General features: G+C 38.9%; 3 protein-coding genes and 1 pseudogene across 4 annotated transcripts; 2 read left to right on the top strand and 2 right to left on the bottom strand.

Annotated features, from left to right (window-relative positions):
- Positions 1 to 3,792: 3,792 nt before the first annotated feature.
- Positions 3,793 to 9,012, bottom strand: LOC133740898 (uncharacterized). Its single transcript, XM_062168839.1, has 5 exons — positions 8,885 to 9,012; positions 8,686 to 8,791; positions 6,793 to 7,036; positions 4,211 to 4,339; positions 3,793 to 4,079 (listed from the first exon to the last, which is right to left on the bottom strand). The coding sequence occupies exons 1-5, from the start codon at positions 8,968 to 8,970 to the stop codon at positions 3,958 to 3,960; spliced, it is 687 nt and encodes a 228-aa protein (XP_062024823.1). The 5' UTR covers positions 8,971 to 9,012; the 3' UTR covers positions 3,793 to 3,957.
- A 17,787-nt stretch (positions 9,013 to 26,799) lies between these two features.
- LOC133740134 (uncharacterized) lies at positions 26,800 to 32,244 on the bottom strand. 2 transcript variants are annotated; one of them, XM_062168053.1, is made up of 11 exons: positions 32,087 to 32,244; positions 30,881 to 30,953; positions 29,942 to 30,348; positions 29,397 to 29,602; positions 28,871 to 29,297; positions 28,564 to 28,771; positions 28,281 to 28,388; positions 28,048 to 28,194; positions 27,892 to 27,961; positions 27,203 to 27,353; positions 26,800 to 27,109 (listed from the first exon to the last, which is right to left on the bottom strand). In XM_062168053.1, the coding sequence occupies exons 3-10, from the start codon at positions 30,175 to 30,177 to the stop codon at positions 27,286 to 27,288; spliced, it is 1,470 nt and encodes a 489-aa protein (XP_062024037.1). In that variant the 5' UTR covers positions 30,178 to 30,348; positions 30,881 to 30,953; positions 32,087 to 32,244; the 3' UTR covers positions 26,800 to 27,109; positions 27,203 to 27,285. The 2 variants fall into 2 exon arrangements, with proteins under 2 accessions (XP_062024037.1, XP_062024038.1); XM_062168054.1 differs by lacking the exon at positions 32,087 to 32,244 and adding an exon at positions 31,895 to 32,072.
- A 1,564-nt stretch (positions 32,245 to 33,808) lies between these two features.
- On the top strand, positions 33,809 to 38,927 carry LOC133736454 (THO complex subunit 6-like; the record flags this gene model as incomplete). Its single annotated transcript, XM_062163941.1, has 9 exons — positions 33,809 to 33,905; positions 34,056 to 34,101; positions 34,400 to 34,460; positions 34,551 to 34,604; positions 34,760 to 34,840; positions 35,070 to 35,176; positions 35,304 to 35,415; positions 35,573 to 35,689; positions 38,696 to 38,927. Coding segments are annotated over 6 exons (369 nt in total), but the record flags the coding sequence as incomplete, so codon positions are not given.
- Positions 38,928 to 39,403: 476 nt separating this feature from the next.
- On the top strand, positions 39,404 to 49,714 carry LOC133736006 (uncharacterized; annotated as a pseudogene).
- The last annotated feature ends 11,234 nt before the right edge of the window (positions 49,715 to 60,948 follow it).

The following is a 60,948-nucleotide window of genomic DNA, read 5'->3' as shown; positions in this document are numbered from 1 at the left end:
ATGTCTCAAGGCATTCCTAATATAAATTGCAACCGCTAATGAGTTGTTTCGCGCATACGTAATCCTCGTAAATTTGTAAATGTCATTAAATGTATCATAAAGATTGTTTGCTGTCTCAATTGTGTTCAGTTTACCTGAAATATTCACGAAAGTTGTGTGTTGAAGGCGATAGGCTAATTGCCAATTAAAATTCCCCGGATTATTCACTGAAGGGAAACCTCTCAGCCGCTCCACAGATGATGCCACAAAATCTATCCGACCTTCCTTGTCTTTGAGGAGTGTATGAAAATATAGCTTCTTATAGTCTTCTTTAGTTTTGATATTGGAGACTCTTTTCATAAAATCCGAAAATTCACCACTCGAGATGTGATCACCAAAAAAGATATCAGTAATTGTCTTTTCAAATGAATCATTTAGCAACCCATCTCCGTCCTTGGAAGGAGGGATGATAAGTCTTCCATCCGCAACACTCAAATCTGAAAGAGAAAAAGATCCTTGGGTTTCTCCGGCATCCATCCGCCAATAACATGCTACACAAAGGTCTTGAATGATTTGTGCAATGCTTCTGCGGATGATGGAAGCAGATTTGTCTTCCCATGGACTCCCGGAAGTCAAAAGTGATGAAGCAGTAAGTGTTGTGTACTCATACACCGGTCTTGCAAAAGCGTCTGTTGATCCCATGTATTTAACTACTCCGTTTGTTGATCCCATGAAGTTAACTACTCCATGATATTGAGTCGGAGTGTATAAAATCGGTTCATCCTTGGGAATAGATATTTTAGAAAGCCTTCCAAAACAAAGAGGGATAGCTGCTAACTTCCTCGCCCGGATCATCATCTTCTACCTATGATCGATGATGCAATGTGCTTGCACCTATTTCAACTTTAGGTTGAACCGTTGAACAATGCAATATGCTTGCAACTTTGTAAGACTGTTGTGTCCGGCCTTTATTTATAAGCCTAATATCCATGAAGATCAAGGTCCGAATCCCTTATGAATAAAGGAAAATAATGCTCTATTCAAAAAAAAAAAAAAAAAACAAACAAAGGAATGCTTGCCACTTTCAGTTTTTTAATGGATCGAATAGGGCAAGAAAATTTGTTGTTCTAAAAAAAAAAAAGGAAAAAAAAAAGGGCAAGAAAATCTTTGAATCCATTGAAATCTGAAAATTGCGATGGACAAGGAAAAACAAAATCCCTTTTCCGACCTTGACTAGGGTTTTGGCTGGCCAGAGATAATATAATACTAAAAAGAAAAGGGAAGAGAGTAACAAAAACCCTAGCAGAGTTGCACTGAAAAGAAAAACGCTGTCACAGCAAAAGAAAATTCAGGGAGAAAAGAGATGTATCAGCGGGGATTAGCAGCAGCAGCAGCAAGGTTAAGAGGAGGGATTGGATTAGGTTCTTTAAGGCAAATTAGCAGCAGCTTTTCAGATCATGGATTCATCAGAAGAAGGTATTCTTCCATGGAGACGACGAAGTCCCTACACTTGTGTTTCTCTGAGCATATCGCAGCAACAGATGACTCTACTCGCGACGTTGTTCGCTCCATCAAATTGAGCGATTTGTTATCACCACCACCAACAACAACAGCAGCAGCAGCTACGTTTGAGCACGAAACATATCATGATTCTGAAACCCGTGGTTGGTCACCCTTTCCGTGGGGTTGCTGTCGCTTCGGGTCCCAAATTCTCTTCGCCGGCGGCAACCAAGGCGCACGCGACTCCATTTACGGCAAGTCGGTTAGGGGAGAAATTGTTGCCTTTGATCCTAATTCGTGTCCGAAACCGAAATTCAAGTCTCCTAAATTCACACGACCGCGTCAACATCATTATCAATTCCCAATTGCGCTGTTGCAGGTGGAGGACAGACTCTACTGTCTTGACACTAGAAGCCAGCAATATTATAGTACTGCTCCCAATTTCATTCTCAGACCGAACTATCACCACTATACCGAGGCTCCTCCTGCTTTTGCAGTATTCGACCCTGAAGGTGATGGAGAGTTTGAGGCCAAATGGTTGCCTCTGGAGTCGCCTCCTCCGGCTATACTCTACGATGAGAAATCCCACAAGCTGAACGAGCTTATGTATTGTGCTGTTGATTCCAAAATCTTGGTCTGGAATCAAGATAAGGCCAAGGTTTACCGCTTTGACGTGAGCCGACCCGAGAAAGGGTGGATAGAGTTGCACTCTCCTCTAGCAACCACCCTTCCCTTTGTTAAGGGTTGTTGGGGTGACACTGCAAAGCTCCCCGATCATCATGGTGGTGGAGGAACCCTAATATTTACCTTTGACTGTACAAGTGGATGTAAAGTTAGTGATGGTTGCAAATATTATGGGACTCAGATCAGTAACAACATTAGTGTACAAGTTTTGCTCATGTCCCATAATTTAGATTCTTTGCAAGCCATGAAACCCCTCCTGCAGCTGCCGGAAGTCCCTCCTGAATTTCGCAATGATCCATGCGTGAGAGCAGTTGGTCCAACCGAGTGTTGTCTTGTGCATCTAGGAGATCACAAAGTGTGCCTTATTCTTCACAAATATTTCTACGCATTATACTGTGACACTAATGATTTGGAGGAAGGTTACGAACTAGTTGATCATACCGGCAGAAACAAGGGGATTCTTCATCTCATGACGTTTCAATATCAAGTTACTCCCGACTTGGACATCGAGTACCAACTTCTCACTACTCGCAACTTTGAATACTATACCAAGCTGCCTAACAACGAATATGCAACGTATACCAATCAAGCCTGTCTGACTAAAGCCTTTGTCATCTAATCAGAGCTGTAATTTTTTCTTTTTTGTTTGATATTTTTTTTGAATCAATTTCCTCAGGACTAAAATCTAATTTTTTGTTTGCATTTAAACATACATTTACATTTTAATTCATATATCATCAAGTGCCGGCAGCTATATTGGTCTATACCTTTCTTCATTGTTGCAAAAAGCACTTCCGACATTTGCTCTTCATATATTACGTGTGTGTGTGTTTTTTTTTTTTTTTTTTTTTTTTTGTGATTAGATGTATCCCTTGTGCTGAAAATAAGTCCAGGTCTGTGCTTGTGCTTCGTCATGTCAAAATTTGTGACCTTTGGCTACTTTATCATGAAATTCCACTTCCTTGTTTGTCTACAACAGCACTTCCCACATTTGCTCCTCTTTTTTTTTTTTTGGTGATTAGATGTAGCCCTTGTGCTGAAAATAGGTCCAGGTCTGCGCTTGTGCTACCGAGTGGAAGAAGCGTCATGCAGGTATTTCTTTGCTAGCAGTGATTGCAGAGGAGTGGTCAGATGAAATGGTACTGGTGCTGGATTCAAGTTTAGACTTTAGATATACTGATACACAGAAATATAAATCTGATATACTACTCTATTGCACACTTTTTAAGCATTATGATTGAGCAAAACCTTATTTGCTCTGCGTGAGTTACCCACCAGTAAAGTATAACTTGTCTCCTTTTGATATGGTTCAGTTAAATGATATTGTGTGTAACTGTGTATTAGTAAAAGAGAAAGGAAAATCACATACACCAAATAGATTTCTGCTGTACTTTCTACTTCGTTATCCTATTTGCATATCCAGCCTGAGAATGTTGGGTTTAAAGTTGGTAAATGAGAAAGCGTGAGCCATTTCTATTTCTACAATTTTTTGTTGATAACTTATGTAAATGCCTAAATGGTAATATTGATTCCAATGATTACAATTGCAGCATTGTTGCTTATCAATTGTGACAAGACGACTCACGTAACAAGCAAAAACAGAAAAACATTCATTTAAAACAGAAGAGCTCTTGTCACATAAAAGTTAACCAAATTCTGAATCAAGATAAGCATTCCAAATACAGTTCTTCATGTTAAAGTGACTTTTAAACTACACGACATCTAAAGAGACAGATATCTACAGCTTTTACTCTAAGAACATAATACTGGTAATCTATAGTAAAGATCAATGATTCAATGCCACTCTATTCCTCCCAATGTGGTTGAGCCCACTCCTTCCCACACCTCATTGACACCAACTTCTTCATTGTCAATACCCTCCATATTGCAGTCCCACCAGCCACAACCATTTTCATCTGCTAGCAGAAAACATCAAAATGAGAAACCGTTATAATTTAATTGATCTAATAGAAACAAAAAGGAAGAAAATAGTGATGAAAAAAAAAAATGTTGATACCAGTTATGACTAAAGAAAGAGCAAACTTACAGTGATCATAAACATGTCCCGGTTTCTCTTGGATTATGAGACTCTCAGCCCTTCTCTTTTTTAGCTTGGGTATTTGATCACCTCCAAGAACTGCAAAATACTTTCTCGCAGTGTGTTTGTCATCCCCATCTGAATAGTTGACATTTGAAAGAGCAGGAGGGGTAGATAAGTCAGAATTATACCAAAGACAAAAGAAATTGAGTGGAGTAAAACTGTAAGAGAAAGGTAGGTGGCTTGAGTTTATCATATACAAGAAGCTTATAACATCAAAGTGCTAGAAGTTTGGTTGTTCATTGTGGTGCGCATGCTAAGTAGAAGTATGCAGCCCACAACTGAAACATGATGTCTTCCAACTCATTTGTCCATATTTTGTGTTTCTACTTTATCTAGATTCTAACACACTACTCTTAGCAATACCATGTGACAGTGTATTCAACAGTGTGACAATGTTGCATGCACTCTACTAATTCTATTTGTTGTTCACAATATCCAAGTGCTAATTTCTGCTAAGAACATACCACAGATAGTAAGCAGATGCAATTCTAACACACTTTTATGAGTTCTCTTATTAGCCTAAAACTTCCTAGCAATTTCTTGACAAACTTATGAAACTGTATTCATGAGAATAAAGAAAAGCACAATTATGTTGCATGCACTCTCTACTTCAGTCTATTTAAAGTGTTTCTTACAATATCCAAGTGCTAATATCTGCTAATGACATGATCACATATAGTAAGCAGACACAACTCATTCTGGTTGACAGGTTCAATTATCAAGGGTTTAGTCATCCTGCTTTTTCATGCAAGGACATACCGAGTACTCCAGATTACAGAGCTTAAGAACACCACCACTGAAAGGAAAATTATAGATCATCTTGTTTGACAATTAGTGCACTCAAAGGCATAAGACTTGCCACCTAAAGACAAGGAAAACCAATTACACTACAATCCCTCTTGTCTGAGCTTGTTTGTTCCACTGATGAGTTGAAAAACCAAATTCTTGACAGCATAAGGATCCATACTTTATTCCAAGAAAATAATGATCTTCTATAGCAAAGAATTAAAATTAAAAGTGGGTGATTCTTGAATTTTTTGCAATATAAGACTATAGAACACCCCATATCCTGACCCTGCAATAGTCTTTATACTTGTGCATCATTCAAGAGATAACAACGTGGGGGCTTAGAACTCTAGTGGTTAAGATCATTTACCCTGACATTTGAGGTCCCAAGTATAATTCCCTCCCTCCCCAATATCATTTCATAAAAATAGAGGAAAATAACAAGTAGTGAAAGGTCACCCAAATGGACATAAAAATAAAGCTTATGGTTTTGTTTACATACATTATCTTGTCTACGATCTTGCTAGTTTATGTAATAACTTGTTTACTAAACTATAAAAAGATAAATGTTTGCTGATAATGTTCTATATGCTCTCTTTTTCAGCCGAAGAGCTTAGATGATGGTTTAGAAATTAAGGTGGCAGGGGATTGTCCACCCTTCTTAAAATCAAATAGTGCAGAAACACATGTAACCCCAAAAAAGGCAGAATTGTTTTTTTTTTTTCTTCGTAGTATGTAACGCCTCTGAAAATTAAATTAAGTTGATGAACTATAGAAGATTAATATGTAGAACCAGTGGATAAAATATAATCACACAGTTTCCTATTACTTTGTATACTGCTAGTATATGAACCTTAGTTGGTAAACTGACATCAATCAGACTTCATGTTTGGTGTACCCATGTGATTAGAGATATCTATGCAGAAAATGGTTGCAAAATTCTTTTTGCAAGATTTCTACGCAGTCTTATACAAACATGGAGAAACTAGACCTTGTCAACAGTTTAGTTCTGCACAGCTCATACTGGACCTGCATCTAATGGATATACTGTTTGTACCATACGGGTGGAAATGTTCAAATACACAGCTAACAGAAATCAGATATATTCCTCCCTAGCCAAAGAAGGGGTCCATTTAACACAATGGCTCAACCTCATCTAAAGACTCCACTCGACACACTATAACTACATTTCTCAAACCAAATTGACAAGCCTATATATTCCATATTTGTACTGCTTTTAGAATTGATAAGCAGTAGCAGGTACAATCATATAGCACAAGTGTAAATTATCTTGCTTGAGAGTCAGTGCACTCAAAGGCATAATACCTGTTAAAGACGTGAAAAAAACTGATAATATTCCTTGTCAAATGTACGAAGTCATGGGTTCGAGTCACCATGGGGGCAGGAGTGAAACCCTTTGATCCTCTTTGAAAAAGAAAAAAAAAAAAAGAAAAAAAACTAATAAACTAAACTAGTAAATTATTGACAACACAGGGGATAGGGCCAATATAATAATGAATGCATTTTAGACAAAGAATATGAAAATTGAAAACTAAACTGAATTGTGATTCTTGATTTTCTGCAACATAGCATTCAGTACACAACACCCCTATCCTGAGAAGTATCATTTGACTTTTTTGAGTTGGGTTGTTATAATAATCTTTCTCCTAATCATTGCAAAATAAAGAAAGGATTCAGTTTAAGAATACATTGCACCAAATAATTGAGATAGGATGGCAAACCTTTACAAGGGTGTCTCCTTTTTCTTGATTCTGGTAAATCATCTTCGTCAGGACATTCTACTTCACCAGCAATTTGTGAAACTTTAGATTGCCCTTTTCCTATATCAGTGTGCTTAAATTTTTCAAATGCCAATGCTACAGAACTCTTCTCTGCTTCCCCTCCTTTCTTGGCCTCAATTTGCTCATCAGTGGACCCACTTAGATCTTTCAGATCCAATAACGACGAGAATGGCCGTGACTTCACCTGAGAATTAAAATACTTTCATTCAAATCCAAAGTTTAAAATAGGAAAAGGTCTTTGTTCTTACTAATTATGCTCCATCCAATTTCTTACATACCTCAAGAAAAAGTAAAATTTTTATGTTCCAAAAGTTCCATTATCTGGTTTTTGAAAACATCAGTATATGTATAATTTATGACTTTTTTTTTTCCTTTGGCAATGAAAGCTTCATTCGAAACTGCAGAAACTGCGGCATCACAGCAGTAAAACAAGCAAACAACCAGAATCTTCAGCAGAAGCAGTCACTCCCAATTCTTATCAACATCATCCTGAGGAGCAGGAATATCATTTTTGAGAATGGAGGGTGCTGAACCCAAGTTTCACATTCCATCCTCATTTTAGCATGCAAAAGCAAGCCAATCCACCACATAGTTAGCTTTCTTTGCACACATTTCCATCTAAACTGCTGAAAATGTTGCTGATGAGCATGATCCCTGATAAGAGGGTAGATTTCCCGATTAGTGCCACAAGCTTTTTGAAACAGCATCATACAAAATCTTAGTCAGTCTCCACCACTACATTCAGAAAGCCCTTTGACTTGACCCAAGCCAATCCCTCACAAGCAGCAGATGGATCATTCTGCACAGAAGAAATAGCACAAATTGCTTTTGCCATTCCATCAACCACCATGCAACTAGGATCTCGGGTATTACAAGAAATACTGGCACTGTTACTTGCACATTCCCGAGCCCATCAGTATTTAATTTGATCAGCTCAGGAGTTGGGGGATGCTACTCTCCAATGGAGGAGGATTTTGATTTTAAAGGAATGGTAATCATCTCCTTTGAATAACAGCTGCTAGAAATTCATAAATTGCATTAGAAACTCTATCAATGGCGCAATGAGATTTGGATCAGTACGCTAATAACATATTCACATAGACTAAAAGCTAACCTACACTGAATCTCCCTCTGCAACACCTTGGTCAGAAAACAACCGATCAAACACTTTTCCCAACCAAGCATCAAAAGTAATTATATATATATCAGCCAAGATTAGTTTAGTTCATAGTGCAGACGAAACCAAACCCCCAATCTCACAAGGGCAAAGAAGTAGCACATGCTTTACTGTTTCCGGGAGCTCCTGACAAAGAAGGCAAAGAGGAGAAGGTGCCACTTCCCTTTTGAGTAGTTATACATTGTAAGATTGGAGCAGCATCTCAATAGGAAATATTTAACCTCTGGCAATAATGCAGCATGGCATACCAATCTCCTAACCAAATGATCAAATAAGTCGGAAGTATGCTGGTATCGAATAACGGCCACTGGCTTTGAGACAAGGGGATTTATGATACCATGATCTTACAGAGTAAACAACCACTATTCTCATATGGCCACATACGCTTGTCAAGTTCCCAATACGAAGTTAACTGCATGGAAGCAATGGCAATAATTTCTAATTCTACCTCGGATAAAAGATGTCTAACAGGCTCCAAATTCCATTAAGCACTTTGGTCTTGTTAAAGTAACACTTTTTTCCCAAACATATTTATTAAAAACATGATCCAATGAAGCGGAAGGCCCCTTTTGCTTCTTATAATCGGTCGAAATCTAAATAAAACTCATAATCTGATTTTTGTATTTGCAACCAAAAAGGGATTAAGAGATGGGTACCTTAACTGTCTTGGGTGTTCCAGAATTGTGCTTCAGCCTCTGTTCTGAAATGTCCGAGAGCGACCCATGTGAGACCTTATCCGCATCATCGTCTGCGACCTTGACACTAATGAAAAATGAGAAAAAGATTACATCTTGGATAGAATTAATGTACGAAAAAAGAGAGAGAGAAACAATTTGGGATTGGGGTTATCCTTACGGGATTTGACAGCGAGAAGAAAATGATGAAGAAAGTGAACGCTGCCCCAAAACCCTAAACCCAACCGGAGTTTTATTGGAGCTCATTCCTACTCTCTCTCTCTCAGCCTTGCAAGTTGGATTTGGAAACCTTTATTTACCATCTTGTTTGTCTTTTGTTTTTGTCTTGGATAAAGGGGATATCTTTCGCGCCATTAGAGGACAGAGAAATTTAGGCGCCAGGTTTTGAAACTTTTGGACACACATTTATTTCTTTTTATTTTTGCCTTTTTTCTAAGAGAGCTTCTATTTATATACCTTCAAAATTGATATTTATAACTTAAAAAATTCTTTTTACTCTTAATTAAAAAAGAATAATTCTGGAAACCTCCAATTTTAGCATTTGAACCTCCGCTTTATAACGACTTCCGATCCTCTTTTACTCTTTTGTTTTTTCTTTGGTTTTTCTTTACATCTCTTCCTGTTACCAACATCCCCACCACCACACCACCCAGCTTTACCACCACAACGATGCCCAACAAGTTGATCTGTCTCCACATCGCCCACTGGTTTCCATTGGCCTTAACCAACGGTCAAGATTTGTGCAATTGAACCCGAATCCTTATGGGTCATTGTGGCTTCACTCCGTTCACTTTTCTAAAACAATTTTATTGGGTAAGTTTTACCATTGGAAGTTGATCATCATGCAAAATAACCTTTCTCTACTAGCAGTGGAATTCTCTGGTAAAACAATTATTGCTTAACGTTATCAAATAAGGAATAAGCAAATTTTTAAACTTTCTCTTCATATATAGTTTATAAACGTTGGGAACTGATCAATGTATTGCTTTTGATGTAATGAATATTTTGGTGGGAGTATATTTAAACACATTGAAGTATTATGTCAAGTATTCAAAGTTCTTGAACATTGGATTGGAGAAACGGAGTAACGGAAGTGTTTTTTCTTTCTTTTTTTGGTTGAGGGGTATAACTGTATTTTAAAAAGTTCAAAAATTAAAAGAGGTCTAAGTGCTAATTTAAAAGGTATGAATAGAAGAACTCTTTTTCTAATTATATTTCTTCTCTTTTGGGCTGACTTTCTAATTATACCACACAATTTTCAAGGCTACACTAATACAAGGATGTATAAAAGTTGTTGGCTAGCTCGTAAACAAACGTACGTTACATACAGGTTACACAACATGAACATACATTTAAATTAATGAAGCTTGGCCAGTAACTCACCAAGTAAACATTATTGTCCATCGAGAATCCGAGATTCTCCGCCTTCTCTCTAAAATCTGGAGAGAGAAAGTAGATTTCTCCGTTCATTCGAGTAAACTCAGGCTCTAAATGACTACGGCCCAGTTTGGGATTGATTTCGGAGCTGCTTTTGGGACCAAAAGTGCCTTTACAATTTAGTTGAGCTGTTTGGTAAAACCTCTACAATCAGATTCCAACCGGAAGCGCTTCCTTCAACTGCGGAAATCAAGAAGCTCAATTTCGTAGCTTTGGAAATTTGCTTCTGCGGGAATCAAGTTGAAGACACGGAAGAGTTAATTAAATTTCCAATATTGGCGAAATTGTCCTTCTGGTTTGTTGTTTCTTCTTTCACGTCCACATCCTTCGCTCTCTCACTGTTTCTTCTCTCTGACTAGCAAGGAGCCAACCCATATCGTCAAAGGTATGCCCCTCATCCTCCAGATCTAGTGCAAAATTAAAATCAAGATGAATCATTCTTCTTCAAGAGAGCAACATCCCACAATTTTGAAGAGCTAAAACATCTGACCCATAATCCCAAACTCTCAAAATCAATCAGCAAAGTAGACTCAGACCCATCTCCATATCTCAAGAGCTCATCAACATCGAATTGAAACCCGGAAAAATCATCACAAAATTCCTAGAAAAGAAACTCAGAATGGCACCTGCAAGATTGAAAGCTGACTCAAAATCCCCTTCCCATCTGGGAACAAACTCAACACAATCATCACAGCATCTCACCATGATTAAATTTCAGAACCCAAAACAAAGCATAGATCAAGAATTCATAAGAATGAAGAGAGAGAAAGTGAAAAAAAGAGGGGAAACGAATATGGGTAAATGAAATTGAGAGAAGAAACGGAGTGGAAAGGTGAAGAAAAAGGTAGATCAGGATGAAAAATCAACAAGATGAAGATGAAATTGGCTATTTGGCTTTTCTTCCTTCTGCTTTGATCGTTGTGGACTAGGAGGGATAATGGGTCTTCTTCTTCTTCTTCTTCTTTTTTGTTTACTGCCCGAGTCTTGTTACTAAGAGCAAGTTCACCCGTTGGGTCACCAGGTCACCCACTATTCACTGCTTTGGAGTGTTAATTTCACCCTCTAGGTCACGAGCACAGTGTATTTCGTGCCCTGGGTAACGGGCACAGTGTATTTCGTGACCCAGAGAATGAAAATATACACTAAAAATCAGTGAATAGTAGGTGACCCGGTGACCCAACGAGTGAACTTGCTCTAAGCTTATTTGTTGTTTTTTTTTTTTTTGGTAACTCATTCATTGTTTCTTTGGGCTGGTCCCTTAATGAGAAATGCACTCTAAAAAAACAAAAGGAAAAATCAATAGAAAATATAAGAAGAATTAGATGAAATGTTGAAGGATGTCGACATAATGTGTGCCTCTACAAACTAGGGTTTAGAGTTGTAATAGGAAAATGTTTTAGGTATTCAATTGTAATCGGATTCTTACCTTTTGTGTACCTTGTAACTCCCTATATAAGGGCTCCTATTATCAATAATAAACACACAATTACAATTCTCCTACAACACGTTATCAGCACGAGTTCTAACCCTAGCCGAAAAAGAAAAAAAAACCTAAAAACCCTAAACACCAAAATCTGTCGCAGCCCTCCTGCCGACACCTGCCAGCCCACCGCAGCAGCACACCGCAACCTTCCTGCGGCACAGCTGCAACCTGCGCACCAGCTCGCACACGTCCCTGCACCAGCCTGCGCAGCTCCCTGCCGTAAACCTTTCCTGCAGCCCAAGCACCACAGCCTTCCAACCTACAGCAGCCTGCGCTGCAGCCTGCACATCCGCGTGCACCCCTGCAACATGCACCAGTCCGCTGCTGCCTGCACACCAGCCAGCCTAGTCCACCAGCCAGCCACCTTGCAACGCACCTGCTGCCAAAGCTGATTGCCTGCGTCCCTGCAAGCCCGCCTTGCGAAAAAAAAAAAAAACAGAAAACGAAAGGAAGAAGACGCATAGAACAAGAAGGGGAAGGAGTGGGCCCAGAGAAAAAAAAAAAGGGGGGGGGGGGAAGCAAGCTTGAGCCCGAAAGAGAAAAAGAAGAAAAAAGAAGAAGGGAGAAGGGCAGCCCACCAACTGCCAATTTCCGACCAGATTCCGACAATCCTAATTTAGCTACACGCCTGCATCAACACGCGCGTGTCTTCAAGCCAAGAACAATCATGTAAGTTTTTATAATTAAGGTTGCTGCTTCCTTGTATTTAAATTCCTTTTATTTTCTGCAAATATTGGAATATATGTTGCCCAACGGTTTTTTGAGTATTTAACAAAGCGGAATTATGGGGATTCACGCTTAACGAACTAAGAGTGTTCATAATTAAAAGAACTAAGAGTGTTCATAATGCTTGGACTAAGAGCGTCCGTAAGCATCAAATTGTGACCATATTAAAACATTATTGTTTGGTCTAATCCAAAAGAGATTCTTGGAAATTGATTTCTTGGTAGCATAGCTCGGAAATCTTATTATTTTAGTTTTCGTGGAAGTTTAGCTCCGAAACTAATATATCTTCTCTTCTTATTTTCAGGATGTCGAATGAACCTAGACTCGACTTTCCCATGCTTGACTCAACAGGCTAGGAGTACCATAGCTGGGTAACCGATGTTGAGAACCATCTCACTTCAAAGAGAATATTGCCCATAATCCAGGCACCTAACCCGGACCTTGTGTTCATCCGATCACCTGCAAAACATGCTCAAGCAGTCATCTTGATGCGACGTCATATGGACAAAGCACTCATATTGGAGTATATGTCGATCAAGGATGCAAGAGAGCTATGGGTAGCGCTAGAAGAGCGCTTTGGCAATGTCCAAGATTCCCTCCTCCCTGACTTGAAGGTTCAATGGAACAATCTGCGCTTTGCTGACTTCAAGTCTGTTGCTGAATATAATTCAGAAGCTCTTCGCATACAATCCATGTTGAGATTTTGTGGAAAACCTATCACAGAGCAAGAGCTAATTGAGAAGACTCTCTCCACCTTCCCCGTTTCAGCCATTGTGATATCAAAGCAATACCGTACTGAAGTCAATGCTGGACGGATCACGAGGTTTCATCAGCTTATCAATATCATATCTGTAGCTGAGAAACATGATAACATACTCGTGAGGAATTATAATTCAAGGCCCATTGGAACTAAGAGCGTTCATGAGGCGAATTATAATGCACCTAAAGGAGGGCGCAAGGAGCGGAACCCTAGGAATAAGGGATATGAGGGACGAATGGGTCCATATAACCGCCCTAATCAGGAAGGAAACCGCAAGTTTGGAGCGGATACACGTGGTGGCAATGCCACATGTGGGAGAGGGGGTCGTGGCAACCCTAGCCGTGGTGGTGGAGCCATAGCCCGTGGTGGCCCATGGGTCGTGGTGGTGGCGCCAACCCTCCTAGGGAATGACTACAACGTGCACCTCAATTGAGGGGAGGTAACCACAATGACATGTGTCATCGATGTGGGTCAAGTGAGCATTGGTTCAGGCAATGCAAGGCAAGCGAGCAACTAGCTGCAAGATACAGGGCATACAGGGACCTGAGGGAGCAAGAGGTGTACCTTGCAGAAGAACAAGAAGAAGAAGATGGTGGAGATGTCAACCTCACCATAGAGGACTTCAAAGCTGAAGATGAAGTGCACAAAGATGTTGCAGACTTTGATTAGAATATATTTTCCAAGAATTTTTGTAATGGCAAATAAGCCTTAGTCAATAAATGACAATTGTATCAACTCTTTCTTATGTGGCGCACCCAATAAAATATGATGTCTAGGAAAGTCATTGAGATAATTGGTACTTAAGCGAGCCTCGCTCCACCAACATCTCTCTCTACTTTCCTGGTCATATTTGATTGGAGTTACCAAACGGATAGAGTGACTACAATGTGTCTCAGTTTGATTTTCTTTATTTTGGATTAGACTTTTTGGAACCTTTGATGTAATCATTGGCTATTTTTATTAATAAAGTATCGTCTTATTATTCAATGTCATAGACATGTTTTAATTCCGAACTTTATTATTTTTCAGTATGTTTCCTGGAGAGTTGGAATGCCTTGTTGATAGTTGTACCACACATACTATATTGCGACATAGGCAACTATTTCTACGGATGATGCCTAGTCGATCTTCTGTGACTACGATGGCTGGACCATCACAATTGATTCATGGTCGAGGACCAGCTCAATTCATGTTGCCAAATGGCACAAGTATTAATGTCACCGAAGCTCTATATGCTCCTAGGGCTGGAAGAACCCTATTGAGTTTTAAAGATATAAGAGCCAATGGTTTTCATGTAGAAACACATTGTGAGAATGGACAAGAGTTCCTTTGCATCACCTCAAATGACTACGAACATAAACGAGTATTAGAGAAACTTATGTGTCGCTCTAGTGGGTTGTATGCAACCACTATTCGAGTCGTTGAATCTAACCATGTCATGAGAGATGACTCATGGAATTCTGACACATATAGGCTTTGGCACGATCGTCTGGGACACCCAGGTAGTGATATGATGATCCGTATACTAAAGACTTCACACGGACATCCATTTTTCAAAACGAAAAGAAGTAAAAACCAAAATTTGGTCCAAGGTAGAGCTAAAGCAGCCTACCCCCTGCAGCCCAGAAGTGGCATTGACACCACTAATGACTCCTTGGTTCCTTTTTCTACTTCTAAAGTCAATTGTGACTTCGTGGTACAACCAAATTCTTCCTTGGTTGCTTCCAAAGCCCATCATTCGTTTTGCAAAGCCTGCTCATTAGCAAAGTTAGGATCTAAACCATCCTATGCAAAGGACACCAAAGAAAATATATCATTCTTGCAAAGAATCCAAGGTGATATTTGTGGACCTATCCAACCAACTTGCGGACCATTTAGATATTTTATGGTGTTGGTTGATGCATCGACACGCTGGTCACATGTCATGCTTTTGTCCACACGAAATGTTGCATTTGCTAAACTCCTAGCACAAATCATTAAGTTAAGGGCTCACCACCCTGATCATCTCATTAAGTCAATTCGTCTTAACAATGCTGGAGAGTTTACATCAAAAACTTTTGATGACTATTGCATGTCCATTGGGATTGAGGTTGAACACCCTGTTCCTCACGTTCACACCCAAAATGGTCTAGCAGAAGCTGCCATTAAAAGACTTCAAATGGTTGCTAGAGCATTGGTTATGCGCACCAATCTCCCTGTTTCTACTTGGGGATATGCAATATTGCATGCAGCTGTGCTTATTCGTCTGAGGCCTACTGCCACTCAACCCTTTTCTGCGTCCCAACTGGTTACTGGATATGAGCCTGACGTCTCACACTTACGCATATTTGGGTGTGCAGTTTATGTGCCAATTGCGCCGCCACAGCGCACTAAAATGGGTCCTTAGAGACGATTAGGTATTTATGTTGGATATGACTCTCCAACTATTATCCGCTACTTAGAACCCTTGACAGGCGATCTATTTACCGCTAGATTTGAGGATTGTCACTTTGATGAGACAGTCTTCCCGTCGTTAGGGGGAGATAAGAACAATAATGTTCAACAAGAACGACAGGAATTATCGTGGTCTGTCCCCACTTTGTCTCATCTTGATCCCCGAACCGCACAGTCCGAAATTGAAGTGCGGAGAATTCTCGATCTTCAGAACGTAGCAGACTCTATGCCTGACGCGTTTTCTGATATCGCTAAAGTGACAAGATCACATATACCTGTTGCAAACGTGACTGCAATGATTGATGTCCCTAAAAATCATGGACATGGCATCACCCCTAGAGGTATTGGGCATGGCGCTGCCACCACTAATGGTGATGGCAATGTGGCTCAGGCCGGGCTCCCAGCAAGGAAACGTGGGAGGCCCAAAGGTTCGATGGATTCTCGCCCAAGAAAGAAAGCGAGTTTGGCACAAAGAGATCCATTAATCATCGACATAAATAACCCGTCTCATGAAGATATTCCGGATTATGGTTATGTCCAAGAGACATCATTGGGGGACGCTCCAATGTTAGAACCAATTCCAGGGAATAGGGAGATCTCTATGAATTACACTAGTGTACATGAGACATTGAATCGAGATTCTATTATCCTTGATGATGTATTTGCATATTCTATTGCTCAAGGAATTATAGAACACGATGATATCGAACCTCGCTCCGTTGAAGAATGTCAACGAAGAGCAGATTGACCTAAATGGAAATATGCGATCCAGGTTGAATTGGATTCACTAACAAAGAGACAGGTATTTGGGCCTATAACGCTGACACCCCCAAATATAAAGCCTATTGGCCATAAATGGGTCTTTGTTAGAAAGCGTAATGAGAAAAATGAGGTTGTTAGATACAAAGCCCGCCTTGTGGCGCAAGGTTTCTCACAACGCCCTGGAATCGACTACAAGGAGACATATTCTCTCGTAATGGACGTTATAACGTTCCGCTACCTTATCAGTTTGGTAGTTTCCGAAAAACTTAACATGCAGCTTATGGACGTGGTTACAGCATATCTCTATGGGGATCTAGATTCAGAGATATATATGAAGGTCCCAGATGGACTTCAATTACCTAAGTCAAGTGGCTCTAAACCACAGAGCGCGTTTTCAATAAAATTGAGACGCTCACTATATGGATTAAAACAATCTTGACGGATGTGGTATAACTGTCTAAGTGACTACTTGATTGGGAAGGGATATGTCAACAATGAAATATGCCCATGTGTGTTTATAAAAAGGACAAGTTCCGGATTTGCAATTGTAGCAGTTTATGTCGATGACATGAACCTAATTGGAACTCTAGATGAGTTAAAGGAAACTGCTAAATACTTGAAATCTGAATTTGAGATGAAAGATCTTGGGAAAACACGGTTTTGTCTCGGACTAGAGCTCGAGCACCGTAGTGATGGGATTATGATCCATCAGTCAGCATATACTCAAAAATTACTAAGGCGCTTTAATGAAGATAAAGCAAAGCCTGTGAGTACTCCCATGATCGGCCGTAGTCTTGAGCCCGGAAAAGATCCATTTCGTCCAAGGGATGAGGACGAAGACTTATTAGAGGCTGAAGTGCCCTATCTAAGTGCAATAGGCGCATTATTGTACTTAGCTCAATGCACAAGACCGGATATCTCATTCGCAGTGAACTTGTTAGCTCGACACAGTTCTGGGCCAACACGCCGCCATTGGATTGGTGTAAAGACAATCTTTCGACACTTGAGAGGTACGATTGATATGGGTTTGTTTTATCCCTACAAAGAGAAAAGAAATAATGGAAGTGTGGGATCGGACTCCACAAGGCAAAACACCACCTTCTGTGCTCCTCCTCCCCTCCATCAAAATGACAACGATGTCTTGATGGGTTTTGCTGATGCAGGGTATCTCTCTGACCCTCACAAAGGTCACTCCCAAACGGGTTATGTCTTTATCATGGGAAGCACTGCGATATCTTGGAGGTCTACTAAACAGACCCTTGTTGCTACTTCCTCAAATCATGCAGAGATTATTGCTCTACATGAAGCTGTGCGAGAATGCATATGGCTAAGGTCTATAGTTAGACATATTCAAGGAACTTGTGGTTTGAAGTCTACCACAGATGAACCTACATGCATTTATGAGGATAATGCAGCTTGTATTGAACAAATGAAATTAGGTTTCATCAAGGGCGACAACACCAAGCATATATTGCCTAAGTTCTTTTACAACCAGCAACAACAGGCGCTTCTAAATATTGAAGTGAACCAAATCCGATCTGAGGATAATGTAGCGGACTTATTTACTAAGTCGTTACCAAAATCCACCTTCGAGAAACATGTGAAGAGCATCGGATTAAGGAAGTTATCCGAACTCCCATGATTGTAGCAATCAGGGGGAGATATGGACATCAGGGGGAGCTATGATGTCTATATGTTAGATCTCGAAGAGTGAAGGACGTATTGTGCTCTTTTTGTCCTTTGACCAGGGTTATTTTTGTCCCACAGGGTTTTTGTTACCTGGCAAGGTTTTTAATGAGGCAACGATCAAAGCGTCATCACCAAGTTTGAGCGGCACAAGGGGGAGTGTTGAAGGATGTCGACATAATGTGTGCCTCTACAAACTAGGGTTTAGAGTTGTAATAGGAAAAGGTTCTAGGTATTCAATTGTAATCGGATTCTTACCTTTTGTGTACTTTGTAACTCCCTATATAAGGGCTCCTATTATCAATAATAAACACACAATTACAATTCTCCTACAACAATGAACATAATTTTTTTTTATTTAGTGGTATTTATTTGGTATTTTCAACATTTATGTCCTTTTTAGTAATTATAAACCGTCACAACATTTTTTACTCACAATTTACCAAACAATCCAAAATTGCTTTTCGTTCTCATAGCACTTTCAAAAACAGTTTACCAAACACTCAGCTGCTTCTTATCACAGCAAAATCAAAAGTGCTTCCTCTCACATCAAATTTAAAAGTGCTTCCTCTCACAGCACAGCAATCTCAAACTAAGCCTACTTCGGAGCCTATGCTTCAAGGCCTCTCACCACAACCATTCTCAACCATCTACAATCAAATTCTCAACATCAAAGCTCTATGACGAATGTGAAGGGATATTAGAGTCATCTTCAGGAAGGGTCACAATGTACACCTCAGGTAACACTCTTGGATAACATGGTAGTGATTGAATCGAAGGGATGAGCCCTGCTTGCGCAAGCTGGGGAGCAATCTATCTCTGAGCTTTGACCATATTCCACTGGAGTATGGAGCCTACAAAAGAGATAGATCCTTGTCCCTGGGAGAGGATATCCACCCCCATGTTAGGACCAAACCTGCCTGAATTTACCCTTTCTATCTCTGTCTCTACTATCTAGAATATTTATAGCTTTAATTGTTTTCTACCTACTCTCCTGAGTTAGGTTCATACCCATCTTCTGGTAATTTCAGAGCTTTGTCTCTTTAGTTCTTTCCCCATTAAATACTTCCCTACAGCAATGGCTTCTACGTCATCCTCTGATGGGGAAATGGTATCAAACATAGGCCTCCAACAATTACTCAACAGACACCAGAAATAAGGAGTAGCAAACTCGTAAAATAGTGCAAATCCATGCCGCAAATAAGCTACTATTATTCATAAACCATAAGCTCCCTAACAACAATTACATTACCCATATTTATAGGGCTTACAATACTTGGAGAATAAGTAGACTTAAGCTAAAATGGAAAGCTAATTAAATGTAAATCCTAATTTAAATGTAAAACGATACCCTAAAAATATCTAAATAATGAAATATCAAAGATTATGAATCCATAATAAAATAACAAAATAATACATTTGATGTTGCCCCATATGCACCCGCATCAGGCTTCCTTGGTTGGAAAGAATTCGTCCTCGAATAATTGAAGAAAATCCGACAAAATCTTCCATTGCTTCAAATCTTCTCTTGACATATTAGCTTGCAATTGATTCCTTTCCAAATAAATAAATACTTGGAATACCTTCCTAGTCTTAACTTGAGAAATATGCTCATAATAACAAATTTTGCCAACCCAAAACTTGTCTCACCTTTCTTGATATGATTGACAATATCAATTAACATCTTCGGAATCTGTAAGTAGAACATACTAACCCCAATGAAATCAATAAATTTGTGAGTTGCATCTTCTTGTAATGGATCATGAAATTTGAGGGATGCATCTTTGCTTTTAGATTCAACATTCTCCGCCGGCCAGCTTGTTGGAGACAAACGACTTCTTAAGATCAACACCAACAATTCTATTAGGATGCTCACGTATCAAACCACACATACTATATTTTGTTTCTCGAGGTCCTGAAACAATGCTGACATCCACATCTAGTTTGGACTTTGGATCTAAATTATCTACATGATCTTCTAATTCAACGATATCACCCATATGCATGAATTAATTTCATGACTTTCACTTGCTGATGGTGTTTTCACAAGATGGACGTTAAAAATTTGTTGCACTGGGAGATAAATCCTTTGCATGGGCAGGTCAACCTCTTTAATCTCCAAACAATTTTCATCGCTATCTCCAGAATCATAATTATCAAAAAGTGGCGGCATATCTAAGTTCAATAAATCTGAAGAAGAATTTGGTATACCAAAATTGTTGAATGTATTCATACCTTCATCTTTATCAATGTATTCTTCCTCGTCAATTCTCTCACTGTTTTGGTGTGAAATTTCGATGCGATTGACACATTGATGATGGGTGGTAACGTTTCTCTCCACGTCGGAACTCTTACGACCCTGTCGTCGAGTTTTGAAGCGATCAAAACATTGATAATAAGTGGTAACGTTTCTCTCCCCGTCGGAACTCCTACAACCTCGTCGTCGAGCTTCGATGCGATCGACACGTACCGCAAGTTGCTGAAGCATCCTTTTAATTTCAGCCATGTCGTTGTTGATGCCACGACCCTCCATTCTGAAACCTTCCCTTCTTCGCCCGACCTGAGACATGGAATCCACCAAGCTCTTGCCAAAGCTCTGATACCAAATTGATGGGGAAATGGTATCAAACACAGGCCTTTAACAATCACTCAACAGACACCAGAAATAAGGAGCAGCAAACTCGTAAAATAGTGCAAATCCATGCTGCAAATAAACTGCTATTATTCATAAACCATAAGCTCCCTAGCAACAATTACAATACCCATATTTATAGGGCTTACAATACTTAGAGAATAAGTAGACTTAAGCTAAAATGGAAAGCTAATTATATGTAAATCCTAATTTAAATGTAAAACGATACCCTAAAAATATCTAAATAATGAAATATCAAAGATTACGAATCTATAATAAAACAACAAAATAATGCATTTGATGTTGCTCCATATGCACCCGCATCATCCTCATAACAGGAAACCCCATTTGAGGATGAGGGTATTATTGAAGCAATGTCTGTCTGTTTTGAGGACAATGCTGACTTTGTTGACATCGAGGAAGGCATTAACCTTGTGGGTATCCTGATTGCTGATGAAGAACCTGGGGTACGTAGGGCGTGTTAAGGAAACCCTAATGGGTATTTGGAAATCACTTGGCCAGATTAGAATTGTAAGAGTGAAGAAGAATACTTTCTGCTTAACTGTCGGTTCTGAAAAGTTAGCTAGCAAACTTCTGGAGGATAGTCCTTGGAACGTTAAAGGTTGCTGTTTCACCATTCGACACTGGGCTCGCCACCCATCCATCAATGATATTGAACTTACTGGATACAAGCCTATGGAGTCCCACTGTCACATATTAATATAGTGGAAGGAAATTGGGTTGTATGTTGGGGGCTGTTATCGAAGTTGAAGATCCTACCAGCATGAGCAACAGGGGCTATCTTCGAATAAGAGTTGATTTTGACACTACAAAACCATTTACGACCTTCATCCAACTCCCTAGAGCTAATTCAACGACTTCCATAATTAGCCTACAGTATGAGAATCTTCGAAACTTCTGTTTCAACTGCGACAGTTTGGGACACATGATTTCCTCCTGCAGGTATCAAGTTAATCCAGTTCTAATTTCTATGGGAGTCAAGTATGATAACTCTCTGATTGCAGAACCACCACAAAAGCCAATCTTCACGCAAACCAGCTACCCTGTTGAATTCCCCTATGCTCTGACGACCGAAATTTTTGGCCGGAACAGGAGGGGGAAAATCTTGACCAAAGATTTGAATTCTGGGAATCCAAGATCCTCTGAGCCTATTGGACCTACTGCGGCACATAATTCAACTTCTGATGGTGACTTTACTGCCAAGATTTACCCATCTGGCCCATCCTGGTCCTTAATAGACAAGTCCCTTTCACCTGTGAGACTGCAACATCCCATAATACTTTTGAATGGACCCCATCTTTGGGACGGCTTTCCTGGTCTTTTTTACCAAAAATACTGGACAATTGTTAATGAAATCGTGGAAGATACTTCTCTAAAGACTTCCTTGCAGGGCAGCTCAGGATTCAGAGTATTAACCAAACTCATATTGTGCTTATCCCAAAGATCCCCAACCCTAAGAGAACTACTCATTTTAGGCCAATTAGCCTCTGCAACAATTCTTATAAAATCCTCTCCAAGCTCCTTGCAAACCGGCTAAAACCCTTGCTCCCCCAGTTGATTTCCCCTAACCAAAATGCTTTTGTCCTAGAAAGATTAATCCGGGACAATATTATGCTAGCTCATGAAGGTTTTCACTATTTACGGATGAATTTTTTTTATTGATAACTTGAATGAAAATTACAATCTAAGAGGTGCCTTATATAGGGCACATAGCATAAACCTAATACAACTAGAAAACATAAAAAACAATTATTATAGACTAAAACCAGGAAACCTAATTAAACCTCATTAATTAAATAAAATTAGGAGATAGAATCCTAGATACTAAAGAATATCACGCAAATATGTATTTGGAATCCCAACCAAGATTTTGCTCTAGAATCCCGATATATCCAAAAAAATAATTTATGATTAATTCCATCATTAAGAAGCCTATTTGAACACCAATTTCCAATATTCAAATCATTCTTCTTAATCTGAAGATGCTTCTTTTTTTTTCGAGATTTTTTGTTGAATTTGGCTAAAATCTCGTTCTACATAAGATTCGTACGAAAAGCAAGGAGTACTTCACATGAGCTTTAGAGGCTGATTCAACGAGAGTTGTGAGTCTTTGATTCTGAATGAGATCTTTCTTGACCTTCTCCAGAAGAAAAAAGAAACAAAGCAAACAATGAGTGCATTTCCAAGAAGCATAGTTTCCTTTAGCTAAAGTAAGAGATTAAAGATGGATGAGTTTTGTCTCTTATGTTGTCACATACTAGTATGAATAAGTGATATAAATTGCTTTTATGTAGTCTATATACCAGTTTTATTATTATTTTTTTTTTTTTTTTACGACAGTGTAACTCTCCATCCCACCCTGATGTCAATGAGATTTGAACCCATGACCTCTACGGTGTTAGTCACGCTAGCTAGCCAACATGTCACAGCTCACCGATACGTTCTCTACCATGGTTTTTATAGCATTTTTATATATAATGAAATTTGCACTTTGGAAATATGAGTCCTTCATTTTGTTTGAAGACCCTAATAGGATCTTAAAGAATGTTGGTCAACATTTTTGAGCAACTTCTTATTCTCGGGATATAGAGATTTCGTCATTCATCGTATTCCCTTCCCTTTTTTATTGATCGATGTTGAGCATGAGGAGCTACCGTTTGAGCTCCGATTTTAAAACCAAAAAAGAATTAATATGAAGATGAGTATATACCGTATTTGCTAAATTGGGAAAAGCTAGAAAACCTTGGCCCTTTGACTAAAGGCAAATATTCCATGGTTAAGACAGAAAGGGGAAACATTCTCAAGGAAGGAAGCCAGAGTAGAAGAAAGTGAAGAGAAACATAACATGGAACAATAGTGGGGAGGAAGGAAGCCAGAGTAGAAGAAAGTGAAGAGAAACATAACATGGAACAATAGTGGGATTTGTACGAAAATCAAGACTTTGAATGAGCTCTAACTTTAGAAGCTGATTAGGGTAAAGGCAAATATTCCATGCTTAAAGACAGAAAGGGGAAACCTTCTCAAGGAAGGTAACGAAATGCCTTCACAAAGAAGGAAGAGTAGAAGAAAGTGATCGAAGAGAAAATAACATGGAATAATAGTGGGATTTGTACGAAAAGCAAGACTTCAAATTTGAATGAGCTCTAACTTTAGAAGCTGATTAGACTCCTGATATATCACGTATAAATGAGTACATATCTCTTTCATTTGTAGATACAGATAGGCAAATTTGGAAAATTGCCATCCATGGAGAGATTTGGTAAATCCAAAATCTCATTTGAGAGATTTAATAAAATTACATTCTCATCAATAGAGAGTGAAAGGAGATTAGCAACCACCCTGGAATCCCTTGTCAAACTCACTCTTAAGGAAGATGAAGAACCGATAACTCTCCAGGTGCAGAATCAGAATCATGGTGACATCTACTACAGGACCGGTCGCACCGTATCACTTGGAAATATATTGAAAGATTACTGTGAACGTAAAGGTTTGGTCTATGAAGAAATGCGTTTCATCTACGATGGAAAAAGGGTACGCTCAACTCACACCCCACAACAACTGGAAATGGAGGATGATTTTGTTATTGATGCAATGTCCGAGCAGATTGGTGGTTAATTTCTATTTGATAAGTCTATATATTGTGTGCAACCATCTTGTTAGCTAGTGGTTAATTTCGTATTAATTTAAGTACTTTTTATTTTGGTTGATGGATGTCAATAACTGAGTTTTTCTATGTCATTGTCATGTTTGGTCATTCTGTTAGAAACTATGTAACTAGTTCAATTCAGCACCAAACTGCATTCAGCATGTAATGGGACAAAGCTTGCACATATATGCTGCTGCATTTTACACTTCAACAGGTCCTTCACTAAGTTATCTGAGTTTTCTTAAAGCTGGACATAGCGGCCCAAGTAGTTTGATAGCTGGACATAACCCAGGTGACTACAATTTGACATCCAAATTAACGTAGGGATAGACAATTTGACATGGTGAATTTTGCTTCACCTCTATCTAGCTATGGGATCAGCATGTCGATCAGTGACTGATCCTAATAGAGTTGTGGAACCAGGCTTGTTTCATGGTGCTTATAACCAACTGTCACACATCTAGATATATGGTTTAGCCAAATAGAGCCCTATGCAATTTGGATGACAGTTTTATTTATCAAAGTGGTAACTAAGTTAGATGTCCTTTAGATATGGAGTAATTATTTTGTAGTTTCCAACTACCACAATACCACATGGTTCGCCGGTAAGATCGCAACACCTAATTAAATCGGTACTGATTATAGGTGATAATCCCGGACGACATATTACTCCAGAATTTGCACGTATCATAAAATTTAGCTATGCCTTCTGGTTCATATCGGCTTATAACTTTTTGCTGAGAATAGAAGTCCTTATGAATTTTACAGTATTTCTTAAAACCCTACTTAAGGTGATGGTTAGGTACTTAGGTGACCGGTGACTGTACGCATGCATACGCCTAAAGATTTATGTAGTGTTCATACATGTCAAAGCCATAAACCCTAGTACTTATCAAAACCCTACCCCAATACATTTGGCAATCACTTACTCTGTATTTAATTAGCCGCAGGTAAATTTTAGGCATCACTAGTCATGTCACTAATGTTGGGTATGATGTTGATCATGATAAGTAATAGCAATATATATATATATATACAGATCTTATCCAGAGCGGAGCTCCGCTTTGAAATTAACTGTGTGAAGTTCGAGTTTTCGGTCACTTTTCGGTCGCATATCCACATCTCGACCGTTCAGTTTTTAGGTACTAGTGTATAGATCATCTCTGCAAATTTTCAACCAAATTGATGATCGTTAAGGCATTGATTAACGATCATCAATTTGGTTGAAAATTTGCAGAGATGATCTATACACTAGTACCTAAAAACTGAACGGTCGAGATGTGGATATGCGACCGAAAAGTGACCGAAAACTCGAACTTCACACAGTTAATTTCAAAGCGGAGCTCCGCTCTGGATAGGATCTGTTTTAGCATATATATATGCTAAAACAGATCCTATCCAGAGCGGAGCTCCTCTCTGCAAATTTTCAACCAAATTGATGATCGTTAAGGCATTGATTAACGATCATCAATTTGGTTGAAAATTTGCAGAGATGATCTATACACTAGTACCTAAAAACTGAACGGTCGAGATGTGGATATGCGACCGAAAAGTGACCGAAAACTCGAACTTCACACAGTTAATTTCAAAGCGGAGCTCCGCTCTGGATAGGATCTGTTTTAGCATATATATATATATATATATATGCTAAAACAGAAATAGTATGACATCTTACAAGACGACATCAAGTCATTTGCATGACTTTGTAATTTAAATGAATTTCATTTTCTGTGGATTGATGTTCCTCCCCAATTCTCATGTTATTTTTCTGTTATTTGATAAAAATGTAGGAATTATAAAACTCCCAAATTTTGTCGGCAAATTAACAAGATATTTGAGGAAACTATAACAAATAGGGGGCCAATTGTATTCTCATTCCACATGTTATTTTGAAATTATATTTTACATTTTATTAGTTAAATATGTATACATAGGTCCAAGAGTAAAGAAACGATTATCGGATTATTCATAAAGCTGAGCTCTTTAAAGTCAGATTTAGACAATGATATGTCCTATTAAATAATTCAAAAATTCGTAAAATGATACCATAGGTTTAAGAACTATATGATTTCTTATTGTGGATGAAAGCCATGTATATGTATACATTCCTCTCTAATACAAAGATCTTCAACAAAAGAAGCAATTATATATGATTTCTTCCTGTGGATGAACAACAAAATAAGCAATCACATGTGAGTTCTTTAGAATAAACTGTTTATCTGTACACATTCCTTTCTAATGCAAAAATCTTTTTGAGGCCTTCTGAATTAAAAATAAAAGCGCACTATAGATTATATTTTCATTTGCAGTCTCCTTCAACTCAAATTATTTAATTTTGGTTGCGTGTTAACAAAAAGGCCTAAAAGTGAATGGGCAAATGGATAAGTCCACAATCAATAGCCTTGAGACATAACTCATAGAGGAGTTAAATTTATAGGAACGAGTCCACGAACACAGAACCAATTCAACCACTGAAACGTTGAGAGTAATATAGCAAACAAACTTTAATATAACTTCACTGATAAGAAATCTCAAACTTGTTTTAAGTTATTGACGAATCACAATCTTGCAACTAACCTGTTATATCTACAATTCCTCAGAGTCTCAAATTCCAATTCTTGGTCATTGAGTTTGTAGTGAATAAACCCGAAATGAGTGAGAACAATGCCACTGAGATTTATACTCAACTAAAGGGATAGCATACAACAAATGAAAAAGGAAAAAAAAAAAATGGACAAGAAACATGTTAATAACCCCCGAGTTCACTCCACACATGAGGATACAAAACACGGAAGTTACCTGCACAGAGGAGAGAACTGGATCAGAGACCATGAGGACAAGCAGGACATACAAACAGAATATTTGCTGCTTGGTATAAAGTTGATAACTAACCACTTTAGAGTGCACCTCAAATGGGCGTAATAGTATACTTTCAAGCTAACATATGTATATTGCTGGAAAAGTTGTACTATGTTCTACTTCTCTCTATGGAACTTCTGTTTCAGAACTTCCTCCAACCTTCGAAATATCGGTGAGAATGATCCTGCAATTAACATAAACTACATCTTTATCAATTTGTCATAAAGAAATCTTTTGGAGAGAGCTGCACCAACTTAAATATGAATGATATGATGGACTCTTCCATCTTTCTTTCGGAAAGTAAGATAAAAGACAAAACATGATTAGCAGACGACATAGTAAAAGAAAACATGACCTTAAGCTGCCATATTGTGATCATCTTTTTGACACAAAATAATAGTGTTCACCATATTTTTCTAAGCTGCCTCAATATTGTAATGATAGTATTTCAAAAGAATGAATGTTTCCATTTACATTTTGCAACATTCAACACAAAATCAATGGAAGCTAATTTAGTTGACAATAAGTATTATCAGGTTGACTTATAGATCATTTATATTTGTATGAAAAGTTAAAAAGAAGTCAAAGTAAAGTCAAAATTGGCACACTAGAAATATTGACAAGTCATGCTTCTTGGTGATTCGATTCATTACACTCACTGTTAAAACATACTGAACACAACTGTTTGGTTTTTAGAATTTGAAAAATAGGTGAGGGGAGACCTGAAACTTGACCATCTCTCTGCTGTAGTGAGCCTTTCACCAGAAGTGTGCCAGGGGTTTGCTGAAAGACCTATGAGAAAGAAAAATTTTATACATCAAGAACAAATTTTAAGAGCTAGATCACCAAATACAAGCAAAGAGTAGACATCATCATACTGAAACACGGAAACTTAGGTTATTTGACCGCAAATTCAAACAGCTTGATCCAGATGCCTCTTGCACATCATCACAACTTGCAACTCCATCACAATTCTGTGACTCACTTTTCAAGTTTGCATCTGACTTATCATCTTTTGCAGTGATCTATTAAAATTACACAGTGCTGCATGTGAGCCCACACGAATATCACTTAATAAATGACATAATATCACATTAACAGATAAGCATACATCAACTGAAAATGAGGATGTGTTCAATTTACACAATGCACCAGCATTGCGGAAATAGGCTTCAACTGACTGCAAGACATGTATGGCACCTAGTTTTCGTTCAAGGCCCTACAAAGTACACAAAGCTTAGCATCAGATGCCAGAGTGGAAGGAACAAAGCCGTAAGAAAAGACATGAGAAAATTAGAATTATAATATAACTGGTAATTCAATCCTCATAGATGCATTTATGGCATTGGAAGACATGCTAATCATTAAACAACATAAAAGAAAGGCGTCGAAACCTCAAGCATGAAGGAGAGGTTACTCTTTTCGGTCACATGAGATGATAATATCTTCTTAACAGGAGGTAAAAAGGACCAGGCCAACCCCCATCGACATGTTTGGCCTTGGACAAATTCAGTTGTCTTTACTACTGTGGCTCCAACTTCCCAAAGCTTTGAAGTTAGTAGTTTGAGATTTGATTTCCTCCCTAGCATTGATGTGTACCACCTGCAAGTTAAGGATGAGATAAGAGCAGGGTTTCTGAAAAAAATTACCCTGAGACAGAGAAGATTCGGAAAGAACGTAATCTGTAAGAAAGTATGTTACCGAAAAGTATGCCTCAACTTGACACTATCTTCTATAATGCGAGTAACAAATGCCTTCTCCCCACCAGGACAAATCATCTCAGCTGGGGTACCACCACATGAAGTTTTTGGATTGAGTCCTGCTTCTTCCATTGTCTCAAAAAATGGAGGGTTACACATGCAGAAGTCGAACTCCTCACCATCCCTGACCACTCCAAGAAGGATAGGTGACACATAATACCCTGTATTCAGACGAGCATTCCCTTCCCTTGCCATATCCTCAGTCAGATCTATTTCGCTTTTGGTACTAACCAATGCCTCATTATTTGATCCTTTTGCTGGAAGGGTGTTTTCACCACCTTCTACCTTTCTAATTTCAATAAGTTCCGAGATATGTGGATTATCTCTTACATTCTTTTCAGCCCACTCTAGCGCTACATCAGTCATATCTGTAACCAAGCGCAGTGAAATGTAATTTTTGTTATTCTAAGCAAGACACAAATACCCAAAACCTGAAAATAAACTGACTAAAACAACTAACAAACAACCTGACCCAACAAAGCTCCACCCCAGAAGTGATGCACCAAGAAGTGGATATATGCAGTTTGCTCCAGTTCCTATATCAAACCCCCTCACTTTATCACCATTTTTTGTAGTCTTGGCAATAATGTCAGATGACAGAAGATCTTCAATCCAATGAATGTAGTTCGATCTATTGGGTACCGTGGGGCATAGCTGACCATCCGGAATCCACCTGGGAAATCCCATTCACATCAAACATACAACACACACACCTCTATCACAATGCAGCTTCATTAACTGAATAAAACTCCAAGCATTCAACTACTACTCTCAGCAAAAACAACAAGTCATGCAACTTTATCAAACTACTCGGCATTGGGACCCAACACTCTAGTTTCTCCATTGAGGAAGTGTTCCTCAAGTTAGCATCTTAAAAAATCAACAACCTTTGCATCCTCAAGCAAACATCATATAGCAAAAAACATGCCTAACTTTAAAATCAAAAACAGAGCAGTAACATTCTGAGAAACACCCAAGTAAAAAAGTAGGTAAATTGGAAGAGGAGAAGTACCAGTTGAGGCGGTGGTCGTGGAGGAGCAGGACCCGGGTGAGTTCCCGGGTGGCGTTGAAGTCGGTCCAGTCGATTCTGGGTCGGCCATCGCGGCCAAAGAAAACGAAGGGTTTGAAAGACGGGTAGAGAGAAGCTAGTTCGGCGAAGTCGGGCGGGTTATCGGAGTATTTGTTTCTCGGGTGGGTCGTGGGTCGCTCCGCCGTCCTCCTCCTCTTCTTGTTCTTATTCGACCCCATTTCAAATTCTCTTGTTGTGGATGGCACTCGGCACTTCTGTCGTTTTTAGATTGATAGTCTTAATTTCTTGCAACTTTGTATTTGCCACTTCTGTCGTTTCTAGCCGCTTTGAGTGCTTTTAATCATGATGTTTTTAGAAGCGGGGTAAATACCTTTTATGGTATATGGTATCTGCAAATATTAGTAATACAGATTATACAACAACATAGCTAGTTTTTCACGATCAATTCATCTTTCAAATTATACAGATTCACATTTTTAAATTGCATTTATAACATAATCAAGGACAAAGTCTTATTATAATGTGCTTAGTACTTGGATGAACTTGTTTATTACAATCTGAATCAGCATTACAAACAGTCGTATTATTGTCATGCATTAAGTTAATACAACATGTTTCACGCAATAAGTTAATACATCTTTCACAAATCACAACATTGACCGATAGAAATCAAAATCCCTCATAATCAAGCATATGACTAGGTCAAAATGTTTATCCAGCAAACTACTCAAACCTATGCCTTCCTTTCATTATCATCAATTAAAATCATATATGCTAACACCAATATATACCAACCAAGTTCCTCACTTTCCACAACTCAAACCATGAAAGAAAGCTAAGAAAATATAAAAGTCAAACATAGAAACCTGCCAGTAACCTTACACAGAGAAACATAAATGAAAAAGAATAAGCAGGACTCACCCATGGAGCCACCCCAAAGGTGAAGATGAAGAAGTTGTAACAAGTCAAGCAACTGAGTCCATTTTCACCAGTCCTATCGATACCAAAAGTGACAAGAAACAATCAGATCACACAGTGACAGAAAATGTTGAGAAAGTGAAACAAAAATCACATAACAGCAACTTCAACAAGCATCCCACAACAAATTGAAACAAATCAAACCCAGTTCATAGAGCTCGGAGCTCAATACAAACATAGAAAGTCAAATTGTTACTTGTAGAGTCTCTATCAGAATCAAGCCAATAAAAATATAAGCCAAAATGCTTCTGCAGTCCTTTCCAGATTTTTTTTTTTTTGGGCAATTTTTTTTGGGCAAAGAATCGTTTTCAGTCTTTTGGCTCCTAATTCAAAACTCTCAGCTCTAACCACTATTCTTTCATCCAAAGCATATAATATGCTACCTTGCTTATATGAATTGAAATTTGATCAGCTTATACATAGAACAATATATATACGGTATCAGCTCTAACCACTAGAGCAATATATAGAACATACAGTATTTAAACACCAGTAGGAATCTACAAAGTAAGAATCCAATATAGAAAGTAACATTCCTAGTCTCCAGTAATGATCATATAAAAAACTATCAGAGGAAAGAGTAGTTGAATCACTTGTACTATTTAGGAGGACACTCACTCAATAGGACCAGACACACATTAAGCCTTCCTAAAGCTCTCACATATATAAAACTAAATAAATGGAGAAAAAGGAGAGGCAGCTATAGCTTTACATTTCATGATCTCCCCTTCACTAGGGAAATAATGAACTCTAAACCATTCCATATGGCCTAATAGTTCTAGAGTTTCTAACAGTCACCGGTCAAAATACATATCGATATTCAGATATTCAACAAACAAATAAGCTTGCAAGTCAACAAGTTCTCAGCCATTTTCGAATTGCTAAGCAACCTATAACACAGAAGCTGAAATTTTTAAAAACGCAGAGGCAAACAGAACCCAATTCAGAAAAACTCACCCAAAAATCTGAAAACAAAGAGAAACGATAGCTCATTCACCCCAAGGTAACATCGGGTTTGCCAGAAATATCACAACAAAAACCCAGAAATCTATCTAAACTCTAAACCAGCTAACATCAAACTACTTGCTCAAAATTCCAATACAAAACCCACATCGATTCAGTGCCATTACAATACCAACTGAGCAGTACCTCAAGTGGTCGAGTTGAGGGTTTCAGCAATGGCGCCCGAGTATTGAAAGAGAAATCCTTCAGGAAGCGACGACGTTTCGATAGAGGAATCCGTTGGGCTTTTCTTCAAACCAGTCGGTCAATTTGGTACCAAATTTGTGAAGAAATACTCGGTTGGACATATCCTCCGTAACTTTTTTTTAATAAATTCTCCACTTTTGTACGGAGTTATGCTTGTTAGTTTTTTAATGAGCGCTAACTAACGAGTGTAGTTACTTAACCACTGCAAGTGGCCTAGTGGTTCTTGCCTAGTTGGGTGTGCTCCCCAACCTAGGTTCGAACCCCGAAGATGTCAAAGTGGCCAGGCACTATGCTGCAATGCACAGTTGGAGCATTTCACATGCGCCGAAGGGGTTTATCTTGGGTCTAGGAAGCTTTTGAGTTCCCCTTGACAAAGTCAAAAAAAAAAAAAAAAAACGAGTGTAGTTACTTTACCTATTTGCAATGTTCCAGAATTTTCATAGCTTATAAATTTGCTTTTGTAGGTAAGCATGACACGTTTAATAAATAAATATATATGATATCATCACAACTGCTTGTCTGTATGTAGATTGTAGCGGAATAAATATATAATGATCATCCCGGTTTTACCTTTTATCAACAGCCTCATCACACTACTACAATTATGGGATACAAGGACACATAATTTATGTGGAGTCCTTGAAGGGTTATAAGGACACTTAACATGTAAATGATATTTTTTAGTGGGTGGAGACTATTTGGAGGACACAGCCGACCTCTTTAATTTTGTGTCCTAAATAATATAATTTCACTTTAATGCTCCAAAACGCGCTCGAGCTCGCTCCCTCCCAAAATTTCACTTCCCTCCTCCCAAATTTCAGTTCCCTCCTCCCCCAAATTTTTGACTTCCCTCTTCAATTGAAACCCACTAGAAGAGGAAAGATGTTGTTAATTTCATTCACTCTGTTTACATTTTTTAGTTGTAATAGAACAAAGAAAAAGAAACTCGATCTGAAAACAACTTCGATTTGATTCGATTCGGCGGAGGAGGCAGCGACAGCTCTCAGATCTCTTCTTCTCCCAAAAACCTCTTAGACCCCAGCACCGCCGCGATGACCTCGACCAAGACGGAGGACGCCGTACGAGGTCGCACCGCCATCACCGATTACCACAAGAGGTTACTCCAACACAAGGAGCTCGACTCCCGAGTCTGCGCAGGTCAGATTCACACTCCAAACCCTCTTCTATCCAACTCCAAATGTTCCCAATTTGTTCAATTTTTAGTATAGAGTTTCGATTTCGATTTTCAATTCAGCCAATTTTGTGCCCTAGGTGTTAATTTTGGTTGATGTAGTTTCTGGGCAGTGGGTTTCAGTGTGAATTGGGAAATTTTAGATGGTATGAGAGGAATTTTGTTTGGGTCTGAATTGCTTGTTTCGGGTTTTGCAGTGCGAGAAAACTTGCGAGGAGCTAAGAAGGAGTTTGGGAAAACTGAAGATGATTTGAAGTCGCTTCAAAGTGTTGGTTACATTATAGGGGAAGTTCTAAGACCTCTTGATTATGACAACTAGTTTAAAATGTTACACTATTTGAAATACAGTGAAGTTTACACTATTTGAAATACAGTGAAGTTTAACTTGAAACTTTCATTTTCAAGGCTGGTACTATTGTAATTTACGTTTAAGCATTTCTTAATTTTGATGTAGTTGAGGTAGTTGATTTTGTGGGATTGTTACATGTAGCTATGGGGATGATGGTCGAATTCAAGGATGGAGGTGGAAGGATTGCATACAGTTCGACATGCCTATTCATTTGCAAGGTAATATAGGGGTTACCACATTTTGCGAATTTATATTATTTTGCATTCTTACTTGAATTTGATATGTTGCTTCTGTATATGATATTGAAATTGATCCTTTTTTATGTACTTTATCTCACTTAAGTTGTTTGTTTCTTCTTCTTTGTATAGGAGACCAAGTGAAGCCAGTACTTGACCTGGTGAATCCTCAACGTAAGTAAGTTATTGAAAAGCCACCTGGTTTCCAGCCACTCTTTCGTTCAAGTTGCGTCAGTGTTTACTATGTAGAGTTATCAGATGAGATAGGTTGATATGAACCTACAACATATAGAGAAGTTTTCTTTCTTTAGAGGACAACATCATGTTTGTCTCCGGAAATCTTACACTTGTATAACTCTACTGGAAGAAAGACATTAAATATTGTCTTTGCTCATTATGCTTTATGATGTGCTCTTTGATTGTTCACTGAGTTACTCTCTTTAACATATCTTGTATATTACTGCCATCTTTTTCAGGGGTCCTTGGGGGGCTTTACCTCTAATTCCGGAAAACAATGCTCTTGCTGTTAGCAATCAAGTATGCGAATTTTTCTCGTAAAAGTCTACTCATGAGCAGTGGAAATAAGTATGTTTTCCATGTGTATTAATACCGCATTTACTACAACAGGGAGGATCCATTTTCTCTGCTGCTGGTGATTCTTGTGTCTATTGCTGGGACGTGGTATGTATTTGTTGAGGGTGAATCTTTACTCATATTATGAAGTTTAAGTGTAGGAAGATTTACTTATATTACCTTCCATGATGTCACATTCTTGTTTATTTAATCTAGTTGCTGCACCAACTGATTCAGCATGATTTATATTGGAACTCTTCTAGGAAACAGGTCAAGTCAATATGATTTTTAAGGGGCACTCAGATTACTTGCATTCAATAGTTGCCCGAAACTCTGCAAATCAGGTAAAGCTATATTATGCTTCTTTCTCAGATTTGTTGTTACTCTCACTTATGATTTGTTCTGAGAAGTGAAAATTGAATTCATATCATAAATGGTTCAAGGACTATGGCAGAAAACTGTTTAAGGGACTGAATTCTATCTAACAACCTTTTGTTCTTTTATAGTTATTACAGTAGTATACCTTTTGTTCTTTTATAGTTATTACAGTAGTATAGTCCCTTTTTTACGCAGATTGGAAAAGTGGAAAGTCAGTTCAAGTGATTGATCCATTAAAGAATAATAAATTGAAAGGGTCGTGTGTCAGTTGCATTGCTCTTGATGCAAGTGAAAGCTGGTTGGTAAGCATATATTTTACTACTGCAAGTGATTAGTCTCATTTTTCTTCAAGCTGGTTGGTCTTCAAATTATTCTTCTCTTCAAGTTGGTCCGTGCTGTGACCTGATTAATCTCATTTTCTTTTAATAGGCTTGTGGTAGTGGTCGGAGTTTATCAGTTTGGAACCTTCCTGCTTCTGAATGCATTTCAAGGACTTCAACTCGTGCATATGTACATGATGGTAGTATTTGATGAAAATCAAGTAAGGTTCCCCCCTCTATTATAATTTGCTGCTATTGCTACTATCTAGTGTTATACAAAAACAGAGTAACTTTCTTCCATATTTCTCTGAAAGAAAATTCCATATTTGTATAGACTTCATTTTACTCACTAGGCATTGTTGCTTTTCTCCTTCCCAGATATTAGCAGTTGGAGCAGAGCCTCTACTTAGCGGTTTTGACATAAATGAGGCGATTCTTTCACAAATGCAATGTGCTTCCCAGTCAGCCTTTTCTGTCTCATTACATGCATCTGGGGTAAGAACTTGGCTTGATCTTGCACTTTTACTTAAACAATCTTTGTGCCTGCTCATGTTTCAAAATGTTGGTCACTGTGGTAAGATTACAAGAATACTTTTTATGCTAAGGTTTTACTTTTTATGCAACAGAGTGCTTATTATTTTTGTTTGCTCATGTATACTATTTCATATGAGAGCTAAATATACATGTAGAATGTATATTTAGCTGTGTGTTTGATTTTGCCTTATTATTTATATCATGAACTTTACCTTATACAAGTTTAAGGTGTTACCAGTTCACTAAAGAGTTTAAACTGCAACTGTAACAAAATAATATCTTGCAGGAAATTCAAAGTTGTTATACAGGTACAGACTTTGCTTTGGTTTGATGTAGACGACTTAAAAAAACAGGAGCAATAGTTTGCTCGGCCCACCAAATTTTTTGGTCGAAAGTTAAACTTCCCACATTTTTTTTCCCACAATTATTCGCACTTTGGCCTCCATTTTCCAGTTGACCCCTCTCTTTCTCTCTCCCTTTTATTTACAGTGCAAAAAATATGTAAAGTATACACAAGGTATATTCTCCTCCGGTCTCCATTTGTTTCTGTTATTGTTTCTTTGTCTGTCAGCACATATAGAACTTTCAGTATATGGGGTCTTGTTGTGACTGTGGTTCTTATGGAGATAATAAGATTTAACTATTACTGTTTACTCCCTATACTTATAGGGTTTCATCGTTTCAGTCCCTGACCTTCGAATTTCACCTAAAAGGTCCTTGAACTCTCAATTTCCTCCTATTTCGTCCCTGCCGTCAAGCTCCGTCCAAATTGTCCGTTAAATTGCTGACGTGGCATTCCTCACGCGCTGAAATACCTAATTTACCCTCACTTAGTTTTTTTTTTTTTTTAAGTTATTTATACTCTTCTCTCTCTCTTGTTTTTTTTTTTTTTAGCCTCTTCTTCTTCTAGCTCTCTATCCTCCTCTGGGTTTTTTTTAATTTATTTATTTTCTTTTTTATCCACTTGCATCAGTGCTATGGATCTTCAAACCAAACAGAAAAGCAAGCAAAGTTCTAAACAATCTCCACTCAACGCAAAAGCAATCAACTGTCAAGTATCAATTCATCTATAAACGTTTTTTTCCTATCACAGTGACGGTGTCTACCGAAAAATTCAGAGTCAACCAAGCACAACCTAAATCTGGCAATTACAACTTCGACAGAAAATTGCACTGCACCAAATTCGTAATACATCTTCCAAGAGTGAAAATGCATAACTTCATCATCCCAAAACCCTACTCCAATTTCCAAACCTCACATTCTGACCAATACATAAAAATCAGCATGTCAATCTTTCAATAATCAAACTTTCTACCATTTCCTTCGAAACAAAAACCGACTCAAAAATCAAATTCCAGAGCTCAAAAGAGAGGAAATTCATGAAAACCCAGTCACAAAAAACCACTCAGAATTCACAAAATTACAGATTACATCAACGATTACAACAATTCAAGTTCATCTTCTACGAATTTCAACGCACCAAAAACCAACGGCGACGAGATTAACAACATGCATTTGAATTATCAAGTTCTCAATGCTACGATTCTTTCAAATTCTTCAAGAACAGAAACAGTGAGAATTACATAAACCTAATCAATCTGTTCTCGCATTTTCCCAGACTGAAGAGAAATTTGAGAGCGACGACTCACCTGGTTGTTGTTGTTGTTGGGTTGGAACATCTTCCTTCTTCTCCTTCCGAGTTGACTCAGTGAGTCAGCTCTCCCTCTCTTCCTTCTTCAACTGAAATTTTAGCTATTAAGGGGAGGAGAGAATCTGAAATATCATTTCTTCCAGCTCTCTAAAACCGGGCATCACCATCCTCTTCACGCGCTTCACCCACACAAGTTAGCGCCACAACCACCACCACTACCATGGCCTCATCTCGCCCTCTGCCGCCGAAGCCTCCCGATCTCGACCTCACGATCGTCTCCGCCAAGCACCTGAAGAACGTCAACCGGAAGAACGACGACCTCAAGCCCTACGCCGTCTTCTGGGTCGACCCCGACCTCCGCCTCGCCACCAATAACGACGACTCCGGCTCCACCAGATCCGTCTGGAATGAGCGCTTCGCTCTCCCCCTCTCCTTCTCCCTCCACGACTTCTTCCTCACCCTCGAAATCTTCCACTCCAAACCCTCTTCCACTCCCAAACCCTTAGTCGGCCCTCTCCACCTCCCCCTCAAAGACCTACGCGACCCGGATAAACAGAGGAGAGAGATGGAAGAAGTAGAGGTAAAAAGAAAAACAAAAAAGAGAGAGAGAAGAAAAAAAAAAAAAAAATAATAATAATAATAAGTGAGGATAAATTAGACATTTCAGTGCGTGAGGAATGCCACGTCATCAATTTAACGGACAATTTAGACAGAACTTGGCGTCAGGGACGAAATGGGAGGAAATTGAGAGTTCAGGGACTTTTTAGGTGAAATTCGAAGGTCAGGGACTGAAACGACGAAACCCTATAAGTATAGGGAGTAAGCAGTATTTAATGGACATGTGGTGGTCATTAATCCTATATCTATATCTACATTACTAATTACTCTCTTTTTTTACCAAGAAAGAAACAATCAAGAATATGAAGATGAAATGTTATTCATGCTCTTAGCATTATTCTGCAATATTCCTTTTCATTTTTGCAAGTACCTGGAAATAATATTGACTTTGGAGTGCATAAAAACACAAGTACATGGAAATGATTGCAGCCTTGATATTAGCTTTTAATTTTTGGTTGCTGATGAGTTTGTTTGTGTAGTTTGCAAGTACTGAGTAATTGATTTTTATTTTTCATACTTCTGTTGCAATTGTATATGAAAATGAGACGTTGTAATACAAACTAATTTGAATTATATATTGTTGGTTGGAAGACCTATTGATAAGCCCTGAGGTTGGATTCTAGACTTGGCTCAATCTAATTGTTGAATTTCAGGAGTGTTAATATGTACTTGATATTGGTTTGTGCTATATTTATCAGGTCATGAATGAAGATATTGGGAAGCAGATTAAGCAACTATAAACCTACAAGGTGCAGGACATTGATTTACTTGACTAGAATTGTTGAACTGTAATTTGTCATACTTTATAAATTTGTTTGCATATGGTGTATTTTGATTCAGTTAATATTGCATTTGGTGGTGTATTTTGAGGGGTGTACAATTGGAGAAAGCTTCCTTTTATTATTAATTAAATTTTTTTTTTTTGGGTTTTTTACAAGTTTTAACGACACGTTTTGAACGTCCTCTATGACTCTTTTAAGTGTCCTGTTTTAGTTTTAAGGACACATATGAGTGTATTTTTTGTGTCCTCTTATGGTTTTAAGGACTCCATTTTCAGAGCTTTTTAGGACACAGTTTGTGTGTCCTAGTATAGAATAGAGGACACATATTAGAAGATATAAGGATGCAATTTAGGTGTCCTCTTATGGATTTAAGGACACTGCATCTAGAGCTTTAAGGACACACAAACTGTGTCCTAGTATAGAAAAGAGGACACGTTTTCAGTGTCCTTGTTTGAGACTTATAATGACTGCTGGATAGAGGACTCTTTAAAAAAAGAGTCCTTGTATGTATTTAAGGACACAGTTTCAGTGTCCTTAAATGGTGTTTTTCTAGTAGTGTCAACCTCGAATTCCTCTCCGTCGGAGCTCTTCAGGGTTAGCTTCTTGTTCTCAATTTCAGTCGACATGGTTATTGGTTTCCAAGGTTTGAGAGTTTGGGAGATTTGAGTGCTTTTCAAAGTCTTTAGAAGATTTGAGATGTGAATAAACCTTGCCCCGTGCCCCCTATTTATAATTTATATTGTGTCTGTGGATATTCCTTTTCCGGTTTAGAATTGGAAAACCCTATTGCATGGGATTACTAATGCAATAGGGATTCACAATATGCTTGGGAAAGTTTCTCCTAAATGAAAGAGGAAAATTGTGAGGGCACCCTTCGGCCCTTCCATGTTTCAACAGGAGAAACATTGTTGACTATATGTGCTTAATGTGAGTGCGGCTTTCAGTAGAGGAAAGTTGTCATTACATAGGAACCCTCAATTTGGTCTTTTGAGATGATTGTACAAGCGATGAAGTAATCAACGATGGATAATACCTCAAGATGAGTTTTGAGCTCCGATCCGGATTTGAAATTTGAGTTTAGATTGGAATTGCTTGATTTGGTGAAGCATTTGCAATTTGAATTCATGTTAGTTCAATTTAGGCCGTTTGATTATGGACCATGGTAGCTTAGGAATGGAATGGAATTACTTGATGATGAATCGGGCTAGGTTGTGTGCAATTTTATGTGTTTGAATTTGTGTAAATTCTATTGAGTTGTGTTAGATTGCTGTTGATTTTGTCATATTGATATGTTGTTTGAAAACTGTAGTGTTTCGACATCCAAGTATCCGAGTATACTAAAAATTGTTTGAGTTGAAAGACCTTAGCTTAGTGATGCAAGTAATATTTTCGGGCAGTAAGAGGTTTGTTTGGTGTTTTAACTAGTAAGTGAAAGGATTTTCACACGACAAAATTGGTAATGAAGGGGGGGAGTAGACAAATTCATTTGAGTCCTAGCTATATTCAATCTGATAGGAGCATAATTATGTGATATTAATAGCGTTAATCTCTATACTTTCTTTGTTAGTTTAGTATATTTTCTAGTTATTTACGTTGTTTATTTGTTTTATAGGTATCTTGGAGTAAAGAAGGAGAAAAGAAGTAAAAGAGGGATTGAAAGGCAAAATCGGGAAATCTGCCTGTGCAGATCAGTTAACTTCGACAGAGCACTGAGACCAGCTCAGAACGATCCAGATGATGATCTTTATATTTATAGAAAGCCTCGGATGTCTAGTTTCCAGATCTTTTTACGGTTCGTCAATATCATTTTTCTAGAGGAAGTTATGACCGATTTAGTACAAGAAGGTCAGGCTGCGCGTGAATCTGAGGTTGGACGGGAATTTATGTTTCGAAGCCCAAATCACACCGAAAAGCCCGAGGACGAGTTTGTGCTTCATATATCAGCTCAATATAGACAAATGGCATGATGTGAATGGTTGGAATGAGTCATCAAGTTCAAGAGCCAATAGGAAAACTCCACCTAAGCACGCTAACCCTAATTCTTTTAAGTTTTGGATTTCCTACACAACAAGAAAGATGGAGGCAACCTCTAACCATATAAAAGGAGATGATTCTGCAGCAGCTCTCTCTCTCTCGCTCTCTCTGCCTCCCCTTCTTTAGTTTGTTTTGTTTCTTCTATGTTTAACTAGTTTTTATTAGTTAGGGGGCTGCTTGAAGCCCCTAGACATGAACTACAAGATGATTTGACTTTTGATTTTATTTTCTTTTAATTCAAGATGAGACTTTTGTTTACTGCTTTTCCATTGATGAATTCTTGCTTGTATGCTTTGAGTGCACGCTTAGTATGCATGTTAGGGTTCTACCGCTTTGATTGTTTGATGCCTGGATCAATAGTTGGATTCCTCAAACCTTCTAGAGAAGCAATTGTTAGTTTTCACTATCAAGTAAACTAAGTCCTAGGTTTAGCAAGGCGCTAAGTTTATTGCGATGCCTAGTGATGTCTCAAACTCTTTTAGACCTTAATGATCTCTGCATGTTTAATCTAATAAGCGTACCTTTAGGTTGCATTGCTTGGGAATAGTCTAGGTGTAGAGCACTTCCTGCCTAGCGTACGAAGTAAGAAAGGGTAATAGGTTGTGTTCAAGCGTACCGAGCCAACCTGAGCATCTTCATCTAGATTAATTGAATTAGGATTGAACAAATTGTCTTGTGTGTGATTGTCCGGGGTGGATGCATCTTCCCTAACTATCTTTATCATATTGTTTTCAAACCATCTTAAAATCTGTTTTCGTTACTTTCTGTCCTCTATATTTTTGTAATTATTTTATATAGTAAACGATATCCGAATAATACCAAATTTTGTGTGCAAGACGCCCTGTGTGTCTAGTATATCTCTGTAAATTTTCGTAATTTTCTGAGTAGTTTAGATTAGGTTTTTAATTAGGTTTTCGACTGCTGTTCGCTAGGGACAGTGGTCACTTTTGTGACATTGTTTTGAGTAGTTATAACCTTAGTCCTCTGCGGGAAAGACCCTTGTTTACCCTTGCTACAATTGACAATCTTAAGTGTGAATAAGGAAAATCAATAGCTTATAAATTTAGCTATCACAATCATGATAAGCTTATATCCTGTCATTATTATGTCTCCAATTTAAAGTTCCTTTTTGTATTTCTCGATGCAAAATGGACTCTATATGAGCAGGTTGCACTTGCAGCCATGGACTGCCAGTCTTGATGTTGCAAAGGTATAATACTTATTTTCTTTAGCTTATACTTCTAAAGTACTTTGAACTAGCAACTTTAGGCTTTGATGATGATGTATTGTTCTCTTTCTTTCGGCCAAATCAATCATATTGTATCTGATGGTAACTTTAGGCTTCATATACTCTGGATTGAGATTGGCATATTTGTGTAAGTCATATATGATTTGTTTTACTGTTGTGCAAGTGTTTATACTCACAAAAGTAAAATGTGCCTTTACTTGATTTTTGCAGGACCTCATCAAGCTTTTACGAAAGGCATTTCCAGATAGTAAAAGAGTTGGTAAGTCGAAATAATTCATTGAAACCATGTGTAGAGAGAGGCTAGTATTACATTCTTCAGTAATGTCAAAATAACTGGCCAACCTTAATGTTTTTGTTAGCTGTTGCTATGTGGTGAATAAGTTATTTGTTTTTCCATATACAACAGGCAAGCTAGAGGCTATGTTGCTTGAGGCAAAGGGATCCTGGGCAGAGGCAGAGAAGGCTGATCTAATATGTGAATTTCAATCTATCCTTCTTTTGCAGGTAATACATAACAGAAGGGTAGATAAGGCAAAGGCTCAAGGCGATACTTCAGGGGCCATTGAATGGCTGAATAAATATCTTGAAATGTAAGGCATATAATTTAAGCCTTGACAAAAGTATGTTTTATGTCTAAAAAAGAAAAAAGTTGTTGACTTGTCTTTTCCCTCTGTTTACATATTTATGGCCGATAATGATGCTTGGAGAGAGCTGGCAGAAATCTATGTCTCGTTGCAAATGTATGTTTCTACAGACTTAAGGAAGTTTAGTGGCTTCAATTGTCTATGCTTTAATTTGTTCTGAATTGAATTTAGCTGAAATTGGTCCCAAATTTGAGCACCATGAGGTGTTTCCAGCAAGAACCAACACAGACCAGAGTCTATAAATTTGGAATCAGTTGGTGTTTACTTTATTATTATATAAACTCCTGGTCTCATTAGGACTTGTTGGATTGTGCTTTGAGATTATGAGAATTGAGAAATATGTCGGGAATGTAGTATTGTTCCAATTGTGTGAAACCTTTCTTTAAGTTTACAAGGTTGCCGTTTTGGTAAACAGGTAAAAAAAGATACTGAGCACTTGCATGTTTTGATCTAAAATGTCTCAAGTAGTAAAACAAACGTATGCCATAGCAACATGTTACATATCTCCAGATTCTCCACTCTTTCTTTAGTAGGGTCGGAAACACAGTTACCTACTTACCTGATCATATATATGTCACATTATATATTGAGTTCTATGCAATCTAAATGTTTGTTTCTAATAGGTTTTCATAGATTCTTTGTTCCTGTCTTCTGAATCTTAATATGTTTGCCATTGTTCATTATAATGGTTTTGTATTCATATGTTTAATTTGATTGTGATTGGCACAATTTGTGAAAGTTTTCACTCCTTCACACCTCAAAATGCGAGTTTGGGAGCGTGGTGCAGGTTAGTTCTTTTGCAAGCAAAAGAAAATCTAAGTAGAGTGATCTGATACAAAGTCCCTTTTTTTTCTCTTTTTTTTTTTTTTTAATGAGAGGCTTAATCACTTTTGATTGTAGGAGCAGCATTCAAAACTGATTTAGTAACTGATGTAACAGTTTTGATATTCTGCATCTATAGTCTTTAATGCTCTTTATAAACTTTTGTAATTATAGCTTCTGTATAGCCTATATATCTGTACATTGTAAACACAATTGGATCAATGAAAACCAATTTCTACATGGTATCAGTCGTCTAGGATTCTCACCTCGATCCTTTCTGTCTTCTACCTCTGTCTTCTTCTTCCCTCATTCCTTCCCATCTCATGGCTACCACCTCCTCAAGTCCTTCTCCCAATACTGCCAGCTTCATAAAACTAACTGAAACCAACTATCTCGTTTGGCTTCGCCAACTCAAACCCTATCTTAAAGGGAATAAACTCTGGGGCTACATTGATGGCTCCCAACCAGCTCCTCCACGTTTCCTCACCAATGGCCAAACCACCACCCAAGACCCCAACCCTGCATATGAAAAATGGGATACGGAGGATCAGTTAATCGTCAGCACCCTCACAACCACTCTCACAGAAAGCATCGCACAACTTACCATTGGCTATGACACCTCCAAGGAAATTTGGGACTGTCTTGAACGCCACTTTTCCCAAAAGTCTGTGGCCAGTGCGACTAATCTCAAAGTGCAGCTCTTGGATCTCAACAAAGGCACCCAATCTGTTGACTCATACCTCCGCCATGCCAAATCGATTGCTGACGCCTTGGTCTCCATCAACAAGCCCGTGTCAGACGAAGATTTGGTCATTGCTACTCTCCATGGTCTTGGCCCCGATTATATCATGCTTCGCACAGCTCTCACCCAAACACCTCCACTTCCTGATTTCACGGAGCTTCGTGCCCGTATCCTCTCATTTGATGCTCAACAGACTCGCCCTTCTGACAATGGCTCGGCCACCGCTCTCTTCAATCATGGTCATCCTTCCTCTCGCCGTGATCCCCGCTCCTCCGCCAATGATTAACGCTCCTCCGCCGGTCGCTCTTCCCATTCCGGCCGTCCCTTCCATTCCTCTGGCCGAAACCGCCGACCTGGTGCGCGTTCTTCCTTCCCTCAGCAACATCAGTCGCATCTCGCACCGTATCCAGGTGCGATGTCACAGCCTCCTTACTTGCTGTAACCCCAACATGCGCCTGGGCCTTTTACCTCTCCTGCATGGGCCGCGCGTCCGGGCTCTAATGGGCTTCTTGGGCCACCTCCACAATGGTGCCCTAATTGTCACTCAAGTCAACACGGGCTAAACCACTGCCCGCATCGTTTTTCCGGCCCAACTACTGTCACTCCTTTTGCTGGAGTTCATCATGCTGCGGATCCCACTTGGTACCCGGATACGGGTGCCACCCACCACATGACCGCCATGCCTGTCAACAATCCTCAATCCTATAGTGGGCCTCATAATGTCTATATGGGTAACGGGGACTCCATGCCCGTTTCCCATACCGGTAACCTTCCCCTTTCATTAGGCTCTTCTCATTTCACTTTACAAAATATTTTTCGCATTCCGTCCATTCGTAAAAATCTTCTCTCTGTTGCTCGCTTCACTAAAGATAATCTTGTTTTCTTTCTTTTTGCTCCTGATTTCTACCAGATTTATTGCTTACGTACTGGTCGTCTCTTGTTTCAGGGCCCCTGTAAAGATGGCCTCTATCCCCTCAATCTGTCCAGCGTTTCTAGTCCTCCACAGGCTCTTGCTTCTATTCACTCCTCCCTCTGGCACAATCGTTTGAGTCATCCGTCATCCAATGTTTTATCTCGTCTAAGCTCTACAATAAATTCCAAATTGTATTTTCGTTCGTTTTGTCGAGATTGTACGCTTAGCAAATCTCACCAATTACCTTTCCCTTCACATACAGAGACTGTCAGTTCTCGTTTTCATATTATTCATAGTGATGTTTGGGCCTCATCTCTTGTTTCTGTTAGTGGATTTAAATATTATGTTCTTTTTACTGATGAATTCTCCCGTTACACTTGGATTTACCCCATGCGTCGCAAAAATGAAGTTCTCACTCATTTTCAAACTTTTGTTGCCATGATTCAAAATCACTTTCACCATACCATCCAATTTCTTCAAAGCGACAATGGGACTGAATATGTTAATAATGCCTTCTCTCATTATTGTAAATCCTTGGGGATTCAACAGCGATTCTCGTGCCCACATACACCACAACAAAATGGTCTTGCCGAGCGCAAACATCGTCATATTGTCACAATGACTCGCAGTCTCCTTCTCACTTCTGGTGTCCCCCATAATCTTTGGGTTGAAGCTGTCCTGACCTCTGTTTATCTGATTAATCTTCTTCCTACACCCATTCTTAATTGGGAAACTCCGCATACTCGTCTTTATGGTAGTTCCCCTTCTTATTCTTCTCTTCGCGTATTCGGTTGTTCTTGTTTTCCTCATCTTGGGTCTTATGTCTTTGACAAATTTTCCAGTCGTAGTATTGACTGTGTTTTCCTAGGTTATAGTCCTCATCACAAAGGTTACCGGTGTTTAGATCCCGCCACAGGTCGTGTCTACATATCTAGGCATGTGATCTTTAATGAAACGGTTTTTCCTTACAAAAATATGCAGGCTGTTCCACCACCCGACCCATTGGAGTTCACACTTTTGTCCAGTCCGGGCCTCCCTCTCACACAGCCCACCTCCTCTGGCCCCCATCCTCAAGCTGGGAACGCCACCTCAGCCTCAACATCAGAGGCCGCACTACCCCACTCAGCATCTCCATCTAACCCGAATGCCTTCAGTCTTCATCTCCCAGTTCCACCGCTCTCTGCATCGTCGCCAGCGCCCCCTGCCTCGTCACCACCTACGGCGCCCCCTGCCCCCCCGATTCGCACTTATCAGCGCCGCTGGTTGCCTCAACCTCCCTCACCGACTTCGGCCTCTTCTGTTCAGCCGCCCATTGTCGCTGCGTCGGTTCCTCCGCCGGCTTCTGCCACTGCTTCTCCAACGCCGGTCGGCTCTCCACCTCCTTCCTCTCCTCCTAATCCGGCTTCTCCACCAATTGAGCCCAGGCGGACACGGCTTCAACATGGTATTGTGCAGCCTCGGGTTCGTACCGATGGCACAGTGAAATACCCAATTCCTCGAGCTCTTCTCACTGCCATTGAATCAGCTGAACCTACATGCTACTCCCAAGCATCTAAACATGGAGTCTGGCGTGCTGCGATGGTTGAAGAAATCAATGCGTTGTTGAAAAATAATACTTGGACTCTGGTTCCCCCATCTTCTTCTCAGAATCTTGTTGGCTGCAAATGGGTATTCCGCGTCAAGCACAAATCAGATGGCACAATTGACAGTCACAAAGCCCGACTTGTGGCCAAAGGGTTTCATCAGCAACAAGGTATCGACTTCACTGAAACCTTTAGCCCTGTGATTAAACCTGCCACTATTCGTGTTGTGCTTTCAATTGCTGTGTCTAGAGGCTGGTCTCTTCGTCAATTGGACGTTAAGAATGCATTCCTCCATGGATTTCTTCAAGAAGATGTGTATATGACACAACCACCAGGTTTCATTGACCCCTCTCGGCCCTCTCACGTTTGCAAGCTCAACAAGGCCCTCTATGGTCTCAAGCAAGCTCCGCGTGCGTGGTTTCATCGTATGACATGCTTCTTGTTATCTGTTGGTTTTGTTCAGAGTTTGGCTGATTCGTCTTTGTTCATTTACCGTCTTGGGTGTCATACCATTTACTTTCTACTGTATGTTGATGATATTGTGGTCACCGGCAGTGATGACCGACTTCTACAGAGTTTTATTGATGCATTGGGTCGTGGCTTTGACATAAAGGACCTTGGTTCACTACACTACTTCCTTGGATTACAGGTCATCCCTCACAATAAAGGAATTCATATCAGTCAACTCAAGTATGCCTATGATCTCCTTGTCAAACATGACCTGCTGCTTAGTAAGCCTATGAGCTCCCCCATGTCAGCAAAAGCAATTCTAACCACCACTGAAGGAGACTTCCTTCCTAATCCCTCGGTCTTTCGAGAAATAGTTGGTTCCCTGCAGTATCTGACCATCACACGCCCTGATATTGCCTTTGCCGTAAACTCCATCTCTCAATTCATGAGTCAGCCGCGTATACCTCACTTAATTGCTGCCAAACTCATCCTTCGCTACGTCAAAGGCACACTTGATCATGGCTTGTTCTTTGGTCCTCAACACCACCCTCCTTTTCTTGCTGCTTATGCTGATGCGAATTGGGCGGGCTGTCCGGATTCCCGTCGCTCTACGTCCGGATATCTTGTCTATATTGGCACCAACTTGGTCTCCTGGTGTTCTAAGAAGCAGCCCACCATTGCTAGATCCAGCGCTGAGTCTGAGTATCGTTCTTTGTCTCATGCTAGTGCCGAGACAACATGGTTAGCTTTCTTACTCTATGAACTTGGTGCCCGACTTCAGTATCCTATTCTCTTGCATTGTGATAATCTTAGTGCTACATATATGGCATCTAATCCAGTGTTTCACGCACGCACTAAGCATATTGAACTTGATTATCACTTTGTTCGTGAGAAAGTGGCTCTTGGCAGCCACCGTGTTTGCTTCATTCCCTCTGTTGATCAGCCTGCAGACCTTCTCACCAAGCCTCTCCATAAGCACCGACATGTCTTCCTTACTAGCAAACTTGTTCGTCCAGGACCGCCAAGTTTGAGGGAGGGTGTTAGAGAGATTTCCTCTCAGCATTCAAAACTGATTTAGTAACTGATGTAACAGTTTTGATATTCTGCATCTATAGTCTTTAATGCTCTTTATAGACTTTTGTAATTATAGCTTCTGTATAGCCTATATATCTGTACATTGTAAACACAATTGGATCAATGAAAACCAATTTCTACAGATTCTTTGTTCCTGTCTTCTGAATCTTAATATGTTTGCCATTGTTCATTATAATGGTTTTGTATTCTTATGTTTAATTTGATTGTGATTGGCACAATTTGTGAAAGTTTTCACTCCTTCACACCTCAAAATGCGAGTTTGGGAGCGTGGTGCAGGTTAGTTCTTTTGCAAGCAAAAGAAAATCTAAGTAGAGTGATCTGATACAAAGTCCCTTTTTTTTCTCTTTTTTTTTTTTTTAATGAGAGGCTTAATCACTTTTGATTGTAGGAGCAGCACTGGCTTGTGGAACTGGTGCTTGTGTTGTAGTTGTAGCAGCAGTTCTTGAGGGTCGTGCTAGGTGGATAAGTTTTGGACTTTTGGGCTATGTGTTAGAAGAATAATATAATAATACTGAAATATTTCACATGGAAATGAATTTTTTCCATATGCTTTAACATTCTTTAACATCATTTATACTAGAGTAATGTGACAAGCAAGCTGCGTTCTGCTATGAGGAGCTGATATTGGCACAACCTACTGTTCCCCTCTACCACTTAGCTTATGTTGATGTATGTTGCTTTTCCCCCCTTTCTGGTCAAGAATTACAGTTGCTCTGTGACACTTTGTATATGAACACCCAGTAACCGAATTGCAATCAATGTCCTTGATTTTTGTTGCCCTACTATTATCTGTTTGAAATGGCATGATGTGAAATATTCCTGGGTTGAAGACTTGAAGTGGCGTAGTGCATATCCAAAATGACCATGATTGCATTGCCTAACGTACTAAATACCTTTTGTAAATAAGATGAATCAAATCTCTGATGTTTTGCTTTCTGTGTTTAACAGATTCTTTACACTCTTAGTGGATTAGAAAACGTACAGACAGCAAAGAAATACTACGCATCTATTATAGACTTGACTGGGGGCAAGAATATCAGAGCACTATTTGGTATTAACTTGCATGGTGAGTTCTTTCTCTCCCCTCTTGAGGTGCATTAATTCAGAAATGCTCATCTATATTGGATTGCTTCATAGTGTAGATCATTGCTGATCCGGCTTGTACTGAAACTCATCTCTAGTTACATTTCTCCTTTTTCTCTTGAAAAATTTTATTCTTCCGATTCTAGAGTATCAGACGTGCTGCTGAATTGTTTTGATCCCTCTTTTCTTTGTCTTGTGACAAACTGGAATGGCTGAAAGAAAGTTGTAACTCCTGCTTGCAGTGTACTTTTGCCATTGTACAGCTTGCGAAAGGAAGGAACAAGGAAGACAAGGAGACCCCGGAGCAATGTTGTACGTAGTTAGGTAACTTCAAATATGTTTAGGGTTTAGGGGGGTTTAATTGATTGATGTAATGAGTTCTACTAATACATTTCCAAGTTACTTTGTACATGAGATTAATTATGATGAGGGTAATATGAGAGTGACATTTGAGCAAAAAGGAATGTGCGCCTTAATTAGGAGTTTAGCCACTCTTTTACGGCGTGCTGTGTACGCCTTTAATAGGAGGTCTTTTACGGCGTGCAATGTGGGCTGTAACGACTGACCTAAATGACATTTGTGGAACCACTTTTATGGTGTGTTAATTATTCTTTTATGACGCATTTTTGCACGCCATAAAACAGATGCGTAAAAGACTACATGTCTTTTACGGCGCAAGGTTTTACAATCTGTTTTTGTGCGCTGTAAATAGGCTTTTATGTCGCACATGGTTGGCCGTAAAAGACCAATTTTGGCATGTGCGCCGTAAAAGGCCAATTTTGGTGTGGTGTTATTATAATATACAATTTATCATTTATGCTCGATTATCCGCTGACTGCTGTGTATTCAGCATATTTATTAATAAGGTTTGAGGCCTGAAGGGGGATAAATAGAACGCGCCCCACGCGCTGGTCTCTTCCTGAGGAGTGAATGCTCCGTCCGGCGGCGCGTCCCTGTGGCGCTGTCGTCGGACGGGCCTGTGAGGTTACGGTGGGCACTAGCGGGGGTCTGAGGCTTAGGCGCGACTCGGGAAAGATGGATGCAAGGTGTTTCTTGGGTGGGGCAGATCTACTCCGATCTGATGGGCTCAGGCGAGGATGGGTTGTTGGCCGGCGGCGAGATCTGGGGTCACAATCTCTTTGTTTGATCGGGCTTCTGCCTGGGTTGATTGGGGTGGGTGGATCCGGGCTTCTATCTCCTGGCAGTGGCGATCTGTTCTAGCTTGTGGTCAGGTCTCCGATGGCTGTGGAGATCGTTGGTGGGCGACGTGGGAGTTCCGGATTGCTGACTCCGGTTCGTTGGCGGCGGACATGGTGGTGGGATTGGTGGACTGCTGCTCTAGAATTCCTTGGGGAGGTTGGAGGTTGGGCCGAGCTTTGGGCTTTGGATCCTTACTGGTGGACAGTTGGGTTGAGCTGTTTGTTTATAAGTTGTTATTTTGTTGTTTGTTTACTTGTTTTGCGCAGATTGCGAGCAATAAGTCCTTGCATTCGTTGTGTAGGGATAGTCGGGCCTTGTGCCTGTGGGTGCACTCAAAGTGCCTTGTCTGCTCTAGGTAGGCGGCGAGTTCCTTGCTTTGTCAAATGGTCGCTGCCTCCTAGTGGCAGGGTGAGACTACGTGCCACTGGATGTAGATTCCAGTGGCAACATGATAGGAAAGCTGGTAGAATGGAAATTACGCTTTGCTGCATTAAAGTTGCTGATCGAGTAATCTTTCCGTTGTGTCACCGCTGGGAAGCAAATAGAACCGTCTGGAGCGCGTTCTTTGCTAGTTGGTGTGGATTGGAATACAAGTATTTAGTAGAGTCGTCTCATGATTTATTTTCTGGATGTACTCTAGTTCCAGATTGTAACCCTTGTATTCGTCGGTTTCATTTATGAAGGCTTGAGGGCAGCCGCACCGGCCCTTGTTCAAAAAAAAAAAAAAAAAAAGGTTTGAGGCAGCCACACTACCCTTCCCCAAAAAAAAAAGAAAAAGAAAGTAGTGAGCCATAAATTTTTCACTATGAGGATGTGAGTGAATTGAGCATCATGCACGTCATCGTTCAATTGTGAATTCGCATAACAATTAATTGTAGATTTTTCACTAAAAGCAAGCGCATCCGAAGCCCAAAAAAAAAAAGTGGTGTGTCACTTATTCTAAAACAAATAAAAAAGAAATTTAATACATCATATATGCTATGGCCTACAGGTAAATAAAGAACAAAACAAATATTAATTGTAGTCATATAACAATCGATCAGCTTCACTCAAGTGCCCATTAATGGTATTCCTTTCGGAGGTGTTCAGGAGTGAAGTGATTCTTGATGTTGAAAACGTGACGAATCATGGCAACGTGCTCTTCCACTTTTTATCCTCCATTCCATGCACTTGTGAAGAAACTGTTTCTTTTATCACCTATGGTTGGTATCCATTCATTAGGGCCACTTTTGGCTGACATATTGAGAGAAGATCCATAGTTTATCTTTGGAATTATGATGGTTGTCTGATTGTCTCTATGAATGAGCTGATGTTTTTGAAGTCTAAGAAACAAGGCCTTGAAATCGGGCATGGTGATATTGATAATGGAAATTATCATTCTTCTGTGAGCTGTTCTCATTACTTACCTGATTTCTTGATTACATGGTTTTTCGAATTCACCTCTGTGGCAATTGACTTTGGAGATCTTGCATTAATTCCTCCGGAACACTTTTCAGTATCTATTCAGTCAAATGAAGCTCCTTTGCTTATCTGGTTGTTTAGAATTATACACTCCCAGGCAATTGAATTTGTGAATTCAAGCCATCTACTGCAGGGTATCAATAGAGAAGCCTTGAGAATCTTTTCTAATTCACATGTGGGTGTTCATTTATGTGCACTAAGGCATAATTGTGTTTTCAAATATTATATACGTCCCTTGAAGCAAAGAATGGAGTCCCCTTGGAATTACATGCCGAATAATGAGATGGCCATTTTCTTATTTGGATCATTGAGGCATGGTCAAGTTTCAAAGAAGTGGCAAAGATTGATACAACATTTCACACTACTGTGGGAGCTTTGACGCTAGCTACTAGAACTAGTCTTGAGTTTGGTGCACATATGAGAAATACCAATTCAGCTGCTCGCATGTTTTCTTTTAGTGAGTGTCCATCAGAAGCAATGTGGTTGTCTGTAGACATCATTGAAGATCAATATATGGGAAAGCTCGGAATTTGGTTGGTTATTGCTTCAGAATCATACATTAACCAAGTTTAGGCTTAGAATATGCATTTTCAGACCCTCGGATACAATGGCAGTTCCCTATATATATTGCAGAATGGTGTTGACCTCTCAGTAGTAAAGCTGATTAGTCCCATGCTCATCTCCCATAAGAGAACAATTGCTGAGACACACGCTCTTTTTACCCACAAGAAGCTGACGCTCACAGGCTATTACCATAACAACACTCTTGGTCACCATACAGATATAGGATGAAAATACTTGGATGAAACGTTTTTCTGGGTTTCGGAGATTGCAAGGCACGTATCAATCCTTACTGGGCAGAAATCAAAATTTTCACACAGAAAGCACAATTTTGGTTACGCAGTGAAAACCTCAATTTTGATATTAAAAACACTGTGGGGCTCTTACTCTTGAGAACCCAAATAAAATCAATCAACTTATTGATGAAGGATATGGTTCTTTACAAACACATATAGCTCTCTATGCGACTACAATCTCTAGACTCACTAGAGAGGTGTTTGTCTTGAATCTTGACCTTCTTCTTCACTTGAACGATATGCAAATATCGCTCCACTTGCACCACCAATCTTCTCTACTGATCTCGAGAGAATCAATGCATGTATGAATGAACAATGAAACACTTAGACACGGAACAAGTGTTTCATGGACTCCTATGGAACTCTTTCTAAGCAAGCAAGACACACAATAATTCTTGCATCAAAAATCCCTACACAATCAACGCTGCTTTTCTGAATATATTGAGGAGAAAATAAATTCTCAACAATTCAGACTTAACCCTAATTGGACTCCTACTAGGAAAGATCTTTTAATAAAAGATATCCAATTAAAATAAACAAATCCTAAATCACCTAAGACTTCAAAAACACGATTTTATCAGTTGAAAAATATCTTTGTAAAATAAAATCTAAAAACCAAAAGATACTTTCGAAAATTGGACTCCCAAAAACGTAGGGACTAGGACTAACTCGGGGATTGCAACACATGTTGCAATCTCATGCTTATGCATGAGATGCAATTACCTGAAATTCTCCTAGATCAGTTTTGATGAACTTTGTAGGCTTCTTCAGTGCTTTGTATAGGGATGCCTGTAAAACCATAATTACATGCTCACAACATATGCACAACAATCATAAAAGGATCAAGGCTTACCTTCTGCAATTACTGTCATGGATTCCATCTTATGTAACTGCTTAACTCGATCACTGAATGTGGTCTTCTGTTACTTACCAACTTGCTTCTCAATGGACAGAACTTATGCAATAGTCGTGGTAGTAATCAGGGACCAATTCATCTGTATATATATGAGACTTAAACCTCAAGAAGCTTCCCATTAAAGCATTCCTTGTCGGTTTAGGTTTCACTCTTAGATTCCTAATGTATCACAACTTGTAGCCTTTCTTGTAGACTAAGCAATGGATTACTATCCTTAATGAATTGATACACTACTTCATTAAGTCACTAGTATTGATTCACTGTTTGTATCCATGTTAAACTAGGATTGATATTAAGCTAATCATCAATTACTTTATGATGATATGTGTTATGTCCATATTTGATCTTACAATCTCCCCCTTGGACTCACACATATCATGCTCGATGATTTGCACCAGAGAACATCAAAACCTACTTAACTTACTGAAGTGCGCGCCAGATAACAAACTCAAATCGAAAATCCATTCCAACATGGTTAGATCATAGTTACTTATGCAGAGCAAGAAACAATATACATTTTAACAAAAATGCAGAGTTTCAAAACCACTAACACAAGCTTCTGCAATCCACATATGTTCAACCAAAAGTGATACAATATATGTTAATGTGTATCAACAAGTAAACATATATTAGGTCCTACTTTATGTATCTAAAACCAGAAACTCAAGCAAATTCACTGAACACCGATGGCTTAAAAATATTGCTTGAACCTTATCATCATGCTTCACATGATTTAAGCCATCTGATAGCAAGTATAACTTTAAACACAAAATCGATAATTTTCAGAACATTCAACAAAAAACTGCAGCAATAACCAAAATCTAAAAATACCTCAAAATTTATTAATAATAAAATCTGCCATTACAAATAAGTTGTGATAAACAAAAATAAAAGATCACAACTAAAACATAAGAACTCAAAAACCTTAGAAATTTAAATTGCTCCAACTGGATTAACTCTCTACTAAACCTAAGCATCTAGATTAGCTAAAACTCCAATGCTGGCTGTATGCTTCTGGAATGCTGCTACTGACAAGGCCTTGGTGAAGGGGTCTGCTAGCTGTGAATTCGTGTCAATGCTCAAAACAGCTATCTCACCATGCTTAACCCTTTCTCTAACACTGTAATACTTTAAATCAATATGCTGAGAATTATTTGATCTTTTACTGTTCTTGCTAAAGAAAACTGCTGCTTCATTATCGCAATAAATCACAAGTGTGTCTGCCACAATGTGACTTAACACTTTGGTCTGCATAAAGAAATTCCTGATCCAAAGTCCTTCACACACAGTTTCATATGCTGCAATAAATTCAGCTTGCATGGTGAAGGTTGAAACTAGAGTTTGCTTCATGGTTTCCAAGCAACTGCACCTCCTGCTAGCATGTACACGTATCCACAAGTTGACTTCTTGGAGTCTGGATAATTCCTGCGAAATCAGAATCTGAAAATCCAACAAGTTTCAGATCTTCCACTTGCCTATAAACTAGCATATGACTTTTAGTTTTCTGCAGGTATCTCAACACTTTCTTCCCAGCTACCCAATGTTCATGGCCTGGATTAGATTGGAATCTCGATAAAATCCCTACTGCAAAAGACAAGTCTGGCCTAGTGCAGACTTGTGCATACATGAGACTTCCTACAAGTCTGGCATAAGGCTTCGACTCCATATTTTCTTTCTCAACATCACTTTTGGGACTTTGCTTTTTGGTTAGCTTATCTCCTTTAGACATAGGAACTTCTCCAGCTGCACACTTTTCCATACCAAATCTCTTCAAAACTTTGGTAATATAATTCTGTTGAGACAAACCAAGTAGTCTCTGTGCCCTATCTATTTTAATTTCAATACCTAGTACATAGGATGCTTCTCCTAAGTCTTTCATGTCAAAGTTCTTTGACAGAAAGCTCTTGGTGTCTTTAAGCAGCTTAAGGTTACTGCTGGCCAAAAGTATATCATCGACATAGAGTACTAGGAAAATAAAATTGTTCCCAATTGTCTTCAAGTAAACACATTCATCAACAAGATTTTCTGTAAATCCAAAAGTAGAAGTCACATAATCAAATTTCTTGTACCACTGTCTAGAAGCTTGTTTAAGGCCATAAATTGATTTTCTTAACCTGCATACTAAGTTTTCACTTCCAGCTTGCACAAAACCTTCTGGCTGCTTCATATAAATCACTTCATCTAGTTCACCATTCAAAAAGGCTGTCTTAACATCCATTTGGTGTAGCTCCATATCAAAGTGAGCAACTAAAGCCATGATTATTCTAAACGAGTCTTTTGTAGAAACTGGAGAAAAAGTCTCAGTAAAGTCAATGCCCTCCTTCTGTGTAAAACCCTTGGCAACTAATCTTGCTTTATGTCTCTCTACATTGCCATTTACATCTCTTTTGGTTTTGAAAACCCATTTACAACCTATAGGTTTCTGGTTGGGATCAGGTTCAACTAATTCCCAAACCGCATTTTGACTCATGGAATTAATTTCTGCTTCCATTGCTAGCTGCCACCGATGAGATTCACTACTTTCAATGGCTTGGTTAAAAGTAGTCGGATCATTGTCCTCTGCACAGTCCATTTCAATTTTTGCTTCTTGCAGATAAACAATGTAGTCACTATCTTCCCCCCCCCCCCCCCCCCCCATAAGTTGGGTTTCTTGCTCTCTGTGATCTTCTAGGCTGAGGGTTGACAGGGACTTGATCAGTTACTGGGTCAGTTACTTGGTTAGTTACTTGGTCAGTGACATGACCAGTGACAGGTACTTGACCAGTTACTTGGTCAGTGACATGACTAGTTACAGGTACTTGACCAGTTACATGGTCTACATGTACTCGATCAGTGACTTGGTCAGATACTTGACCAGTTACATGGTCAGTGACTTGTCCAGTGACAGTTACTTGGTCAGTGACATGGTCAGTTGCTTGACTAGTTATAGGTACGTGATCAGTTACTTGGTCAGTTACTCGACCAGTGACTTGATCAGTTACTTCTTGTTCTAAAGGCAATGCTACACTTATATTCTCATCTGACACAATTTCCTCAAAATCTGAGGATAAATTCTCAAGGTTTGTATTGTGAACTTTTTCACTTAGAAACTTTACTTGATGTGTTTCAAAAATTCTAGGTGAATGATAAGCAGAATATAATTTATAGTCTTTAGATTTATCTGGATAACCTATAAAATAGCAACTAACTGTCTTAGGATCAAGTTTATTCAAGCTTGGATTATAAATCCTAGCTTCTGCATGGCATCCCCAAACATGGCAGTGATGAAGACTAGGTTTCCTGCCACACCAAAGCTCAAAAGCAGTATTTTCTATAGCCTTACTAGGGGTCCTGTTGCAAATATAATTTGCAGTTTTTAAAGCCTCACCCCACAAAAATTTTGGCAAACCAGTTGTACACATCATGCATCTAACCATGTTCAAAAGAGTCCTATTCTTTCTCTCTGCAACACCATTCTGTTGTGGGTTATAGGGTGTTGTATATTGAGCTTTAATTCCATTGTCTTGCAAACACAAGGCAAATGGACCCTTTTGTTGGCCGGATTCAGTGTACTTGCCATAGAACTCACCCCCTCTATCTGATCTCACTGTTTTGATTTTCTTTTCTAGTTGATTTTCTACCTTAGACTTAAAGATTTTAAAGGCTTTCAATGCTTGTGCCTTTTCTGAAAGTAGATAAATATAACTGTATCTAGAAAAGTCATCAATGAATGTGATAAAATACACATTCCCACAGATAGTTTGATGCCTAAATGGTCCACATATATTAGTGTGTATGAGTTCTAATAAATTTTGGCTTCTATATGCAGTCTTCTTTCTAGTATTAGTTATTTTTCCCTTAAAGCATTCAACACAGTCTGTTAGATCAGAAAAATCAAGTTCATTTAGGATGTTGTTTTTCACCAAAATTTTCAGTCTCTGTTTTGAAACATGGCCGAGTCTTCTATGCCATAAAAATGCAGACTTTTCATTTAGTTTGGTTCTTTTGACACCTGTTAAAGTGCTAGTACTGTTGGTGTTATTTTCAACAAGTAAAATTTCTTGCAGAGCTATTGAACAATTTAACTGTAAATAATCATTCATTATAACACCAGAACCAATTTGAACAGAATTTTTAGAAATAAAAATTCCATTGCTATCCATAACAAGTCTACAACCAGATTTTACTAAAAGAGAAACTGAAACCAAATTCCTTCTCATGGAAGGTACATAAAAAACATTGTCCAGAACTAACAATTTTCCTAATCCTAAATCGAGCTTTAAGGTTCCAATAGCCTTGACTGCCACTCTCGTGCCATTGCCTACACACAGGTTCACTTCATCACTTTTTGGGATTCTCCTCCTTATGAATCCCTGCAAAGAATTAGTAATATGAATAGGTGAGCCTGAATCTATCCACCAAGACTGTGGTTCAACATTTATAAGATTAATTTCTAGGAAAAAACTGTATTAGAAAAAATCTTACCCTTTTTGGCTAACCAATTTTTATAGCCAGTGCAGTCCTTTTTCATGTGTCCTACTCTTTTGCAAAAGTAGCACTTGAACCTGAATGGCCTGTTTTCCTTGGCCACTGTAGCTGTTGAACTCTTAGTTATGGCTTTGATAGGCTTGAGCTTATTCTGGGGCTTTTTCCTTTTAGGCTTCTCAATAAGGTTAATGGTCGTAGCAGGTTCCTTTTCTTCCTTGATCCTAGATTCCTCATCCACACAGATGGATATAAGTTCATCTAGAGTCCAGTTTCCCTTTTGAGAGTTGTAACTGGTCCTAAGATGACTAAAACTGTTCGGCAAGGAATGTAGTGCATAATGCACTACCTGCTCATCCCTAACTCCCCATCAAGAGCTCTCTGAGTCTGCCATTTATATTGATCATCTTCATGATATGCTCTCTGACTCCCCCTGAACCCATGTACTTCAAATCATGAAACTCCTTGGTTAGCCTAGCTGCTTCTGCTTTTTCACTTTCTTTAAACTTAGCACCTATGAGTTCCAAAAAATCCTATGCTAACTCAGGCTCTTCTATACTTCCCCTGACAGTCTTAGACATAGATGTTCTGATGAGGTTCTTAGCCATTCTATTGGATCTATGCCACTTCTTGTAAAGGTCAGTATCTTTCTTGGTGCTCTTTTCATTTAACTCTTCAGGCTTATCTTCAGTAAAGCAGTAGTCTATGTTCTCATGCATTCCCATATAATTTTCCACAGAGTCTAGCCAAGCTCTATAGTTGGTTCCAGCTAACATCAAGACACTGTTCAAGTTCATGTAAGAGTTACCTAAGGAGCAAAACAAAATTCATGTGAGTTCTCAATTTTGTAAAGAAAATAACTTTAAGTTTTCTGTGTTTTATTTAGCTTTAAGCAATCAAAACAAGAACATACAGAAAACCTAAACAAACCATACTTGCATTCATGTCAGTCCATAACAAAAACAATATTAAGCATCACTTTTGAGCAGAAACTTAATATCCTATAGTTCTTTATCAATATGCCATGCTTAATCAAAACATGTTATCCAAGGAAATTCATCCACATCTTTAGACAGAAGAAAAATTTCCAAGTATCCAAATATATTTCCATTAAGCATGCATACTGCTATCTTGCATTCTAAAACCACACTTAACCACTTCTTTGGAAGATAAAACTGAAGCATAGTTTTAAAACACAAAACACAATTTCAGTTTTGTTACTCGATCAGGTACAGTTACTTGGTCAGTTACTTGACCAGTTACACGTACCTGATCGGTGTTTTCTGCCAACATCAATGAAGGATGCTTTGTGCATCATAATCACTTATGCCAACAGAAAACCACAAAACATATGAGCTCTTTTACTTTACATTCTATCCAGATTCATCCTTGTAAGAAATTAGTTAAGCTCTTGTATCTGTCAATTTTAACAACGTGTAAACAAAATCTGGGAGATTTTTGTTCTTCATACAAGTTTACACAATCACAGATACAATACCATATCATCAATCAATTCAACATGCATATTCAAGCATAACCAAAATTGATTCGATTCCAAGAAACCACAGAACAATCAAGAAATTGTAAATTTCATCCGGTCACCATCTACTCTAGCCTAACGCACGCCGGGAATGCAACTAGGGTTCTTGAGCACAATCAAAAACTCAATTATCATGCTATGAATCGAAATCAATTTCACAGAAAAACCTGTTTTTGCTTTTTCCCCAATTTGCTGCTAAAAATCACAGCGGAAGCATGAATTTGATATTTAACCAGATGCAGCAATCGATTTAAGTAACTTACCTTGATCAGGTACCTGACCAGTTACTTGGTCAGTTACCTGGTCAGTTACTTACTTGTGTCAGGTACCTGATCAGTTACCTGACTAGTGACTTGGTCAGTAACCTAATCAGTTACTTGACCCGTAAAGCAAAAACCCTTAAAAAAAAAAAATTTATGTTTGTTTTGCAAAACCCTAAAACGATTTTTCATATTTGTGAGCCTATGCTCTGATACCAAATGTAAAACCATAATTACATGCTCACAACATATGCACAACAATCATAAAAGGATCAAGGCTTACCTTCTGCAATTACTGTCATGGATTCCATCTTATGTAACTGCTTAACTCGATCACTGAATGTGGTCTTCTGTTACTTACCAACTTGCTTCTCAATGGACAGAACTTATGCAATAGTCGTGGTAGTAATCAGGGACCAATTCATCTGTATATATATGAGACTTAAACCTCAAGAAGCTTCCCATTAAAGCATTCCTTGTCGGTTTAGGTTTCACTCTTAGATTCCTAATGTATCACAACTTGTAGCATTTCTTGTAGACTAAGCAATGGATGACTATCCTTAATGAATTGATACACTACTTCATTAAGTCACTAGTATTGATTCACTGTTTGTATCCATGTTAAACTAGGATTGATATTAAGCTAATCATCAATTACTTTATGATGATATGTGTTATGTCCATATTTGATCTTACAATGCCAACACATCAAGTGTAAACCTTATACCTACATAGGAGCTATTACAACCTCCGTTTTACGTTGTTCTTTACAAACGTACATGCCTTCTTTTAGGGGGGCAGGATTGGTAGGATCACAATTAGTGAGATAGGCCATGTATTGGGTTTGTGTTGCTTA

The sequence above is a fragment of the Rosa rugosa genome, chromosome 3, assembly GCF_958449725.1.
Source record: "Rosa rugosa chromosome 3, drRosRugo1.1, whole genome shotgun sequence".
NCBI classification, from domain to species: domain Eukaryota; kingdom Viridiplantae; phylum Streptophyta; class Magnoliopsida; order Rosales; family Rosaceae; genus Rosa; species Rosa rugosa.
Note: the sequence above shows the minus strand (reverse complement) of the source record. Positions and strands in the feature narration are given on the sequence as shown.

Coding starts and splice junctions, on each gene's coding strand:
- LOC133740898 (XM_062168839.1), bottom strand. CDS start 8,970: ATGAGCTCCAATAAAACTCCGGTTGGGTTTAGGGTTTTGGGGCAGCGT. Junction 4,340..6,792: donor AAGGAGACACCCTTGTAAAG/GTTTGCCATCCT, acceptor TCAACTATTCAG/ATGGGGATGACAAACACACT. Junction 4,080..4,210: donor GGGACATGTTTATGATCACT/GTAAGTTTGCTC, acceptor TTCTGCTAGCAG/ATGAAAATGGTTGTGGCTGG.
- LOC133740134 (XM_062168053.1), bottom strand. CDS start 30,177: ATGGGGTCGAATAAGAACAAGAAGAGGAGGAGGACGGCGGAGCGACCC. Junction 29,298..29,396: donor GTGGAGCTTTGTTGGGTCAG/GTTGTTTGTTAG, acceptor GCTTGGTTACAG/ATATGACTGATGTAGCGCTA. Junction 27,354..27,891: donor GAGAGATGGTCAAGTTTCAG/GTCTCCCCTCAC, acceptor TGTTAATTGCAG/GATCATTCTCACCGATATTT.